At 41.7% G+C, this 72,089-nt stretch overlaps 2 protein-coding genes across 2 annotated transcripts in view; one reads left to right on the forward strand and one right to left on the reverse strand.

The window, feature by feature from the left end:
* The window catches only part of LOC146651712 (kinesin heavy chain-like), a 61,055-nt gene extending 43,188 nt beyond the window's left edge, over nt 1-17,867 (forward strand). The window contains exons 22-26 of the mRNA XM_085385363.1: nt 1,372-1,443; nt 1,766-1,870; nt 6,977-7,193; nt 7,288-7,455; nt 14,426-17,867. Coding sequence (XP_085241489.1) covers nt 1,372-1,443; nt 1,766-1,870; nt 6,977-7,193; nt 7,288-7,448 — 555 coding nt within the window. The 3' untranslated portion in view covers nt 7,449-7,455; nt 14,426-17,867. The remainder of the gene's footprint in view (nt 1-1,371; nt 1,444-1,765; nt 1,871-6,976; nt 7,194-7,287; nt 7,456-14,425) is intronic.
* A 6,074-nt stretch (nt 17,868-23,941) lies between these two features.
* Nucleotides 23,942-49,842, reverse strand: arhgap15 (Rho GTPase activating protein 15). The gene is made up of 13 exons (XM_085384387.1): nt 49,742-49,842; nt 47,458-47,626; nt 47,317-47,388; nt 37,061-37,201; nt 36,875-36,964; nt 36,676-36,774; nt 36,388-36,517; nt 28,254-28,388; nt 27,788-27,886; nt 26,300-26,377; nt 25,769-25,903; nt 25,413-25,518; nt 23,942-25,037 (listed from the first exon to the last, which is right to left on the reverse strand). Exons 1-13 carry the CDS (start codon nt 49,753-49,755, stop codon nt 24,854-24,856), a joined length of 1,452 nt encoding a protein of 483 aa, XP_085240513.1. The 5' UTR covers nt 49,756-49,842; the 3' UTR covers nt 23,942-24,853.
* Nucleotides 49,843-72,089: the final 22,247 nt, after the last annotated feature.

Below are 72,089 nucleotides of genomic sequence, written 5' to 3' on the forward strand. Positions count from 1 at the left end.
TTAAAGCACAGGCGGCCAGAAGGGGACGGGGGGGGATGCCTCCCCTGACCCCTGGTGACACACCTTTACCCAAAGGCCTTGCATGTGTGGGTGATTGTGGTGGAGCGGGAAGAGGGAGGCAGCCGGAGATGGGGAGGGAAGGAAGGGAGGGGCAAGTGGCCCCACCCTGTGCAGAGTCACCGTCACTGGGGCACACAGTGATGGTTTTTAGTGTGGTTTGGAGCGTCGTAGTGGGGGATGGTAGGCAGAGACCAGCATAATACAGATGTGGTCTGAGAGGCTGAGGTGGGGCGGGGTACTGCTCTGTATGCATCTCGCATGTTGGTATAAACATGGTCCAGCGTGTTATTTCCCCGTGTCGGTATGGTGACATGCTGATAAAACCTTGGTAAGATGTCTGTCAGGTTTAAGTGGTTAAAATCCCCAGCCACTACCTAAAAACCTTCCAGGTGCCTATTCTGAAGCGAGCTGATGTGATGGTGTAGCTCCTTCAGTGCGTTGTTAGCATTAGCATGCGGTGCTATGTAGGTTGCTATGACAAAAAACTCCAAAAACTGAGAAGGTGAATAGAATGGGAGACTTTTCACAGTCATGAGTTCTACATCCTGATTTGAATTGACTGAAGCCTAATCTTGAAAGTAAGATAGTGTCTGTCTCCTGAATCCAAACTGGAAGCTGGTTCCACAGAAGAGGGGCCTGAAAACTGAAGGCTCTGCCTCCCATTCTACTTTTAAATACTCTAGGAACAACAAGTAGGCCTGCAGAGCGAGAGCGAAGTGCTCTAATAGGGTGATATGGTACTACAAGGTCATTAAGATAAGATGGGGCCTGATTATTTAAGACCTTGTATGTGAGGAGCAGGATTTTGGATTCAAAATGGCAGCCACAGATGAAAAACCATCTCAGTCAGCACACCTCAGGGGTGTGTCCTGAGCTCGCTGCTGTTTAGACTGTTTACACATGACTGTACAGTCAGATCCAGCACCAACCACATTGTGGTTTCCAGATGACATGTCAGTGCTCGGTCCCATCAGTTACGGCGTTTAGTCCGTTTACAGAAAGGACATGAAGCAGCTTGAAGTCAGGTGTAGATCCAAAAGTCACAATCAATGTGGACAAAATGAAAGAGAGTGATTTCAGGAGGCCCGGCAAAGATCACCACACAGACCTCACCACAAATGGTGCTGCTGTGGACAGGGTGAGTAGTGTTTAGTTCCTGGGTATACTTTTGTTAAACGTCTGAAAGTCTACTCTTCAGTCACATGCTGGATTCTTGGTTTCCTCTGTGATGATGTACAGAAGCAAAATGATAAAGTCCAAAATGTCTTACTGCTGATGTGAGACCAGCTGAGTCTCTGTTTCCTCCAACAGGCCAAAGAGCTGCAGATGCTCAACGACCTTCGCAAACTCTTCATCGACGACATCGGAGCTCGAATCAAGAATGTAAGAATAAAAAGTAGCTTTACTTTGAGATTCAGAGCAGCAGAGCTTTGATTCGTCACACAATTGCTGATGTCACTTCCTGCTTTGAATGGTGTCGCTGCTCCAGGTTTACAATAAGCTCATTTATCATTTTCCAGCTTATTTACATTCAAATTTAATAAAGTTTAAAGAGTACCATTGCGACATTGCATTTCCACTGATGTTAACCTAACTGATCTGCCTCAGTCCATTTTGTGAGGAGTTTTAGGGATCAGTGTGTGTGTGTGTGTGTGTGTGTGTGTCCGTCCAGTGATAAAGTCTCATGTGTTATTGTCATGATCAGAGTTCAGAGAATGACAGCGATGAGGCTGGTGGCAGTTTGGCTCAGAGACAGAGGATCGTCTTCTTAGAAAATAACTTGGAGCAGCTCAGCAGGGTCCACAAGCAGGTGAGTGATCTCACCTAGTCTCTAAGCCCTACCCACAGGGTCACCCTCAACTGGTGTCTCCCCCATTGGAAGTTTGTGTTTCAGTTTTTAAAACCAGGATCTTTAGTGTGGGTCTGTCATTGACAGGTCACTCTGTGATTGGATGTTTGCTGATGTTGTGTTTGTTGGCAATTATTTCTTGAAATATGACAGAGTACAGATCCTGCAGTGAAGCTTGTGTCTCCAGCTGTGATCCTCTGTGTGACCATGTGAATGAGAAGCAGTCTCTCAGGTATAATAGTGCATAAAAGCCTAAGAATTTAGACGTGTAGACAGTGTAGAAGCTTCCAGGTGAAGGGACACTAAGTCCTATGATAAGGTGGAGACTTAGGCAGTGATGGGAATAACGGCATGTGATTACAAGTAACGCCGTTAATTTTTTCAGTAACGACTAATCTAACTAATTACTATTTCTATCGTAACGCAGTTACCGTTACTAACAAGAAAATGCGGTGGCGTTACTATTTTTCAACAAACAGACGGTTGAAGCTGTGTTCAGTTGACCACATCTTATATCAGTTGCATGGAAATAGCTGTAAGTAATGTGGGCGCTACAGCTTTCAGCAGCTCCGCACGTTCCCGCTGACAGCAATCACTTTCTGCCTGATGATCACTTTTTCTCACAACACCTGCAGCTTAGGGTGCAAAACAATCGCACGAGTGCTGCTGTTTGACTGAGGAAGAATAAAGTAGTCGTGGTAAGCCAATCACATGACCACTTAAAGACAAAGCAACAAGGTGACATATACCCAGAGGTGGGTCGAGTGTCCAAAAATTGTACTTAAGTAAGAGTAGCATTACTTTAAAATATTATTACTCAAGTAAAAGTGAAAAGTAGTCTTCAAAAATGTTACTCAAGTAAGAGTAAAAAAGTACTTGGTGAAAAAACTACTCAAGTAGCGAGTAACTGTTTGAAATGTCTGATTTATTTTATAAATAAATGCTATCAGACAAACAAAAATAAATATACAAATTTTAGTATTTTCAACAGGAATATATGTAAAAACATCAACAAAATTTTTTCCAGATTTCAGTTTTTCACAACATAAAGCTTTTTTTCACCAATACCTACAGTAAATAATATAAACATATAAACAGTGCAAACAATTTCCAGTGACAAGATATGCTGTAAACTTTATATTAATTTTTGGAGATGTTTTTTACTAACTCTTGTTGAAAAACAAAATCCTGTCATTCATATCCCGCACAAACAGTTTGCAATGAATTCCAGATTAAGTTTAAAATAAGAATGCGTGCAAGGCTAAGCAGTGCTAGCCAATAGATCCTCCTGTTTGGCTGTTACTCTGGGAAAAGACGAAAGACGGTGATGGAAGCGTGACTGGAGCTGCGATGTAGCCTATATAATATTTATATTGTACGAACGTGATAATTATGTATTTTGTAATAACGTGATATTATATTGTTCAAACGTGAAAGGTATATTGTTAGAACAATATACTTTTCTATTTTTCTTTTGGCTGGGTGGCAGCTCTACGCTTCCGTATCCAAGGCTTTTCAATGTGACCTCACAAAATTGTGACGACTACAACAACCATGAAAAGAGTTGGATGGACATTGCTGCTCAATCACAGTTGCCTGGTCAATGTTTTTCATTAGTAATTTAGCAAAGTTGACAGTGGTGTGTGTGTGTGTGTGTGTGTGTGTCTGTAAGACGGAGAGAGGGAGAGCGAGAGACAGATTTTGTATGATAAGCTTCATGTTATGGACGCACAGTTTGAGCACTCAGGTCGCATCAGAGCATCAGGCCGTGTGAGACCCTACATCGTGACCTATGAACTTCTAACCCCTGCAATTCAATTGTACAGTTTGAGCAGGAGCTGAATAATGCGACGGGAAAAAATCGCACAGTGTTTGCCCAGCTTAATGCAGACTGTTTAAACTAAACAAGCTGCTGCTTCACATAATAAACCCTGTCAGCTGCAGTATTGCCTTCTGTTTTAACAGTTAAAGCAGTAGAGACGAGCTGTTTGCATGTGCGTGGAACTCTAGCGTCATTAAACAGGCTAGCTGTTAGCTTATAGCTCACGCTAGCTGACCAGTGAGCAGTTAAAAAGACAGCTGAAGCTGCACAAAACACCCACAAACTTGTCTCTCTACAACGTAGCGCCGAAAATATGACTCGCAGCTTGAGCTCGACACAGCTGCTGTAACATAAGACTGACATCCAGCTAACCACAGCTAAAAAGATATTTAGAGAAAACTTACCGTTTCCTCAGGTTACACGAGCTGAGTTTTTTTCACGCTGAAAAGTTAGTTTGTTTTGGCTCTCACTGAAGACACCGACGCTGAAGACATAGCTGTTCTTTTGTGCTGCTTTTAAGAGAAACATTCTTTGTATATGAGGAAAATGCTGTTCATCCTCTTCAGCTGTAGCGTAGACGACTGGCTCTGCCATGTTTTCATGTTTCTTCTTTCTGTGTGTCCGCTACTTTGAAACGCTTGGGCCGCTCTGCCCGCCACAGTTTCAAACTGGTCATGACTGGTCATGTCAACTCCTCAGCAAGGAAAATCGCTATTGGCTGTCCTAAAAGTCGCTAGAGGTCGCTAAATGACGTCATCACCTAATTTGCATAATTGGTCATGCTAATATAATTGTAACCTACGCTGTTGGAGAGAGAAATAACATCATGGAAGAGACACAAAGTGAGCAAAAAACATCCTAAATGCATTTAGAATTTATTTAGAACTACAAATTAAATTTCTTTTAGCAATTTTTTTTAATGTCACAATTCCAACCCTGTTCCTTTATCCGGGCTTCGACCGGCAAAAGTGACCCGAAATAGGCGCTCTGGTGGAGTTACTTTATGTGTGTGTGTGTATGTGTGTTTATAAGTAGTTTTAAACCTTGTGATCCACAAAACAGCATAACAGTAAAAGAAGAACTGCGTTACAGTCAGTGAGGAAGCAGCGGCTTCGCTCATGCGCGATTCATTTGCAGTTTGGACGCATAGGTGTGAACATCTCCTGCAGCTGGGGGAGGACTATCCTCCGCCCGTGAGCGCTTTAGCACGGGTGAGGTGCCCACGGCAGCACCCGCTGCTTGTTGAGAGTAAGAGCAACACGCCCTTTCACGTCAAAAAGTTGTCATAAATAAGTCTCCAATAACACCAGAAAAAGTTGCCAGATTTGTCGCTAGTCGCTTTTTAGAAAAAAAGTCGCTAAGGGGCTCTGAAAACCCGCTAAATATAGCGACAAAGTCGCTAAGTTGGCAACACTGACTGAATGGCCACATCTGATTGATAAAAAAGTTACCGGAAACTCCACTGGCGGCATGTTATCTAATGTGTTAAACTAATTATTTTTTTAAAAAGTAACGAGTCAAATTTTGCAAATGTAGCGGAGTAAAAGTACCGTTTCTTCTTCACAAATGTACTCAAGTAAAAGTAAAACGTATCGTGCAAGAAAGGTACTTTAAAAGTAAATTTTTTTTCAAAAACTTAAGTAAATGTAACTGAGTAAATAGGGTTAGGGTTAACCCTAACCCAAACCCTACCCACCTCTGTATATACCAGTTTTTAAATTGTGTTGATAGGCCACATAAAACCAGACTCATGATAAACAATATATACGCGTGTTTTTTCCTCAATAGTTTCTTCACATTCACTGTCTAAGGACAGCGCAGCAAGCACTCTCTGCTTATGAGCAAACCCCCCCCCCCCAAAAAAAAACCCAAAACAGGGGAAGTTTTAGGAGTGGCGGCAAGAGAGAGAGAGAGAGAGAGCGAGTTTTGAGATGTGAGAGATTTGTGACGTTTAGCGTGTTTGGAGTGTGTAGTTAGTGTGTTGTCTTGTGTAGTTAGTGTGTTGTGGATAGTTTTGTGTTGTGTGTCAGAACAATGAGGCGACTGCTGTCTCCAGGTAGAAACAGGAGTGATACACCTGCTGCTGTCAGACCTGCAGGTATCAGGCTGTGATGTTCTCCTTTATAGTGGACAGAAATTATTTTTTTGGAGTGGCACAAATAATTTGTGGCATCTTATTCAAGAATGGCTGATTGTTCTGTAAACAGTTTGAAATGGTTATTTAAAAAAGGTAAAAGGTAAATGGATGCAAATAACTTTGTTGTTTGGAAAACTTGTGCATATGATTTTAAAATTGACGATTTATATTTGCATTTAAAGTTATGAAATATGATTCATTAAACATGTTTGTGGTTGTTACAGTAAAAAATATAACTTTTTCTACTCGGATTTTATGTTTTTTGTCTGATTTTAGATCAATTGTGTTAATACAGTATGTCAAAATGAAAACGTAACTGTAAATTCAGACACGTGAGGTTGTGCTGAAAAGGATGATACCAAACAAGGCAAAGTAAATAGTTTTTAAAGGTGAGATGTGGAGGAAACATCAAAAGTAGTTAAAAATGGCCAATTATACCCTGGACCCCGGAGGGTTAAACACTTTTTTTTAAAGTAACAGAATAGTTACTTTCCAAGTAATTAATTACTTTTAGAATCTTGTAACTCAGTTACTAACTCAGTTACTTTTTTGAAGAAGTAACTAGTAACTGTAATTAATTACTTTTTCAAATTAACTTGCCCAACACTCCACTAGGGACCGCTTGAGACAAAACAACATCTGGCGTCTCAGTCAGGGTTGCTTTCACGGTCACTAAGACAACAGGCTGTTAGGTGAAAGGTGAGTGAATAGGGAAAAGCACTTAGTACATGTTTAGCAGAGTTTGTAGGTGCTGCTCCCCTGGATTGGACAAGGCAGATTGCTGAGAAGCTGGGACCAGCCCGAGGCACCGACGATGGGAGAATTAAGTGTAAACTATGATTTCTCCCCATCAATTTTAATCAATCAGATAGATGCACAGTCTCATATAAAACTTTGTATACTGATAAGTTGAGGAACTCTGATCTGCAACTTTACAGCCTGTGGTCTTCTGAACAAAGGGGATCCATGTACATGATAACATGTAATCATTCATCGCCTGCTTTAATAAATAATAATTAAAGAAAGAAGTGTTTTACTGGGGATTCCTCAAGGTGGATAAACAAACACGCTTTCAAGTCACATAACTGACAGTAGCTGTTTCCTCCAGCTGGTTCGGGATAACGCTGAGCTCCGCTGTGAGCTGCCCAAATTGGAGAAGCGTCTCCGGGCTACAGCGGAGCGAGTGAAAGCTCTGGAAACTGCTCTGAAAAATGCAAAAGAGTCAGCCGTGAGGGATCGCAAACGCTACCAACAGGAAGTTGACCGCATCAAAGAGGCTGTGCGGTCCAAAAACCTGTTCAGGAAAGGACACTCGGCTCAGATTGGTGAGAAGATAACTTAAAACAAGCCAAGTCTGATATGTGATGTGATAGGCTGTTTGTCTTTACCTAAACTCACCTGTTACCTGCATTCATATAGCCAAGCCAATAAGAGCCGGTCATCAGCACCATCAGAATCCGTCCTTCTCCCATGCTATCCGACCTACCATCAGAGGAGGGGGTGCAGGGTCCAGCCCACAACACCAACCCCCCCGACACCAACCTCAGCAACATCTCCACCAGAACAGCAGCAGCAAGTAGGCTCCAGGTGAGTCACACCTCAGAAACCATGGCACACAACTACAAAGCTTCAGCCACAACTTTATTTCTGTCAGCACTGCTTGTCAAACTGATCTGTTTTATTACAGCTCATTAAATAAAATGCTTGGGAGCTTTTCTACTGTATATTTGAGTGGAGGAAAACAGGATAAAAGACATGCTGTGGGAGAGAGCCAGAGATTAATAATAACTAATGATTAAATGCAGAGAGGTGTATAAACACATAGTGAGTGAAAAAGCTGACTGAAGAAGAAACACCCAGTGCATCATGGGAATCCCCCAGCAGCCAACACCCACATAGCAAGCAGGTCTGGCCCGGATCTGGTATCAAGCCGGGCCTGCTGGTTGACTTCTGGCATGGTAAGTGGTATGTCATCCAGATGTGGGCCAGGCCTGGCGTAGATGCCACTGTTTATGTTCCTATTTTCCTATTTTAGTTAGAAGAACCAAATGCCATGTTGCAATTAGAGATGGCACGATACCGATACCGATATCATAAATTTGGATATCTGCCAATACCGATATGAATCCGATGTAGTGTGTTTTTTAATCAATAAAACTTTTTTTAATATCTTGCTGCTTTTTGTATAAGTTCATACTCAAGTTAAAAAAAACACTAAAGCTATTCTGTTATACCTTTATGCAAAAAATGCACTGCACCCAAAATATTTCATAGTTCAGCAAAACTGATCAATCTAATAAACTTAAACCTGCTCCATCCTCCCTGTTCTGGTGTTTTAAAGAGTAAGCAACCTAACTAATAGGGTTCTAAAACTCCCAGCAAAAAACCCCAAAAAATAGGGAACCACCCTCCACCTCATGATGCTTAATCGACGTAATCAACTTTAATTTGATGCAGTGTGGAAAAAAAATACACAGAAATAAATTAATTTTGAAGAGTAATTAAATAGATTCATCATCTTTCTTCAACAGAACTGCAGACTGCACAGATGGTTCCCTAAGGAAAAAGTACTATAGCTTACTAGGGTATATTAGACTTAATAGTTACTATATACAGTAATGGACGACAGACAAACGCTTTTAAATCTCCAATTCTCTTACTCGCATTGCTCGGATCCATATTGGAACCTGGGCAGTGTTGGGGAGTAACGGAATACATTTACCGCGTTACGTATTTAAAATACAAAATATGAGTAACTGTATCCGTTACAGTTACCGTTTAAAAAGGTGGTATTTAGAATACAGTTACTTTGTTGAAATAAATGGATTACACAAGGGTATTTTCCTGTTTCATATTATCGCGGGTCAGGACTGTTTGGGTTTTGTTTGTTTTGTTGTTCCAGGCGGCAGCGTTACGGTTGCCATGGTTACAGGGTAACGCTCTCTCTGTGTTTCCTGGGTGAGAGAGCACCTTTTTGTTGTTGTGCTAAGCTAATAGGCAGAATGCTACAGGCATCGCCCTAAATAATGTAGCCTCATGGGCAGTGTAGTCCGTGCTGCAGGGAGAATGGACTGCTATACACGTTATGTGTCTGTGAGCGCGAGGAGGGAGAAAAAGGAGAGTAGAAAAGTACGAGTTGTCATCGAGCAGAAACAGGAGCTGGAAGCACATATTATTATAGCATATATAGCATATAATAATAACCACTGCAGCCAAACAGAGAGCCTGACGAGCCCAGTTGTAAGTAAGCTATTAAGACTTAACTGTACACTGTTCGCGTTTTCCTCCGAAACAATAAGTTCCGTTGGAGCAGCCTTTCAACGCCTCTCTCTGTCTAAAACTTGACCCAGAGAACAAAGTAAAGCTATTTTTCGGCTACGAGCCCAACACGGAACCCGACATATTAGTCAGAGGTCCCTTTACTACGGTTTGGAGCCGCGGACCTTCAGTAACAGTAATAAATCACACAGCAATAGTACATTCATGTAGTTGTAAAAAGCATGATAATATATTAAGAAATCCAAAGTATTCAGAATATGTTACTCTCATTGAGTAACGTAATAGAATACATTACAAAATACATTTTGGGGCATGTATTCTGTAATCTGTAGTGGAATACATTTTAAAAGTAACCTTCCCAACACTGAACCTGGGTGACGCCACCCTGTTACGGCTAGACTCCACCAGTATTTCCTGCCTACCCCTTCCCAACCTGCACAAGAAACGTTACAGGAAACGGGGTAATAGGAGTGTTCTTCGCGTCCGCCTCAAGGCTTACCTTAAAGCAAGGGCTACGGATTATCCAAATGCTGGCCAGGATAGTCTACGCTTTCTCCCCTCCTCCGGAGATAAAGTTTCTTCTCTTAAGTCCTCGCTTCCTTTAGTGTCGAGCCCTGTTTCTTCTCCTGGTTGTTCATCAACCTTCCATCAGTTTGAGCCCGTGTCACTCCTTACTCTTAAGCGATTAGTTGAGCAACTGAATAATACTAATCCTATATATATCCTCCCATCTTGCATAGTATAGGTATATCGACCCGTCAGCTTTTAAACATGCCGTAGTCCAGCCTGGTCTTAAAAAAAGGAACCTTGATTATAATGATTATGTTAATTGCAGGCCGAGCTCCCATTCCTGTCTAAAATTCTCGAGAGGATAGTTTTTTCACAACTCCTGTCGTATTTGGATGCGAATGACATTATTGATAAATTCCAGTCTGCCTTTAAACCACGTCATAGCACCGAAACAGCTTTGCTTAGAGTCCTAAATGATCTTCTAATTGCTGATACTGGATGCGCTGCGGTCCTAGTTCTATTGGATTTATCCTCGGCATTTGAAATGGTCGATCACAGCATGTTGTTAGCGAGGCTTGAGCATAATAATAATGGATTGGATTTATACAGGGAGTGCAGAATTATTAGGCAAGTTGTATTTTTGAGGAATAATTTTATTATTGAACAACAACCATGTTTTCAATGAACCCAAAAAACTCATTAATATCAAAGCTGAATGTTTTTGGAAGTAGTTTTTAGTTTGTTTTTAGTTTTAGCTATTTTAGGGGGATATCTGTGTGTGCAGGTGACTATTACTGTGCAGAATTATTAGGCAACTTAACAAAAAACAAATATATACCCATTTCAATTACTTATTTTTACCAGTGAAACCAATATAACATCTCCACATTCACAAATATACATTTCTGACATTCAAAAACAAAACAAAAACAAACCAGCGACCAATATAGCCACCTTTCTTTGCAAGGACACTCAAAAGCCTGCCATCCATGGATTCTGTCAGTGTTTTGATCTGTTCACCATCAACATTGTGTGCAGCAGCAACCACAGCCTCCCAGACACTGTTCAGAGAGGTGTACTGTTTTCCCTCCTTGTAAATCTCACATTTGATGATGGACCACAGGTTCTCAATGGGGTTCAGATCAGGTGAACAAGGAGGCCATGTCATTAGTTTTTCTTCTTTTATACCCTTTCTTGCCAGCCACGCTGTGGAGTACTTGGACGCGTGTGATGGAGCATTGTCCTGCATGAAAATCATGTTTTTCTTGAAGGATGCAGACTTCTTCCTGTACCACTGCTTGAAGAAGGTGTCTTCCAGAAACTGGCAGTAGGACTGGGAGTTGAGCTTGACTCAATCCTCAACCCAAAAAGGCCCCACAAGCTCATCTTTGATGATACCAGCCCAAACCAGTACTCCACCTCCACCTTGCTGGCGTCTGAGTGGGACTGGAGCTCTCTGCCCTTTACCAATCCAGCCACGGGCCCATCCATCTGGCCCATCAAGACTCACTCTCATTTCATCAGTCCATAAAACCTTAGAAAAACCAGTCTTGAGATGTTTCTTGGCCCAGTCTTGACGTTTCAGCTTGTGTGTCTTGTTCAGTAGTGGTCGTCTTTCAGCCTTTCTTACCTTGGCCATGTCTCTGAGTATTGCACACCTTGTGCTTTTGGGCACTCCAGTGATGTTGCAGCTCTGAAATATGGCCAAACTGGTGGCAAGTGGCATCTTGGCAGCTGCACGCTTGACTTTTCTCAGTTCATGGGCAGTTATTTTGCGCCTTGGTTTTTCCACATGCTTCTTGCGACCCTGTTGACTATTTTGAATGAAACGCTTGATTGTTCGATGATCACGCTTCAGAAGCTTTGCAATTATGAGACTGCTGCATCCCTCTGCAAGATATCTCACTATTTTTGACTATTCTGTGCCTGTCAAGTCCTTCTTTTGACCCATTTTGCCAAAGGAAAGGACGTTGCCTAATAATTATGCACACCTGATATAGGGTGTTGATGTCATTAGACCTTCTCATTACAGAGATGCACATCACCTAATATGCTTAATTGGTAGTAGGCTTTCAAGCCTATACAGCTTGGAGTAAGGCAACATGCATGAAGAGGATGATGTGGACAAAATACTCATTTGCCTAATAATTCTGCACTCCCTGTATAGCCCAAAGCACTTTACAATGCCACTATTCATTCACTCTCGCATTCACACACTGGTGGATGCAAGCTACGGTTGTAGCCACAGCTGCCCTGGGGCAGACTGACAGAAGCGAGGCTGCCATATCGCACCATCGGCCCCTCTGGCCAACACCAGTAGGCGAAGTGTCTTGCCCAAGAACACAACGGCCAGGACAGAGAGCCCGGGGATCGAACCGGCAACCTTCCGGTTACAGATGCGCTTCCCAACCCCCTGAGCCACGGTCGCTCTCCAATAGGTCCTTCTCGGTCAACCTGGGCACCTGCTCTTCCTCCGCTGCACCTGTCTGCTGTGGAGTGCCTCAAGGATCTGTGCTGGGCCCTATTCTTTTCTCGCTGTATATGCTCCCTCTAGGTGCAATCTTTGAGAAATACAATATCGCTTTTCACTGTTATGCTGACGATATACAGATCTACATTGAACTAGCTGATGATCCTGCTCTGTCTCTGCACTGCTTTCAAGAGTGAATGTGTCAGGTCAAAGAGTGGCTCTTAGGAAACTCTCTTATCTTGTCAAGGCTCTGAAGCCAGATGCAGGGAGACATGGAGAGAAAAACATAGGATGACGTAGGGAGATAACACAGACGAACCAGCAACAGGCAGGATAACACACAGGGCTTAAATACACACAGCAGTAATCAAGGGATGGGAGTCAGGAGAGGAACACACATGGGAAAAATCAGAGCTGATGAGACAGGGAGACGTAAATTGAACACCCTCACATGAGACAAAGACCTTCAAAGTAAAACAGGAAACTCACACACGCAAAGACAGACTCAGAGACGCGGGCTTAACACAGACCTGACTACAATAGAGGGGATACACAGAACCAAAACGTAAGAATAAACAAAGATACATCAAGAAATCAAAGATTAACAATACAGAACAGAAAACACTGGGTCACAGACCCAGGACCGTGACATATCTTAAATGATAATAAAACTGAAATCGTTGTATTTGATAGTAATATTCCTCGCGGACAATTTCACGATGCCTTTGGTTCCCTTGCCAGCTCCCTCTCTGACACTGTTAGCAATTGATAAACAAGTGTCCGCTGTAGTTAGATCTAGTTTCTACCAACTGCGTGTCATTTCTAAGGCTAGGCATTATGTTCTGCATAAGGACCTGGAAAAGCCTTTGTGACCTTCTGGAACTGGGAGGTTTGAATCTATTACCCCTGTTCTAGCTGACCTGCACTGCCTACCCATTAAATACTGCATCCAATTTAAAATACTGCTGCTTACTTTTAAAATTATCAACAACACAGACCGTGCGTTTGCCTTGGCTGCACCACATTTATGGAATAACCTTCCTATTGTTATCTGCGCGTCTGACTCTATCCAATCATTTAAATCACAGTTAAAAACCTATTTATTTAACCTTGCCTTTCCTGCTTGTTAATGCCTGCATCTGATCCCTAGACTTACTCTATTTTACCTTTTATACATATCTTTTGTGGTTTTGTGCTTTTAACATGTTTTACTTGATATGCATTTTATGCCATTCCTGTGTATTAGTAACACTGACCTGTTAGCATACTTGGTATTTTGTTATGGTCCTATAATGTTTATAATATTTCTGTCTTATTTTCTGTCTTTTATGTGAAGCACTTTGGTATACCATTGGTTTTTAAATGTGCTCTATAAATAAAGTTGTATTGTATTCTTTTGTTAGAGGATCTTCAGGTAGAGTTTTAAATCTCACATTGATATTCCAGAAGAGCGTAGCGGGTGTATGAGAGTCTTTGTATCTTTCACACACATGTTGTGTAATAGGGGGCAGAATCAATAGAAAAGCAAACAAAAAACAAAATAATGCACCTGTTTTAGGAGCCGAAGTAGCACGCTGCCATCACATCAATCCAAGATTAATTGGATTCCTCACAGTGTTATTGGAGGCCAAGGTAACGCCATTTAAAGTATCTGGTTAGATATCATGTTTTTAAGGTTTTTAGAAAACCCTGATGGACTAATCCCAGGCTATCAAGACTAGCAATTGGGACATGGAATGTCACTTCACTGGTGGGGATAGGTAACGACAGGCCAAGAGGACCATGGGTCAGGCAGTAGCCGAAGCAAAAACCTGGGTTTAGGTGGAATTCGGAGAGGCCGTGCTGAAAGCCTTTTTAATTCTACTGACATGTCATCTGTATGAAAAAGCAGAGTCTGTGTACAAGGGGGGGCGAATTGTCAATCACCGGGAGTGAGGCCACTTAAACAACTCCATGGTTGCAGAAGTCCTGGGGTGGAAGAAGTTTGGCCTAAGTTCCTGAAGGCTCTGGATGCTGTAGAGCTGTTTTGGTGGTTCCCATCTTTGCCCTCCCAGGAAAGTCTATGCCAGGGTGCTGGGAAAGAGAGCACATATCTACATGGATATTAAAGTCACTCGCTATAATTATTTTATCTACACTGATAAAAAGTCTGAGAAAACTGAATAGGAACAAACTCTTTCTCCCGGGTCAGAGTATGTTTAATATTTAATGTTGAAACCCTGAATTAACTGTTTAATCAGTCAGTTTGTTAACTTCTTTCTGAGTCGTCATTTTTTTAATCACTCCCATTCTTCACAGGTAGCAGATGACTCTGGATCAGTTTCCTTTTCTGTGGATCTTTGAACTCTCCTGTTTTCACCACTCTGCCTATACTGGAACCACACCCCACAATGTTCTGCCTTAACAGCCATTCCACCTTAAACAATCCACCTTAACAGCCTTGCCAGCTTAACAAACATTCCACCCTAACGCAGGTGCTCTCTCTGACTGTTTTCTGAATTTTTGTTGTTGTTCTTTATTCTCAAACAATCAAATATCTTCAAAGAATTACCGCTAAGAAAAGTTAGTATCTTCTTTTTTTTTTTTTTTAACTAAATGACATTTTTAGATTTTGGGGTCTCTGTTGCCTTTATTACACAGCACAGTGGAGAAAGAGAGGAAGGATGCTCTCGGATCAGTTCTGCCTGGTCGCTGCATCTGGTTGCCTTTAGCTGTGAGCTAAACCTGAGTCTGAATCTGAGTCTGTAAACCTGTCAGTGTTTACTCATCATGTTTAAGACATTCAACTCTCAGATTTAAAGCAAACAGATTTTTCACAGAGGTGCAGAATTCCTCGTTTGAAATTAAATTAAAAAATAGTTTATTATCTTTAAAAAGTGTTATTCTCCAAACCTAGGTAATCTGGAAATGCTGCTCCCTGATTCCAACTCCACCCAAGGACAAAAACTTTTAGCAGTCTAAACTCTACGCAGCCGTTTGTTGACTTCGGCAGTGAGCCACGCCAAAATAAAGGTCCCTAATGTTCCCTGCCCAATATGAAAGTCAAACAACAGATAGATTTCTAACCCAAGGTCCTACTCAAACAAGAGAAAACAGATTTCAACAGAAAAGGCTTCTCATTCATATCAGGCTGCTGCCGTGTTTAACATATAGTGAAAGAATACTCCAGGTTGTCTAATTTACAAAACTATTAATAACTATTTACAAAGAGCTTGATTAGGTCTCACAACGCCACACACACAAGTTCACTCACTTTACTCACTAATGAACTTTTTGACTCAGGAGTTTCACACAGAGAACACTCAAAAGTTACCATCAGAAACACACAGCTTGTTGTCCAGTCTGGGAACAGGAATCCAAGCAAACAACTCGGCTGTCAAGATATACCCACACAGGACCCTGGGAGGGAGGAGAGAGAAAAACCCACACCCACATTCTCTGGTGGGAGGGGTCACACAAATAAAAACACACATAACAATGATACTAAAATCAGTCAGGGCTGTAGACTAACTTTTTGCCACAGTTGCCTGGTGCACCTAACTTTTTTTCCTTAGGTGCACCACCACCTGTCAACACAAAGTTCTTTGTTTGGAGCACATTTCTACAAGAAAGACAAGTTACTGAAAAAATTGTTTAAAGTGCTTCACTGAGCTGAAATTTAAACTTAAAACATCTCAAGATATATTCAATAAAAAGAAAATGTAAATTACAAAGACCTGAAAGTGCCTGACAGGCTTCAAAATGAACATCTCAGTATCTGAACAGCTTTATATCTTATGGACCCTCCCCCATTACAGTCACATGGCCCTCAGATGTCCTGTAATCTGGCCTTTTCCCCCTTTTTCCCCATGTGTCTGTGATGACACCTGTAACCCGGGCACACGTGACATCATTACTGTACATGGGGTTTACCTTCAAGACATTTTTCTTGTGAAGAATTATTTTGGACTTGAACTTAGTGAACGGAACATCTTCTTTGGGAATATCGTAGGCAATGTTAAACTTAATCATCACATCGGCCTCCTGTGACGACCTGTTTGCTGCCGCTGAAAGGCAGTGGGGAGAAGCCAGTGCATTTATCGCAGCATATAATGTGTTTTCTGAATGCACTGCTTTTTCAGCGTTTCTTTTTGAAACGTATTAGCTGCAGTCACAAATGCAGTATTGCTGGCCACAGTTTCTCCACACTCACTGCAGTAAATGCAGTGCGTCATGTTGTCAGCTTTACTGTATCTTAGCCAGGGAAACTGGTCAAGCCGCTCTCTTCCCAACGTATACACTTTACGCCTTTACTGTCAGTGGGCTCTGAGTCCATCGTATGTGGCTCATTATCTGATGCCGTCTCTGAACCAGTGTTAGACATAACCTGAGAGGTTGATGGCTCCGTGTCAGAGCACTCGCTATGAATTTCAGAGGGATCAGGCCTTAACGAAACAGTTATCAATCGTTCTTTTCATCTTTTCTCATTACCCACAACTACAGCCACTTCTATCAGGTCTAGGCTGCTCACCTCTGTCTATCTGCCTGCACCTTCAAATGTGCACACACAGGCTTACATCTGGACCATGACCAATCAGAGAGCTCCTGCCCCTCACTATCTCTGATTGGTTTAGACCACGATACAGGCATAATGTGTGATGTTTTCTTTACTTGAATGACTGGTTGCACCGGTGCGACCTAGGATTCTTTTAGTCACACCACTGAGAAGTTAGGTCGCATGTCACACTCTAGAGCCTTGTTTATGTTGATGCATTAAAAACCTCAAATCTTTTTTTTTTAATGAAACAAATGTTTCTCACATTTTTTTTTCATTTTGAAATAAAAATTTCAAAGTGTTACAACTTTTGATTATATGAGTTTTTAAACCATAAATATGATTGCAGCTTTAAAAGACGCTGCTAGAGGAATAAAATTCAGGAAATTCCAGGAACATGATCGAAAGTTTTTCTTTTTTTCTTTTTTTAAAAAATGAATTTAAAACTTGTTTTCCTGACGACAGTGTTGGATTGCAGATATTGATTGTGTGTTTTTAATGTGTTTATTACTGAAATGTAATTTAAGGAGTTTATTTTACTGTTTATTTATTAGCTTAAAGTGAAAAATGTGTATGTTACTTTTGTCACCCAGCTGGAAATGATCATGTGTCAGTGTGTTTGTGCGTGTGTTAGTGTTGTGGTTGTTGTTGTGAATCTGTAGTAAGTTTACAGAGCGGCGAGGCTGATGAATGACAGCTTCAAAGTGACACGATCAGCTGATGGCAGATGTTGTGAACAGGAAGTTAGTGGCATGATGTCAGCCAATCAGAACATCATGTTTTCTGCAGTGTTTGTGGTCACTTTACATCTCCAACATTATTCAGTATTGAAAGCAAACTAAAGCACATCTGTTTGTAAGTGTTTATTGATGTATTGGTAATGTTTACGTGCTGCTAATGAAAGTGTTTATCATAACTATGTTCATAATGTGCTGTAAGAACAAAGTGATACTGAAGTGATTCACAGGTTGTTGTAAAGACATCGAACATCACGTGTTTCTGAACTTGTCAAATAAAGTGAAAAATTGAGTGTTTATCTGACATCAGGAATAGCGTTTACTTCTTAATCATTTATTTAAACACTGGAAAAATTTGAGATCGGATGATTAAACTGATAAATTTTTCATATACAGGTCAGTGATGTATCTGGCTTAAGTAGTTAAGCTCGTGATTAATTACAACAGCTGTAATCGGGTTTATGTGAACTATTGGCATCGTTATTTATTTATGTTATATTTTGCACTCTGTTTTTGTTGAGATGGTGTACGCATCTTCAACACATTTGCTATTTTAACTGTCTTAAGGAGTGGAATGTCCCTTCTATTTTTTTTCTGTTTCTTGTAAAAAATCTAATAAAATTCAAGTCTTAAAAAAACACTGGAAAAATTCTAGAATAACATTTATAAAACAGACTTTTAGTCAGCCTCTCATGAACTGCCACTTTACCGTGACACTTTGGGGGTATCCAAATTCATGGGCTACATCCTCCTGAGGCCGCATTTGTTGGCCGACATGCCGACTCCTCCAAATGCAGCCGACAAATGCGTCCTCCTTTTCTCCAAATTTGAAGGATGGGTCGGGTGTGTCCTTCGTGGCCCACCATATCCCAGAATTCATAGCGCGGCCCAGCCAATTCCAGTTTCCAACAATGGCGGTCACTACTAAGTTTTTAATATTAGGCAGACTACCACCAAATATGAATTCTGCGAACATTAGTCTCCTGCTAAAACCAGGCAAAGACCCTTTATTTCCCTCAAACTATCGTCCAATTTCTCTTTTAAATGTAGACCTTAAAATAATCTGCAAAACTCTCTCAAAGAGATTAGAGAAAATAACCCCCTCTTAATTCATCCTGACCAAACTGGTTTCATAAAAGGTCGGCACTCCTCAACAAACACTCGTAGATTACTTAATTTAATAGACTGCTCATACAATAAAAACATCAAAACCATAATATTATCTCTAGATGCAGAAAAAGCATTTGACAGAGTTAACTGGAAATTTTTATTCGCAACTTTACACAAATTTGGTTTTGGAAACTCTTTCATAAACTGGATAAGAATATTATACAATTCCCCAACAGCTCGTATCAGAACAAATGACCAGACATCCTCCAGCTTCTGTCTCCTGAGGGGCATCAAGACAGGGATGCCCACTCTCCCCTTCACTTTTTGCAATTTTTATCGAACCTCTAGCAGCAGCATTTAGACAGGCTACAATTAAGGGCATAAAATGTAAGAACATAGAACATAAAATCAGTCTCTATGCGGATGATGTGTTGCTTTTTCTGCAAAACACACAAACCAAGCTCTCTGAGGTAATTACTCTAATAAACTGGTTTTCAAGAGTTTCAGATTATTCAATTAACTGGCCAAAATCTACAGTTCTTCCCATTAACTGCTCCTTCCATAATTCTTCCTCTGCCCCACTACAATCTGGAAATATTAAATATTTAGGTATTAATGTTTCTCCTAAGCTTTCAGACTTAACTAAATTAAACCACATCCCACTTCTAAAGAAAGTAGAAGGCGATCTGACTAGATGGAAATCTTTACCCATATCACTCATGGGAAGGGTCGCCACTATAAAAATGATGATCTTGCCAAAAATAAATTACTTATTTTTGATGATCCCTAACAAACCATCACAAGATTGGAAATATATGAATCCAGAGATCTGAACCAAATTCCTTTGGAAAGATAAACCCCCACGTATCAGCTTAAAAACGCTACAAAGAACCAAGGATAGAGGAGGATTAGATCTGCCTAATTTTCACCAATACTTCTTAGCCAACAGGCTTCAGTTCATCTCAGAATGGTTAAAACATACCTTCTTAGATGAGCCCTGGCTAGATGTTGAACAGGCACTATGCAATGATCTAGAGATTTCAGACCTACCATTTATTAGCTCAAACATCAAAAGACATGAATGCTTTAAAAGTATCAACATCAGCTTTTCTCTGACAGCATGGTGGGAGTTTCTAAAAATAACGGAGTCTTCATTAATCCCATGCAAACGTACACCTATCTGGAATAACCCTGACATATTACAAAACAATAATATGATTAATTTCCCAGAATGGAGTTGTAAAGGAATTAAATACTTAGAATATATATTAGAGGGAACAGAATTTATTCCATTTGACAGACTAGTTGCACAATATGGGATCAACAAGAAAAGATTTTTAGAATATCAACAAATTAAATCCATAGTAAAAAAGAAATTTAACCTCAGTCAAGTTGAATTACAAACACCACCAAGTGCGGTACATTTTCTTACTCTTAAATCCCCCAAATTATTATCTAAAATATACAGAACACTTTCTAAATTAGATGAATCAATATCCCTTCCTATTGCAAAGTGGGAAGCAGATTTATCAGTCAGCTTAGACCAAAACTTCTGGTCTCAGGTATGCTTAAAAACCTTTAAATTGATTAAAAATCCCAGTCTGCAATTAATACAATACAAAACACTACATAGAGTGCACTATACAGATCATTGGATGTTCAAGATGGGCTTTACATCTTCCAACAACTGCTCACATTGTCAAGGCAATACACCAGACAATTACATTCACGCTCTTTGGTTCTGTCCACCAGTGCAGAAGTTTTGGCACGAGATATGTGAAGACTTATCAAAGTGTCTGAAATGTAAAATTCCAACCTCCCCTTTAGTATGCTTGTTGGGAAAATTGGATGAGGTCACTACAGAAACTAATACAGTCCACATGGTTTTTACTGCCCTATGCATCGCCAAGAAAACGGTCCTCATGAACTGGAAAAATAAAAATAATCTTAATTCTAGCCAATATAGAAACCTTCTAATAGATCACATTAGTCTCGATATAGCCTCTGCCACCACATTAGATCAATCCCTCTGGGCTCCTTTGATCGGCTCCATCACCTAGCGGGGGTAGGGGGTCGTGGTTTGGTCCCGCCTTAGCTACTGTGGTTGATGTGGAGTTGGGACGGGCTTAGGGCGCCTGGAGGACCCCTAGAGACGTTATCCCTGGAGGGCTTAACCCGGGGGTTGTGTTCATAACCTGGTTAGTGGCTCTGGTCGCTCTTAGAGGTTGTTCTCCTCGTGGCTACGTGCAGCGGGGCTGGAGGATGGTCTGTACTGGTGGACGTAGGTTACTGGCCTGGCTGCCCCTGAGTGGATCCAGGGCAGGCGTGGAGGTTTGGGGTTCGGGGGTGCTTCGCCTCCGTGCTGGGGCTCTGGCTGGGCCTTGGGGGCTTTGGTCCTCGTCGGTGTGTCACCGAGGTTGTGAGTGGGTGGGTGCACGGGGGCTCAGCCCTGGCACAGGGGGCCTCTTGTGCATCGGCCTAACTGGGGGGCTCTTCAACTGGTGGGGAGGTTGTTCCATCCTTGCAGGAGTCCACTCTGCAGGTGGGGGAGAGACATAGGAGAGGTGGAGAATAAACTCTGCAGGTGGGGGAGAGACATAGGAGAGGTGGAGAATAAACTTAACCTGGGTGTCTGTTGTCTTGTGTAGTCTGGGAGATGATTGAATGTTGGGGTGGGTACAGTTTCCTCTGCGGTGGGGTAGGGTGGGCTGCCCCGGGTCCTGTGGGGCTTGGCAGTGCTACCGTAGGCCCCGGTCTGGATGGACCTGGGCTCCCTTGCCTTGGTGGGTACCAGAGGACGGGGGTGCCTACTGGGGTCAGCGGGGGAGCTGGCCCTAGGGAGGGGCATCCTCCCCTCCCTCCTTTTCCTCCCCATCCCCGGCTACCTCCCTCTTCCTGCTCCACCACACTCACCCACACAGGTAGGGCCTTGGGGTGCGGGTGTGTCACCAGGGTGCAGGGGAGACATTCCCCCCCCCCGTCCCCTTCTGGCCACCTGTGCCTCAATTTTATCTCACAACTTAGACATCCACATTACTTACACTCTCATAACACACACATATATATAGGGCCTTGAGGGTGGGCACGTTAACGGCGTCCAGTGGACGGTCTGTGTACTCAAACCTGCCTCTGGCGCCGGTGCCCACCTCTCAATTTTAAATCCATGTAGACATTGAGGGTTCTCGGAAGGGGCCGTGCTAACACCTGCTGCTCTCTGGCAGCAGCAGCACCATGCTCTCCCTTGTTTTAAATGCACTTTAGAACAACACGCAGCAACACTACACATGAGCGGGAGGAGGGAGGTATGGGGTCTTCACACACCCCCGTTCTCTGCTAGCCATCGGGGCGGGGGGGCCGGGAGGAGATGTTGGCTGTCCAATTGGCCTCCCTGCTGCTGTGGAGCCTGGGACGGTCTGCTTGCCTCCACTCCGGGGGGAAGGGTAACATCTCTTGGGTCTGGGTTCTGTTTCCCCCTCTGGGGGCGAGGGTACCTGGACCCGAGGTATAGAGTATGTTTGGGGAGTGTGATTGTGTGTACATGTCCATTTATGTCAATCCTTACGTTGGGTGAGTGCTGAGTGTTTGTATATGTGTGCTTGAGGGTGGGAATGCATGTTGTGCAATGCAATGCTGTGTGTGCCTGTTTGTCTGTGTCTATATGTCAGGTCGGGTCTTAGACTCCACCTCTCTGGGAACTCCCAGGCCCTCCAAGGCCTATCTCCCCTCACCACACTCCCTGCCGGTGACTGATGCCCTCAGGGGTCGGTGCATTGGTGGTTCTTGGTGTTCGGGGCTGGGCACTCAGGTATGTACCGGCTCACTCCCGGTGGCTACCTGGCGGGGCCTGGCGCCTGTTGCTCGGTCAGGCCTCCTCCGGGGTGCGGGGGGCCCTCGGGCCTCCGGCCTCTGGGCCTGCGGCTCGGTTCACTCTGGCACAGCTGGCTGCCGGCAGAGCCGGCGGGCATGCCGGTGCAGCCCCTCTAGCTTCTGCTCGGTGGCTACTGGGTGACGCCTCGTCTGGGGATCCTCAGCCCTTCCCATGAGGGTGGCACGGATGCCCCTCCGGTGGTCCTCCTTGGGCTCTCGCACTCTGGGGCCTCTGGATGTCTGGGGCCTGGATCTCCTCCATGCCTGCTTCATGCCCTGGGCGACGGGGCTATGGCTCTCTACATCCTCTTGCAGACCATTACATGTGGAAACCATTTGAATACAAGCGCGCTGATCCACACAGGTATGCACACGGGTGTTCACTGCTCGTAGACTTAAATGACACCTTTCTTGGCTGCTACTTCAAAGCACATTGTGCGCTGTCTGTCCTGCGTGCTGCACAACAACATTAAATATTTAGTATTTACTGTTGTTTACACTTAGCTAGATTAATGCGATGGTGTTGTGTTTAGTATGTTGCTTTGGGTTTTTTTGCTTGTTTTCTATTCTTTTTCTCTCAACAGGTGATCCAGGAGATTTTTTTTCCTCCCCCCCTTTCTCACTGTCCCTCTCCCCTTCTGTTTTTCTTTTCCTTCCTCTTTCTCTCTCCCTTTCCTATCCCTCACTCATGTCTGTCCCGTCTGTAACAACTGAAAATAAAATAAAATAAATAATAAAAACAAAGGTCGATCAAATGGACCAATACGGCAATGCCACGATGATCCATTTGGCAAAATAAATCCATTGGGTATCCTTGTTGGTCTTCAGACAACAATTCTGATAGCTAAAGAACCAAATGGGACAGGCAAAAAAAAAAAAAAAAAAGTTTTTAATATTACTCTTATTAATCTTTCTGGGTCACAAAATAAACTTTTAACATGTTATAAGGTGAGAAAGTAGCTGTGTAAACTTCAAATATCTGCTCAGTTTATCAAGACATCGCATATTTGCAAAAGTGCGCCGACGTTTTCAGAGACCCACTAGCTCGATAGCTGACCGGGGCGACAACAGCAAACTACCTGCACATCGTTTCCACATCCCCGCGGTCTTTGGCTACTCAGGTTAAAAATGATATAGAAGTCACTCAGATAACTTAAAAATGTTATTGTTTGGCTTTTTCAGTATTTTATTTGTTCCTGAGTAAATCGTTTTGGCTGAGATTAAAGTTATAGTTTTCACACAGCTGAATAAACGTCAAACAGAAAACTGATTAAACAGAAGTGTGAGATGGTCGAAAGTTTACTCCAGTGTCCTAATATATTTTAGATAGCAAGGAACAGACGGCTGAGCTTAGTAAATTTTAATCAGCGAAATCTCTAAAATATATTTATCAATAGGAACTAGTCAAGTAAACTTGAGATGTACCTTCAGTATCTTCGTCTCTCACAAGATGTGCAACCTTTAAAATCTCAAATAATTTTTAGAACGTTTCATTTCTGTTCAGTTAAAATATCTTAACATACAAACACGAACTAGTGGAAACTTATGCTGTTTACAGGAATTTAAAATCACCTCTTTTACTATTCTTATTAAATAAATTTTTGTCGCTGTAGTCTGATGTGTTCAGACCACAAGAGAGAACCTTTAAAAACTTTAATCGGTTCAGTACCTCCTGGCAGAATTCATTGATTAACTGTCAAACTCACAAACACACATCAAACTCTTTGTGCTGACAGATTAACCCTTTCTGGACTGAATTATTCACACATGAACATATTTTCCGTTATATTCACTCATTTTAACTTTTGACACACAAATTATTGTCTGAATCCAGTTTGTTTTCTGTTTTCTGCTGTAGATTTTTTAAATGCGTCAGTTCTCACTAAAGTTGGATGTTTATGTTGACTTCAGGCTCTATTGTTTCTTTTTAGTCAATATTTATACTGCAAGACTGTCTAGAAACAAACACACTAATCATACAAATCATCTTATTTACTCACCATCATTCAATAACTTTAAAATAATCTTCAGCAATATTTTACCAATAATATGACAGGGTTTGTTTGAGATGTTCATGTGAAGCCTTGAGTAGTGTGAATGCTATATTTGAAATAAAAAAAACATTACTAAGATTCATGTTTCATACATGTTTGCTCTGCAGGCTAATTTTGTGATAATGCAGCTGAATTTTATAATGACACTAGGATATGTTTTAAATATTCAGTGGTAGGTTATATACAGAAAATCATTAGAATTATTTATTGGAGTACTGTATATTTTTGTATTTGAAAACAACACCGATTGTGGCAGAGGTAAAAGGGTCAAAACATTTAATTATAGATTTGTGCTAATGCAATATAAACTCTGACAAAATATCTTCTGAAAATTCCAGTTTTTACATCCCGGCCCAAACCAGACATGGCTTCTAATATCTGTAAACGTGAGTCCATCAGCTGATTTGGTCCCGCTCAGCACCTTTTACTTCCCGTCCAAGTTGAAGATTTCTTGGCTTTCAGTGAGAATGAACTCCACAATCTGATTCTGATACACCATGTTGACCGCCATGTTTCCGGCGTCCAGTTCAGGCCACATCAGCGTTGGACCGAACACGATTCCGATGCCCTGAGTGGACATCAGGTTCTTCCTGGAAAAGGCCAGAACTCTGCAAAAGGAAAATGCAAACGTTAACATGTCCTTTAAATTAGCTAACAAAGCATCAAACAGTGTACTATGTGCTACCCATCCTGAGTTTATAAATACGACCCTTTCTGATGGTGCCTTTCTGATTGTGTGAACATCAAATCAAATCACTTTTATTGACACAGCACATGTGAGTGAAATTCTTGTGTGCAAGCTTCACAAGCAACAGCGGTGTGCAAAATACAAGAAACATAAGATACAAGCCAAATATATGGACAGGAATGTAAGAATTATCACTTGTTTGTAAAGTAATATGTGCAGTGGTTTATTCCACAGTATTCCACCTGAACACTGTAAATGCTCCTAACAGGTGAGGTTCAGGTGTGTGTTGGATTACTTGTGCAGGTGGCTGAAGAGAAGCTTCATGGTGTCATGGTTGGGTTTGGGCAGCTGCTGTATCAGTTTCTTCACAGCCTGAACTTTTTGTTTGGGTTCTTTGATCTCTGTTAAAACAAATGACAGCAGCATTAGTTTAACCTTTAGATTTCTAATTGAAGTTGAAACGTTTTTAAACTTGGGGGGGGGGGGGGGAGAGAGAAAAGTCTTGTTCAAGCAGTCTGGAGATTCTGTCTAAATACAAGTCTCATTCTTAAAGTGACTTGACCAAGAGCAGCAGAGATTACAGAAATAAAAGAACCATTTTATGAAGTCATCACAAACTGAAGATTTATAACAAAGGCAGGTTTTACTCACTGATGGCCTCCACAAAAGGCTGGAAAAACCTAAATGGAAACAGTGGCTCCGGCAGTTCACGGAAAAACATTTTGAGGGCTCCGGTGACGACGTGGACATCCTCCCACTGACTGTGTTCCAGGTCCAGGTCCTCCTCTGTGGGACAACCATGGAAATATTACTGAGCAGGATTTTATGAGAAGAGGTCAGAGCACATTGTTTTACCATTTTATATGTATTGGTTTTTAACTTCAGAGTCTACTTAGGAGGATTTAATACATTTTGATATAAATTATTGGTGTAAGGCCATGCCACAAGCACTATTTTGATGGGTTTGGTTGACTGACTTAGTTGCTTAGCTGTGTATCGAGGTTTAATTTCTTAATAAAATTCTGTTTCATTTTGTAACCTGCATTGTTTGACTCTTTGTTTTAATCCCCTAGCTTTGTCAGGGCAATGTAAGACTTACGCTGATTAATTATAACCCATTTTCATAAATGAAAGGGAAATTAACTACTTTACAGCTACTGTAAAAGCTATTGTTTAGTTGACCTTCATCGACGAGGAAGCGAAGTTTCTGGATTGTGGCCAGGTTTCCACTGACTCTGTAGATCCCGTCAGCTTCCAGACCTGCAAAGAGATACACTTTATTAAAAACCTTAATTTAAGTCTGAGCTCATTCAATAGATCCATATGTACTACTCGTTGCTAGTTAATTGTACTCAAACAGCTTTAGCTTTCAGGAAACAGAAACTAAACATACAGTGTTTTCCCCCTTCCTGAATTTTTCATATGTTTGTCACACTTAAATGGTTCGGATTATCAAAAAATTTTAAATAGACAAAGATAACACAAGTAAACACAAAATGCAGTTTCTCAATGAAGGTGTTTATTATCAAGGGGAAAAGTCCAAACCTACGAAAACTGATTGCCCCTGTAAATGATCCATGGCAGACCTGACGACATTTTTATGCTTATAAGCATCTCTTTATTTCGCATTCTCACGGTTGTTGTCACAAACACACGACTGCAGCTCTAAAGCTGCCAGCCACACACATCACCAACAACAACAGCATTACAGCAGTCCGCATAACCAGCAAGGCGTGATCTCCTGCAGCAGCACCACAGACCACACCCCACCACAGTGCCCTAAACCTAATAACTGGTTGGTCCATCGTTAGCAGCCTAATTGCAATTGTGATAACTAGCAATGAATCTTCTACAGCTCTGTGGAGGAATTTTAGCACATCCGAGGTTATTTGAGCATGAACTGGCTTTATAAACTCTGGGTTCAGGTCAGGACTTTGACTGGGCCACTCCAAATTCTTCATTTTGTTTTTCTTAAGCCACTCGGAGGAGGACTTGCTGCTGTGTTCTGCTGCAGAACCCACGTGCACTTCAGTTTGAGGTCACAAACAGATGGCAGCACATTCTTTATACAACAATTCCATGCAGAAGTACTTTTTAACTTTCATAGAGATACAGAAACTTGACTCTGGCTCATGCATTGGTCAGCATGAATCTGAGTCTTCTTAATTTCCAGATGGAACTCAAGAAGAGGGCAAACACTTTTTCATACCACTGTACCTGTGTTTAGAATCAGAATAATGCCAAAAGAAATCATGTGGTCACAGTTACACACACACAATAACGGTAACAGACTGAACTAAATAATACAATATATTACAAAGTTTACAAAATACAAGAAATAACTCTAATATATAAGTAGCTCAGTTGTAAATATCCAGAATATTGCAGAGGTGAAATATATATGATTGACGTTTTACTCTGACCTGTAAAACTTTGTTAGTTATTATTTTACTGTAAAGCATGTGCAACGGGGTGTAACTATTGTACTGTGTACTGTAGATGGCCACGGGCAGCAATGATTTCCTGTGTCGTTCATTGGTGCATTATGGATAATCTCAGTCTCTCACTGAACGTGCTCCTGTGACTGGCAAGGATGTCAAGGAATGGGTGGGAGAGTGGGTGTCCATATCTTGCACAGTCATGTCTGAGTTTCAGTATCAGTAAACGTACCTCGTTTCTCAACGGCGTCCACACAGATCCGAACAAACTTTGGTACCGTGGTCCCTTCACGCTCACAGAGACTCGACAGATGGCAGCCAAACACTCGATCTGAGACAGATGTTATAACAATTTGATCAATTAGAATTTTTGTTAACTTAATTATTAGATTAAGCACATTTTGAAAGCCAGTTCACTCACAAAAATCATTTTAAGCTTGTGTTAGGGCCAGGGTTAGGTTGTAAAACCGAACCTGTAAAACTTCTGCAAAGGTAACACTGTATATAAAAACACGATGTTATTTTATTTCTTAAACCTCTCTAGTCTGCCAGCAATGCTGTTGAAACAAAATTTATCCAAACTGTTAGTTAAGTTTTAATTTTTAAAAAAGACATTTCTAAAGGAAAGGAAGCAAGCATAAAAACACGACTGGAAAACAAGGCTTCAGAAAAAAGGCTGAAGCAAAACAAGCAGAAACCTTTTATCAGGCCTTTCTCCTGTAGAGTCTTCATGGATGGACGTCTGATGATGAATTTCTTCAGCCGGTTTTTCACTCCATTCTTGTCTGCGCTATCTGAGGCGCTGTGCTTCAGCTTTGAGCTGCCAAACATGTCTACAAAAGAAACAGGTTGAGGTACAGCTTTGAGATACTATGTAAAACAAGTGTTGTTGTGATTTGGTGCTGTGTAAATAAAACAGGATTCAATTAAGTTGAATTGAATGTAAAAGGGTTAGGGATTAAAAAAACAGAAATTAATTATTTTCAAATCTTATAAACCCATATTTTACTCACAATAGAACAGAAAACACACACATGCGCTCATTTTGAATTAGATGGCAGCAAAACATCAGCTCTTCCCATATGGAAAAGAAATAGTAAAAACATATATGATTTACTCATGAAAGTGGCTACTTTCATGAGTAAATCATATATAAATCATATAAGGCTTACATGATTTACTCATGAAAGTGGCCACTTTCTCATTACTTTCATATATTTTTTTTAGTAAGTATACAAAACATACAAGTTTCATTATATAATTTTTCAAGGAATCTTATATGTGTTTTCACTCTTGTATGCTTTTCATACAAGTTTCATACAAGACAGATAAAAACTTTATAAGATTTATATATATCTTTTCCATATGGGTTGGGACAGATCAAAAAAAAGCTGGATAAGTAAGTGGTACTAAAAAGAAACAGCTGCAGGAACAATTTGCAGCTAATCAGGGTAATTGTATCCAATCACAACAGTGTTTTAATGGATGCAAAACGATTGTAGCCAATCTTTGTACAGTTTAGGCACAACAGGAGCTCTCAGAAGTGAAAAAAGGCAGAGGTTCACCAATCTGCAAAAAACTATGGTGGAATAATGTTCAGAATAATGTTTCTCAATATTAACTTTAAATGATGTCTCTCATCACCCATATTCTGATGATATGGTTACTAATCAACCAAAGACCCAGACAGACTTTTAATTCATTTGAAAGCCTGATGCTTCGCCTCGTCCACCCCAGCTGTAAAACTCAGAAACCAGTCTTACTTGTTATCATCTATCGTCCACCTGGGCCTTACACAGAGTTTCTGTCTGATTTCTCAGACTTTTTTTTATCTGATTTAGTGCTCAGCTCAGATAAAATAATTATTGTGGGTGATTTTAACATCCATGTAGATGCTAAAAATGACAGCCTCAACATGGCATTTAATCTGTTATTAGACTCAAGTGGCTTCTCTCAAAATGTAAAAGAACCCACCCACCACTTTAATCACACTCTAGATCTTGTTTTAACATATGGCATAGAAACTGAACATTTAACAGTGTTTCCTGAAAACCCTCTCCTGTCTGATCATTTCCTGATAACATTTACATTTACAATAATTGATTACACAGCGGTGGAGAGTAGACTTTATCACAGTAGATGTCTTTCTGAAAGCGCTGTAACTAAGTTTAAGAATATAATCCACCCACTGTTATCATCTTCAATGCCCTGTACCAACACAGAGCAGAGCAGCTATCTGAACGCTGCTCCAACAGAGGTCGATTATCTTGTTAATAATTTTACCTCCTCACCACATACAACTCTGGATACTGTAGCTCCTGTGAAAACTAAGGCCTCAAATCAGAAGTACCTGACTCCGTGGTATAATTCTCAAACACGTAGCCTAAAGCAGATGACTCGTAAGCTGGAGAGAAAATGGTGTGTTGCAAATTTAGAGGATCATCAGTTAGCCTGGAGAAATAAGAAATAAGAACTGAAGGTTTCTCTTCAGCACTGTAGCCACTTCTTCACAAATAACATTTTAACCATTAGAGACAAAATGACCCATAATCATCACACAGATGTAACATTATCTACAGCTACTTTTAGTACCATTGATATTCATTTAGAGTCTTTTTCTGTCACGGTCTGCCATTCCTCGCTGGTCGACCTGCCATGTCTGTGTTGTATTTGGATTTGTGTTTTCTACTCCGGGGGCCTGTTCTTCGTACGTCGCTCACTACATCCAAGATCACATGACACATCCAAGACCAAACCATCGCGCTAACCGTGAGCTCGCTAATCCGGTTCCCCGAACACACCTGCTGTTGACGATTAGTATAGCTGGACGCAGTAATGTGACATCACTGGGTGTCGTAAAAGGGGCTACGCATCGATAGTAGAAACATTGATCGGCAACCCTCTGATTGGTCGGCGAAAATGTCGAAGGGGCGTGCACGGTATTTTCCGGCAGCAGAGCAAGAACTCATGAGTGCGGGATTTCAGGAGTTTCAGAGTTTAATTAAAACGCAAGGGAACACTGCAAAGGCTGCAAAAGCAAGGAGAGAGGGCTGGCAGAAAGTTGCTGACAAATCAAACTCGTAGGTAATTTAATAATAATAATAATAATAATGGATTCGGTTTATATAGCGCTTTCCAAGGCACTCAAAGCGCTGTACGATACCACTATTCATTCACTCCCACATTCACACACTGGTGGAGGCAGCTACGGTTGTAGCCAGGCTGCCATATCGCGCCATCGGCCCCTCTGGCCAACACCAGTAGGCGGTAGGGTAGATCTATCATATGACACTATATTGTCCAATATCATATGGCATTATATTATATTATAATATGTTATATTATATCCCCTTTCACATTAGAGTCACAACAGGACCCACAAGAACATGGGAACAAGTAAAAGTGGAATACAGGAGTGTTCTACAGAATGGTAATATTTATCTCTTAGATTGCTTTTCGTCTCTTGGCAAGGTAATACTGGCCTGTAATACTCTGTTAGTTTGTTCATAACAGCAACCAAGAAAAGGGCAGAGGAAAAAAAGACAGGTGGTGGTCCTGCACCCCCTCGTCAACAAGTTGGTTAACTAAATAATACCCTCACGGGAATATCGATATCTCTCAATGAGCACACTGTCGCGCTGAGCTAAAGGATCCTGTCTATCCCGCAATATACGCTGAATTCTGAGGACTCTCCTTATCAATCTTGCACCTTCCGCAATGGGTTGGTCGCGTATACGGACAGGACATGGCTGCGACAGACTTCCCAAATCCACCTTCGCTTTTATAGCCGTGGTCTCTCATCTTGATTACACGAAGTAATTTACAATTACTACTCTGAAATATGAATTACATCTGTAATAATCACATACATGTAATAGAATGTTAATAGTACATTTCCCTTTTTTAGGAAATGACCTGTATGTATCTGTGTGACATCAATAAAAGGATCAGGTGCTGCATTATCTTCAGTTACATTGATAATATTTATTTATGGTGAAACAGTGGTGGAATATCGCTGTTGCTTTCGTATAAATGAAGCGGACATACCTGCGTGGCCGCGATCTAATCCTGTTTACATAAAGTAAACCTGCTCCCGAGCAGGTTTACGCTTACGGCTCTGTTGCTATGACAGCAAGTCCCGGATGAGCTTCGGGGAACCGAACGATCCAGGATCATTATACATCGAGTAGAGTCCACCTACAGTCGTCAGGACCTTTTGAGTTTGGGATTACGCTGTGCAAGGAGCATTACATCGGACTACCACCACTTTCACAGCATTCCGGAGGACATAATAAGAGCTCCAGGGTCTCCGTGGTTGGTTCTTCCCAGCGGCAAGACAAAGAGGAAACGTAAACAAAGGAGGCAAAAGCGTGGCTGCAGGGCGGGTCCACTAGCTCGGCTAAAGAAACAGCCATTTAAGCCACCGCTTCCGAGTATTTTCCTCTCCAACGTCAGGTCCATAACCAACAAAATCGACGAACTGAGATTACAAATTGCAGTCAATAAGTGTGTACGGGACAGCAGCATAATATTACTCACAGAGACTTGGCTGCAGCCATCAATTCCGGACTCGGCTATTGAGCTAGCAGGCCGCACGGTTCACCGTCACGACAGGAACGGCCACTCCGGTAAGATCAAAGGAGGGGGTTTATGCATCTACACCAATGACAGCTGGTGCAAAAACACAAAGACTGTAGACAGCCACTGTTCCCCGGATTTGGAATACTTGACTGTGAAGTGCAGACCCGTCTACATACCTCGCGAGTTTACTGTTGTCATGGTAATGGCCGTGTATGTACCACCCGATGCTAATGCTAACTCTGCCATGGAGGAGCTGCACAAGACAATAAGCAACCAGCAGAACTCCCATCCAAACGCAGTGCACATTATAGCTGGGGACTTCAACCATGCTGATTTAAGGTCAGTATTCCCCAGATTTGAACAGCATATTAAATGTGCAACGAGGGGGAAAAACACATTGGATAAAGCCTACAGCAACATCCAAAAAGGCTACAGAGCAACCCCTCTACCACATCTAGGTTTGTCAGACCACATGTCCATGCTGTTGATCCCTGCATACACTCCCATTAGGAGAAGAGCCCCCCCAGTCACAAAAACTGTGAAAACCTGGCCAGAAGGTGCATCACATCAGCTGCAGGACTGTTTTGAAAACACGGACTGGAGCGTGTTCGAACATCAGGACCTTGAAGAGCACACAACATCAGTGCTCTCATATATTAACTTCTGTGTCAACAGTGTCACTGTGGACAAACGTCTCCGGGTGTATTCCAACCAGAAACCCTGGATGACTAAAGAGGTCCAGGTCCTGCTGAAGCAACGTGACGCCGCTTTTAGATCCGGTGATGGTATGCAGTACAGTGCAGCCAGATCTCAGTTGAAAAGAGGCATCAGAGAGGCCAAGGCAGCGTACAAGAGAAGGATCGAAGACCACTTCACCACCAACAACTCACGACAGGTATGGCAGGGAGTTCAGCACTTAACCAACTACAAACCTGGCAATACCACGTTGACTGAGGGTAACGCGGAGCATGCAGAGGAGCTGAACCACTTCTTCGCACGCTTTGAGGTGAAGGGACCAGAGGCAGCAGCAGCAAAAACATCGGACAGCAGCAGCCCAAGCCTCATAGTGCAGGAATATGAGGTGAGGCGCACACTGAGGGCAGTGAACCCCAGGAAGGCCACCGGACCAGATGGGGTAACCGCAAAGGTCCTAAAAGAGTGTGCAGACCAGCTGGCTGGGGTCTTCACTAAGATCTTCAACACTTCACTGTCCCAGTCCTGCATCCCGCCGTGCCTAAAGTCAGCCACAATTGTCCCACTGCCAAAGCGTACTAACATTAGCAGCCTCAACGACTACCGACCAGTTGCTCTAACACCTGTTATAATGAAGTGCTTTGAGAAACTGGTCCGACGTCACATCATGTCCTGCCTGCCACCCACACTCGACCCGCTCCAGTTTGCATACAGAGCTAACAGATCAACTGAAGATGCCATTGCTACAACGCTCCACACCACCATCTCTCACCTGGAAGTGCAGGGCCGTTACGCCAGGCTGCTCTTTGTTGACTTTAGCTCTGCTTTCAATACGATACTCCCGGACAGACTAATAGATAAACTGCTGGAAATTGGACTTCCTTCCACCACCTGCCGCTGGATCAGAGACTTCCTCTCAGACCGTGTACAGAGAGTTAGAGTGGGGCCTCATCTTTCCTCAGCCCTCAGCCTCAACACCGGCTCTCCACAAGGCTGTGTACTGAGTCCCCTACTGTACACTCTGTACACACATGACTGTGTTAGTTCCCACCCAGACAACACAGTCATCAAGTTTGCAGATGATACCACTGTGGTGGGGCTCATCTCAGGGGGAGATGAGACTGCATACAGAGCTGAAGTTCAGAGGCTGTCAGATTGGTGTGCAGACAACAACCTGGACCTCAATACCACCAAAACAAAAGAACTGGTAGTTGACTTCAGAAGGAGGAAGTCCGAGCTGCAGCCTGTCAGCATCAACGGGGAGTGCGTGGAAAGGGTCTCCAGTTTCAAGTTTCTGGGTGTGCACATAGACACAGACCTCCAATGGAGCTCTAACACCTCTGCGGTCTTAAAGAAGGCCCAACAGCGTCTCCACTTTCTGAGAATCCTCAGAAAAATGGACCTGAAGAAGGAGCTGCTGACCGTCTTCTACCGCTGCTCCATTGAAAGTGTGCTGACATATTGCATCGGTGTGTGGTTCTCCAGCTGCACCACAGCACACAGAAAGGCACTCCAGAGGGTCATCAACATGGCCCAAAAAATCATTGGACATCCTCTTCCCTCCCTGAAGGACCTGTACAGCACTCGCTGTCTCAAGAGGGCACGCAGCATCCTACGGGACTGCACACACCCAGGACACCGGGTGTTTAAGCTGCTGCCGTCTGGCAGGAGGTTCAGGCTGCTGAGGTCCCGAACAAATAGACTCAAGGACAGCTTTTACAACAGGGCAATAGCCCTGATCAATGTAAATAGCTGACCTGACTGGATACCTCCCTGGACTTTTTAGGGGGAGGTAACAATGTTTAAAACGATAACAATAATATTTATATTTATAACAAGGTGCAATAATAATTAATGTGCAATAATAACAGTGTGCAATACACATACACTTATTCTTCTTTTTTATACTAAGTTAATATACTGTGTTGTGTTGTTTGTTACGTTGTGATGTGTCATATCGTGTCGTGTTGTGTTATATGTAGTGCCGACGTAGGACAGTTTTTCCAATTTCATTGTACTACTGTACTATGTATGACTGTGCAATGACAATAAAGAGTTATCTTATCTTATCTTATCTTATCACGCGAAATCGTCAACAATCTAATCCAGCTAACTTACTTAGCGAGGTACGAAGAACAGGGCCCTGGTCTGTGCATGTTTGTGTGCATATGGTGGTGTTTGTGTTTTGGTGCAACACCAGGCCTGAAGAGTTTCCCGCCTTGGAGTTGGCCACCCCTCCTGACTAATCATGCTATCCTGATGCTGATCAGCCTTGTCAGTGGCTCTCTACTTAACACAGTAGCTGACACTGTATTGTTGAGGAACACAGTCAGTAATCCAGCTCGTCAAGGTGAAAGTCTCCCAGGAGATTTACGGGAACATGTGGAGATAGCTGAGCACCATTGTACAGAGATAGAGCTGTAAGTTGTATTTTCACTATGAAGAGAAGTCACTGCACGGTAGCATTCAACTCCAGTGAGTAGGATGCTGTGATTTCCATGACTGTTAGGATTGATGACAACATGCAGGTATATGGTAAACAGGTCTCCAGTCCTGATAGATCCATGAGGGGCTGATCCCTGGGAACGAAGGCCAGGAAGAGACGAGCCAGCAGAGGAGGAAGAGCAGACCACGCAGCTTGGCCAGGCCCGACTTTTGCTCTCAGACTGCAGGAAATGACATCTGGCTGGTCAGTGTTTTTATTGTGGCAGATAAGGACACTATGCAGACACCTGTCCCACGTGGCCGAAAGATTTTGTCCGTCAGTAGCAGTAGGAATGCTGGTGGGCACGATTGAGGACGTCTCCCTACCTAGACTCCAGTGTTAGTGTCAGGTTTATATTGGCCTGCAAGTGACGATGGGTATCATCACTTGCAGGCCATTCAGATCTCCTCTTCCTGCAACCATGTTGAAAAGATTAGTTCCTTTCTGTTTGATGATGCTTGTATCCTTCGTTCTCGGTTATCCATGGCTAAATACACATAAACCCCATATTGACTGGTCCAAGGACTGTATTTGTCATCCAGCAAAGAAGGCGTCTTTGCTGGATTGTTGAGTTATTCTCGTCAGTACAGCTCTGATAATCTGTTTCTTGTGTGATTTTTCAGTTTATTCTAACCACGGTTCTCCTGTGCATAGACTCCTGGACTTGTCCTTATCCCTAGATCTGTTTCCCTGGCAGCGTGGCGTGGAGTAGGTGAGAGTGCTAATGACAAATGCGAGAGGAGCGAACGAGCAGAGTGTGCTTCGCTTTTTCCCTTGGACCAATGAAAGTCCCTGCCCCCATACACTGTTTATAATTTCACATAGTGTGTTTGTAAATACACTTGTGACTGTAATTCTAGTTCAGCTGGTCTGCGCCTGAGTCAGTTTCCGCCCGCGTGACATTATTACCTTAACTTTTTTTAGGAGTTGCACAGCTGCTTTCCACCTCCAGCAGTTATGGAGCAGTCATGATAATTTAGATGTGAATCATGTTTTACACACTAATGGTTTCTGTGGCTTTAGCTGCTCACTGCTGCTTTGTATAAATACAAATCATTATTCCTCAGACTCACTGATAGATCGTCGGTGTATTGGGTTACGTTGTTTGACACCAGGAGAAGCAGAGCCATATCCAGGTAGGGAGCTGTGTCTGGGCAGGTAGTCTGTACTGTTTGATCTCCGCAGAGGAAAACCTTCTTTAGTCTGAGCAGAAAAGAGGTACAAGCAATCTCAGGAAGATTAGTTTGATAAGTGATCAATTTGTCTTTTTGAAAAGAAATTCACAAAATGCACAGAAATAATTTATAATTAATGAACAAGGAATATAGTGATGATGATTTTAAAGGGTGGTGACTTCTTACTGAAGAGTCGACGGTCTTTTTGATGGCGTCGTACCATTTGCTGGCAGTGGAGTAACTGTCAGTCTGGACAAGGTACTCACTTCCTGTGCTTGTTTTAATCTAGAACAGGTAAAAACAACCAAAAAAACCAGTTCATTTCTGTACCATCTATTTTAAATAACCAGAGAGAATAAGCCATCAGCAGCAATTAAGTGTTCACCTGGAAGACATTTTTCCTGCTTGATTTCTCAGTATTCCACTCAATGAATGCTCCACACAGCTGAAGCACATCTGCCTTACCTCCTGGTTTCTAAGCGCAAAGACAGTAATGTGATGGGTCACACAAGTTAGACATGATAAATATAAGTAGAGATACACTGACAGTAGTGATGAAAGATTTTTATACCAGTCCAGTTTCCTGTTTGTCTTTATAAAACATTAACTGGTCTGAGGTGAGCACAGTCCACACTGAAGACCAGTTCTTCCTCTGCTTCTTACCACTGTCTGAAATTTTAGCCATATTCATGATTTCACCTTTCAAATCCACCTGGAAGCACACAAAAGGGAAATTAAGGAAGTGTTCAGACGTTTTATACATATGCTGTCGAGAGCGGGGGGGGGGGAGAATCATCAGAAACCCAGAAAGACAAACTGAACATGGGACTTTACATCAAATCTATTTTAAAATAAACAGTAACTCTAAAGGTTAGCCATGTTTACTTGTGAAAAACTAATCTGAATGAACTGACATGCATATTTAATCCATATGTCAACCAAACCAAGATGTCAGTGAACTCTCTGTAGACACCGATAATCAGACTCACTTGTGGGGATCAGAACAAGCCACTTCAAAGCTTTGAACGTTCCTGGCCTCACCAGTAGTTCCATCCAGATGGCTATCCAAATCTGCATGTCAGATTTGGATAGCCATCTGGATGCAAGAGGAATTTCTCTGACTCTGTGGGGCTCCATTAAAACCCAGACAGCCTCGGGCTAAACCTGCGCCTTGGTTTAATGACAGCGCTCACGCTGTCAAGAGGGAACGTCACCCAGCAGAACCCAGATGGAGAAAGGAAAAACTGCATGTATCATTTCAAATTTTCAAAGACTGCTGACATCGCTACCAGAAAACTGTCAAAGAGACAAAAAAGGGCATATTTTGAAAATATCATTTCTTCCAACAGTCCTAACCCATGTGTGTTATTTAACACCACTGACTCTGTTCCTAATACTCCACTGAATGTCTGTTTGGAAATTTCTCCTGATATTTGCAATAATTTTCTGAGGGGTTGTTGTTTTTTGTTTTTGTTTTTTTGTTTTTTTTTGTCACCACCAGGGCTCTGATCACAGCTCCTGACTCTGACCCCTCTTTCTCTGTCCCTTGCACTGCTGTTTTTACTCAGTTTGAGCTTGTGACGCTCTCCACTTTAGAGGATGTGGTGCACCATATTAAGCTCACAGGTTCCCCACGGGATCCTTTTCCTCCACAATTTTTTATTTTTAAAGACATTTCTCCTAGTATAGGACAGTATGTCCTTGACATTATTAACAGCAGTCTGTCTTCTTGTATGGTTCCTGCAAATTTCAAACATGCAGTAGTGCAGCCACTGCTTAAGAAACCTGGCCTTGATCACACAGTCGTGGCCAATTATAGGCCTATTTCCAAGCTGCCTTTACTTTCCAAGGTTTTAGAGAAAACAGTTTTTAGTCAACTTCAATATTTTCTAGATGATAATGGCATCCTTGAGGTTTTTTCAATCAGGTTTTAAAACCCTTCATAGCACAGAATCTGCATTAAGGGTTTTTTAATGGTATGTGATTCGTTCTGGTCTTGCTTGACCTAGCTGCTGTTTTTGACACCGTAGACCACAATAGTCTAATTCTTGATTAAATGATGTAGTGGGTATTGGTGGCTCTGCACTTAGTTCTCTTGGCCAAATAAGACCTAAACCAATTGTCTCCACCAGCCTTCTCAGTTCTGAATCATCTTCTGCTCCTCTGTCATGCAGCGTCCCACAGGGCTCCATCCTTAGAAGGTCAAGGTCAAATTTATTTATATAGCACATTTCAAACAGCCGATGCTGCACAAAGTGCTTAACAATATAAAAATGGTATTAAAAAGCAACAATGTAGTACAATAATAACAATAAAAAAACAAAAGAATTAAAACAATAACTAAGACTAATTCAAATAACAGCAAAATGCTTGGGTCATAGTGTGTTAAAAGCCAGGGCATAGAAATGTGTCTTTAGTAATGATTTAAATTGCTCAAGTGTTTGTGCAGATCTAATATTTAAGGGGAGACTATTCCAAAGTCTGGGACCTGCCACAGAGAAGGATCTATCACCATGAGCTTTGAGATAAGTCTGTGGGATGGACAGCATTAATTTTGAGCTAGACCTCGTGGTTTTTCCTGGAGCATAAGGAGGTAAGGAAGGGCTCGGGCATTAAGTGTCTTAAAAACAAAAAGTAAAAGTTTAAATTGGATCCTGTACGAGACAGGAAGCCAGTGTAAAGAAGCTAAAACTGGGGTTATATGCTCTCTCCGTTTGGTACCAGTTAGCAGGCGAGCAGCTGCATTTTGGACCATCTGAAGACGATGGATGGAGGCCTGATCTAGACCATAACACAATGAATTGCAGTAGTCTCATCTGCAAGTAAGGAAAAGGTGAATAACACGCTCAAAGACGTTAGCCGGGAGGTATGGCTTTACCTTGGCCAGCTGTCTTAACTGAAAAAAGCAGGACTGAACTACTGCACTTACCTGCTTATTGAATTTAAAAGAACCATCAATGTAGACACCGAGGTTTTTTACATGTGTTTTACAATACGAGGAAAGGGTGCCCAGAGTGCTGTCGATATGATTAAAGTTGCCAAAAATGACAACCTCAGTTTTACTTTCATTTAGCTTTAAAAAATTTAATAACAACCACTGTTTGAAATCGTCAGCGTAATAAGAGCTGGGGATGGTCTGACCCTGCTTTTAAAGGTAGATAAATCTGCAAATCATCAGCAAAACAGTGAAATGAAATGCTGTACCGTGAGAAGATGGAGCCCAATGGCAACAAATAGAGTGCGAACAGGGCAGGACCCAAAATAGAGCCTTGAAGTACACCGTATTTAAGAGGGGCTATTTTGGAGTTGTGGGGGCCCATATTGACATGAAAAGACCTTTCTGACAAATAGGACCGAAACCACTGGAGGGCAGATCCTTTTAGGCCAGCATGAAATTCTAGCCGTGATAACAGGATGTCATGGTCGACCGTGTCAAAAGCTGCTGACAAGTCCAACAATAAAAGGGCAGCAGGGCTGCCAGAGTCCAGAGTTAAAAGAACATCGTTAAAAATCCTTAAAAGTGCCGTCTCAGTGCTATGTAGTGATTTAAAACCAGATTGAAATTTTTCAGAGATCATATTAAAATCAAGGTGGGCCTGCAACTGTAGGTAGACCACTTTTTCCAAGACTTTAGATAGAAAAGGAAGCTTTGAGATAGGCCTGTAGTTGGACAGAACAGTTGGGTCCAGGTTTTGTTTTTTTTAAGAAGAGGCTGAACTACAGCTTGTTTAAAGCATGATGGGACGCAGCCTGTAGCAAGGGACGTATTAATTAATCTCAGGATAAAAGGCCCAACATTAAAAGTGTATTAAAAGTGCTTTTAAGGAAGCTTGGAGGGAGACGGAGGGGCAGTGTGATGATCTTAGGTTACTAATAGGGGTGGGTTTTGATAATTGATTTATCGATTAAAATCAATTCAGGCTTGGATAACGTGATATCGATTTATTAAAATCCTGAATCTATTTTTTTATATTAATTTATTTTGCCCGAAACGCCAGAATCTCTGGTGAAATCTCACAAAATTTCAAGAACCACCAAACAGCTAAAACAGTAAATGAGAGCAGGAACACGGATTCTGCACAAAGATGTAAACACAAAGCTCGGACCCGCCGACAGATCAGAATCAGTGAGATGTGACTTTCTCACCCAACGGCACGGACAGGGTTGGGGCTGAAAGCCGACAGCTCGCTGATTCTGATGTCCGCGCTTTGTGTTCACGCCCTTTTTGCGGTGATTCTAAAGCTGTTGGTTTTATCTCTCTTCAAACATTATTGACCAAACCAGCAGCAAAAGATCCAAACTAGCTTCACATAAACATTGTCATGAATTCACTCTGACTTTTGCTGTTCTCTGTCTGTCTGTCTGTCTGTCTGTCTGTCTGTCTGTCTGTCTGTCTGTCTCTCTCTCTCTCTGTCTGTCTGTACTTCAAGAACAGTTTTCCATCTAAAAATCTGTTTTCTGCATTATTTGCTTGCTTGTTACAAACAAGTCTACCGTTGTTTACAGGCTGTCGGCCGCTGTTTTTTTTCCCCTTTTACTTACTTCTGAAAAGAAAACCTAATTTCTGCTGTTCAACAGGCTTCTGAACAAATATAAACTTTTTAAAATTTTGCAAAATGCAAAACGCTCAGCTGTGTCTGTAATAAAACCGCTGTAACTTCAGAGGTAATGTTCATATGTTGATTAATGGTTTTCTTTCGTTTTTGATGTACTGTGGAATATTTTAATAAAATCCAGGCCAGGAAAATCACCTTCATGTTTTTCTGTGTTTTATCTTCAGCTACTTTGACACAAAGGCCTCTGCTGTGACGCTCACACCTTTGATAAAGTCTGGAAAGTGTCAGCTTCCTTTTTATAGATACAAAAATATGTAAATGTACTGATCTGAATTATAATATTTCTGACTGTCTCAGGCAAAATTTCCCAGATTTTAATCGAATCGAATTGAATCGAATCGTGGATCGAATCAATTCGGGACCTTGTGAATTGGAATCGAATCGATTCTAGAAATCAGTGACGATACCCAGCCCTAGTTACTAACTACCGCAGTCAAGTCATTAAGGGAGACGGGATCAAACTGCTCTAGGACAGCTGAGCACATAGGAGAAAGACAATGATCTCAAGCAGCAGACGACGAGACAAGAGCCCTAATCGATAGAATCTTGTCAATGGAGCAATCGAGTCCAAAATATCAGTGCAGGTAGAATGAAGAATGTCCGAAAGGTCCTCAACACTCTTACAGTTGGAGTTCATTATTCCAGAATCCATAAAGGCAGCAGAAAAAGCGGGCGCTGTCAGAGCATTAAGAGCAGCGCAGCGTTACAGTGAACAACACAGGAAGATAATCGGAGATGCGCAACTTGGATATTTCCGTGATGCACACATCCAGCCCGTGGGAGAGCACCAAGTCCAGTGTATGACCTTTTTCATGCATGGGACCGGTAACCCACTGGGTCAAGTTAAAAGAGTCAATAATATTTAAAGTCCTTGACCAAAAGTTTAGAGTCACAGCAGACATGGATGTTAAAATCACCAAGGATGAAAAAACTGTCGAATTTAAGAACGATTCCAGCCATAAAACCTGAAAACTCTTTGATAAAATCCTTTTTAAGATGGAGGACGGTATATGAGGGCACACAGCAAAGGCGCAGCAGAGTGTAGGTGTAACTCAAACAGTTGGAGTTCAAAACTAGAAAATGAGTCGTGCTGTAATATTTGATGAAATCGTGAAATCGAGCGTTGAACATGGTGGCTAAGCTTCCCCCCCTACCAGAGGGCTGAGGGAGAGTGAAGAATGAGAAATTAGGAGGAACCAGTTCCAAAAAAGCTCCAGACTCACCGGGTTGAAGCCATGTTTCTGTCAGAAACAGAAAGTCCAACTGTTGTGACGCCATCATCTACCTGCTCAATCGTGTCTACACCCATCTGGACCAGCCGGCGAGCACTGTGAGGGTCATGTTTTTTGACTTTTCCAGTGCTTTCAACACCATCAGGCCGACCCTCCTGGGTGATAAGTTAGCAGCGATGCAGGTGGATGCTTCTCTGGTGTCCTGGATTGTTGATTACCTGACAGGAAGACCACAATATGTACGTCTCCCACAGTGTGTGTCTGACAAGGTGATTAGCAACACAGGGGCACCACAGGGGACTGTCCTCTCCCCCTTCCTCTTCACCCTCTACACCACAGACTTCAGCCACTGCACAGAGACCTGCCATCTTCAGAAGTTTTCTGATGACTCTGCGGTGGTTGGATGCATCAGCAGGGATGATGAGACAGAGTACCGGGCTGTGGTCGACTCCTTTGTCACGTGGTGTGAGCAGAATCATCTGCAGCTCAACGTGGCAAAGACCAAGGAACTGATCGTGGACTTCAGGAAGACCAGGAAACACTTGACCCCTGTTTCAATCCAGGGGGTCAGTGTTGACATTGTGGAGGACTATAAATACCTTGGAGTACACATTGACAATAAACTGGACTGGGCTAAAAACACCACAGCACTTTACAGGAAGGGCCAGAGTCGTCTCTATTTTTTGAGGCGACTGAGGTCCTTCAACATCTGCCAGAAAATGCTGAGGATTTTCTATGAGTCTGTGGTGGCCAGTGCGATCCTCTATGCTGTTGCATGCTGGGGGAGCAGGTTGAGGGTCGCAGATGCCAACAGACTTAATAAACTAATCCGTAAGGCCAGCAATGTTGTGGGGATGGAGCTGGACTCCCTCAAGGTGGTGTCGGAGAGGCGGATGCTGTCCAAGATAAAGACAATGTTGGATAACACCTCCCACCCACTCCATGACATGTTGGTCAGTCACAGGAGCTCGTTCAGTGAGAGACTGAGATTACCGAAAAGCACCACTGAACGACACAGGAAATCATTCCTGCCTGTGGCCATCTCCCTGTACAACGCATCCACTTAACACACTGTTTGCTGCTACAACTACACATGTTTCTTTTCCAAATATTTATTTATAAGTGACTTATGTATGTATGTATGTATATATATGTATATATTGTACTATTCTTAGTTAGCGTATTGTCTGTCTTGTCTTAATGTTGGTTTAAAATGGAGCACTGTAACAAAAAATAATTTCCCCCAGGGATCAATAAAGTATTCTGATTCTGATTCTGATTCTGATTTAGGAAGTCGTTTAATACAAACGTCTTGTTTGCTAATGATCTTACATTTAGTAAATCCATTTGGAGTGTGTAGATCCTAACATCAGATGTTCCAGCTTGGTTAAGTGTACGAAGATTTCTGTGGTCCACACCGCATCCACGGGTCCGAGGCCGCTTAGGGAAATAGAATGCTGAGAGCGGGGGATCAAGTGTCATGGGAGCTCCAGGGACAACAGGCAGGATCCATCTAAAGATGCACTCTGCTGGTCCAGTAGTTCCACGAGAAGCATGGAGAAGAGCTCGGACTTTGATGAGTGTACCAGCCCGCTTTCCTCGTTTCCTCGGGTGCTTCTTCCAGGAAGTGGTGTAGGAGTGTTGGCACAGATAAACCGGAATACAGGGCTCAAAAAGTGGTGGAGGAGGCCCATAATCATCTCCTGTGTCCGTTTGTTTAAGAGCCAGGTCATACGATGCTTTGATTTCTAAGAGTAGCTGGCGATTGTACACACGCAGAGCGAGGGCATTTTAGGATCAAATAGAAAAGGATAAGGCTAGCGAAAGCCAAAGCAAAGCTAGCAGAGTTGACGGACGTGTCGCCGTGCATACTGCTGGTGCCATCTTCCTAAGAAGGCATGGGATCTCTTTTCATTGCACATGCTGATGAATGCCAGATCTATTTGCCACTAAAGCAGAAGGATAGCATCTCCATAAAACTTGTTTTGACATGTCTAGATGACATTAAAGCTTGGTTGGCTTTAAACTACTTAAATTTCAAGTACAAGAAAACAGAATTGTTGGTGTGTGGACCCAGTGGTGCCTGTTAGTCCTCCTGTTGATTTTGGATCCCTGGAAGTTTATTTTAAACCTGTAATTACTGACCTTGGTTTTAAGTTGGACAGTGGTTTTAAATTGGACAACCAAATCAGAGCAGTGGTGAAGTCCAGTTTTATTACTTAAGGCGACTGGCAAGAGTGAAATCTTTTCTTTCGAGGCAGCACCTTAAAACAGTGATCCATGCTTTTATTTCATCCCGTCTGAACTACTGTAACTCACTTTATGTGGAGGTCAGTCAGTCGTTGCTCTCACGTCTGCAGCTGGTTCATGCCGCTGCATGACTGCATAACAGGAACTCGTAAAAGAGAGCATATAACCCCTGTCCTGGCCTCACTGCATTGGCTGCCTGTGTCTTTTAGAGTTCATTTTAAGATTCTCATGTTTGGTTTTTAAATTCTTTCACTACCTCTCTGAGCTTTTTCATCCACGCACACCTTGTCAGTCTCTCAGGTCAGCTGACCAGCTGCTCCTGGAAGTATTGAGATCCAGGAGGAAGCTCACAGGGGGCGGGGCCTTTTCTATCATGGCTCCTAAATAATGGAATAACTTGCCCTTCCATGTTAGAGAGGGGCTGTATCCCAATTCAGGGTCTGCAGCCTTAAAGTACGCAGTCTCAACGATCCTCAAGGGCCGCGTACTTAAAGACCGCTAAGGCCGGAAGTGCGAGGCTTGTGAAATGGGATGGTCTAGCCTCCGTTGCGCTACCCAGGTTGCCTAGCAACCATGATACTAACAGCTGGAAACGTTTCATACAGCTTTGTTTGACAGAAATGAAATGAAGAAAATCATTTGTTCATTTGTTTGTTTGTTTCTACATGAGCTTTGGTCATTCTCTGTAAGATTAAGGTCAGCTATTGAACGGCGTATATTTTAAAGTAAAGGCTTTAAAACCAAGTTAGTACAAACGTCACTAATGTCACATGACTTTGCCGACATGTGGCCAACAGTAATGTTTTAATGTTCTTCATTATTAAACATTTGCACATAAATAAGTGACATAATATTCAGTACTTACTTAAAGTTTACTCTTCAGGCGCCCCTCATCCGCCGTTTTTTTCAGCAAAATTATCCACACCCACCGCCGCGCTATGCATTCTGGGATATATTGGGCCATGAAGTCTACACCGCCACGTCCTTAAAATTCAGGGAAATGAAGGACGCATTTGAGGCTGCATTTCGAGCAGCCTTCAAATTGGGACAGCCTTTGTCGCGTCGCTGTGACGTAATCGGCCTTAAAATGCGGCCTTTAAGGCTGCAGACCCTGAATTGGGATACAGCCAGGGCCCTTCACTGTCCACTTTTAAAACACGTCTGTGACAGCAATGACGGCCCCGACCACATACTTTCACTCTTTACACACTTTTTATTCCTGGTTGCTGCATCTACAACTCCCGGCCACAGCTTTTCAGCTGCATCCCACACATAACGTCTCCCACCCCATGCAGCAGACTGTGACAGCACTGAGCAGCTCCTTCAGTGGGAGACTGCGGCACCCACGGTGTGGGACGGAGAGATTTCGCAGGTCTTTCCTCCCCACTGCTGTCAGACTCCACAACAAAGACTTTAACTGAACAAACACACACATCCACACATGTGCAATAACACTAAGTGCAATAATCCTTTCTGGCATCGTTGTATTTTTACTCAGTTGTATATAGCATTCGTATTCTATTTTTATCTTATTGTATATTTTTATTCTATTTTATTCTACTGTATATAGTATATTATTTTATTCTATTCTGTACAGCTGTGTACTGTATTTATTCTTATTGTATTCTAATTTTTGCGTCATAACTTTTGCACTGTCCACTTCCTGCTGTGACAAAACAAATTTCCCACGTGTGGGACTAATAAAGGTTATCTTATCTTATCTTATCTTAACACCCACCCAACCAAACAAACAAACACTTCCTCAGGTCCTCCCATATGGAAAAGAAATAGTAAAAACTTACAAAAGACTTGCATCAGATGTGGCCTACTTCATATAGTGAATCATATAAGGCTTACATGATTTACTCATTAAAGTGGCCACTTTCTCATTACTTTCATATAATTTTTTAGTAAGTATTCAAAACATACAAGTTTCATTTATATAATTTTTCAAGGGATCTTATCTGTTTTCACTCTTGTATGCTTTTTCATACAAGTTTCACACAAGACAGATATATATTAATCTTATAAAGTTTGTATCTTTTCCATTTGGGCTGGCACATTTAATATGCCTGAGATCGAGCTCAGGTGTGTCAACTTCCCCCACACGAACCACGCCCCACCACAATGTCTTAAAACCCATTTTTATTCTTTGGCTTTTGGCTTCAATGAGACTTAGTTTTTCTTAAAATTAAATTAATTATTAATTAATTAACTATTTCACTTTCTTTTATTTGGATCTTATTTATATGTTATGAATTTTTATTATTTAGTTCCAATGTGCAGCACTTGCTTTCTAAATAAAGATGATGATAAAGAAGAAAGGATGCACAAATTACACTGTAAGTATTGTAAATACTTACACTCTGGACACGTCACCAGTCTGTCACAGGGCTAACGCAGAGAGACTGGTGGTGGAATCAAACTCAGGACCTTCTTGCTGTGAGGAAACAGTGCTAATCACTGTTTCGTACGCCACTGTGCTGTTGTTGAAACATTCATTCATTTAATTGGGAAGTAGATTTTTTGTGTTTTCATAAATGATGACCAATCTGCACTGGGATCAGTTGTTGTGGATCGCAAATAAAAAGCAAAATGACAAAGTAAGATCATCTTACAGAGGAGTGAATGTGGGGGGAGTCAGATGTGGAGAGAGGAGATTAAACCGGATCTGTGAAGGAACTTTTCGAAAACAGGAGGAATGTAATGATTATATAGGTTGTAATTACCAGAGGTTCAAATGTAGCAGCTCCTGCTACCACAACATTGTGCTGAGACTGATTCCTGCGATGTCGAGAGATCTGCAAAAGACATGTTCATTAAAACAGAAGCGTCTCCTGCAGGCTGGTGCTTCTTTGTGATTTACGTACAGGTTTCTGAGGAAGGTCGGTCTCCTGCAGCACCATCGACTTGGACTGACTCAGACGGTCTCCGGAGCTCGGAGAGTTTTTAATGCGCATCTGCACGGCTCCCTGTGTCGCTGTGCTGCGCTGTGGAGCCTGAATCCCTGGTTTCACGGTACTCTGCAGGTTCGTGATTCTGCACATGAAAAACAAAACAATCATTTTTATCATTTCATAGCTTTACAGTTAGTTATGATGTCTGTGAATTTATATTTCTATGCATTTAAACAATCCACTTTAGAGAAAATGTATTATGATATTACATTTTATTTCCCATTAAAATAATGAAGACTATTATGTTTCCCCAGGCAGTATGGGTAACCATTTTCTCAGGTAAAAACGTACATAGACTGTTCATTCTTTTCATTTGTGTACTTTGGGAAATACTTTGTAGAATTTGTATCCCCCCACTGAAAGTTTATTTTACAATTTATTGAAAAAGTAGCTTTTAAACACCCATTATGCGTAATGTTAAATTAACCATGATTAAATAAAAATACATTTAATAAAATATGTAATATTAGAATCAGTTAAACTTAACTGAAATGGCTCTGTCTGCGTCTATTCACCTGTTTACACCTCCTGTTTGTTTAAACTGAGTGACTGAACATTCAGAAGTTCCATCCACAAAAGGATCTGAGGACAGTTTGACTTTTTCCTGTTTGCTTCACTTTAGTTACACAATGTCTGCCTTTCTGCTAGCCAGCTGCAAGGAAACCAGAGCTGAAAAGACTGAGGGTATGTTTGAATAGTACCTCTTCTCTCCTTTTCTAACCAGTTTTCCTCGATCTAAGTGGGAAACAATATAAGGAAAGCTGGATAGGAAAATTAACCAGGACTTAGAATAAGAGAAGAGTGTGTCCGGTTGTATTTAAACTGGCAGTGTCGGCAGCTTTTGGCATGGAATGTAAAACACACTGTTACTTGACATTTACAGTTCTGTTGCTGGTTTACATGAATGGCTGGATGGTGTATTTTATAGAACAGCATTTTTCCTCTTCTAAAGACGTTAATAAGGGAAGCATTGAAGCTCTTTTTCTTAGTATCTGGAGAATTCAAGTAGTTCTTATTGCTGTCATGCAGATACTTCCAGGCCACATGATTCTGGTGACAGAATTTTACCACGTGTCAGGTGTGTAAACAGCCATTGTCTTTTATTTATATCCTGCCAAATCACAACAACAATTCCCTCAAAAGTCAAAGGGGGAGGGAGGGCGAGAGAGAGAGATTATTTCAAACATGGAAATATAACTGAAATAAGAGAAAAGAAGAAAAAGCACAACTTAAAAAACATCAAGTTTTCATGTATATCTCTATGTCCACACAATGTGTGTGCTGGAAAAGAGTAGGATGAAGTTTACACTTTTCCTGGAGAATACAATGGAAAAACAATCAACAACATTAAAAAACAGCATTTCTTGAAATCCCTAGTCACATCTTTTTTCAACAGTTTTAATGAAAAGTTTGGTGTACATCAGAGGTTGAGCAGTATCAAGAAAATGTCAAAGTACCATCTCGTAACACTTTGGTCTTCCTCCTAAAATGTGGTTAATCAAATAATTTTAAAAAAGAGGGTAGGGCTGGAGAATGTGGGGCTATAGAAAGAAGCTGATGGTTTGTATGTACTTCCTGAACTCTTAGTGTGCAATATTACATTTAAATATATTGTTGAAATGTCTGGTAAGTGTGTTAGAAAATGCAAATAAAAACATTAAACACTCTGATCATTTTGTTTTTTATGACGTTGACATATGTTTGAATCATCCCTCGTGTCTGCAGTTCTGTGGGTTTGAGCTGTTTCAGTAACTGACTGTGACATAAAACCACATCATAAAAACAGCACACTTAAAAATATGATCAGGTCTCAGAACTGACATGATGAGAAGTGAAGCCTCATTAACCGGAAACAAAATGAAACCCTCCAAACAACGGAAGCTGGACCGTCAGTCATGCATGAAGTCTTACGATCATAACCTCATAGTCTGAATCAGAGACTGTTACAATGTTTCCATAACTTCAGATGAGATTGGTCTAAAAAAATTAAGCAAATGAAATCTTTATGCTCATTTAGGGTTATTCCTATTATTATTGGCCTTTTTTTAAAATTTCAGCCAGAAGTGAGCGGAGGCCTACAGAAAGTAAACAAATGTGAACCCCAGTAACGCAGCGGTGAGACCTGCAGACACACACCAAAACAAACCAATCACAGAGACAACAGAATAATGAGATTTCATATTTAAAATGAACTCACCTTGTACCCGCCATCTCTGTATGTCTCAGATCACAAAAGAAGAGACGCAGAGAGGCCTAACTGTCAGAGGAAGTAAAAAGCATCACGTGGTTTCTTCAAACCAGACGTCTCAAACTACAACTGCTGCAACCTCCCCATTTCCTGAAAACAAACCTCACTCTCGTGAGACCAGACACGGGCAGTTTGTCACTTCTGTCAGTGCTGGTGTTCAAACATTACAGATGGTCTGACTTTATTTACCCTGGATTTATAAACCTATTACTCAGAACAGCTGATTAGGAACCTAATCAGATTATTTCGATTATTTCAAGGCTTTCTTGGCCTGTTGTTGTGTTAGTACATAGTAAATTTATTATTTTAGAAAAATTATTCCACCTAAATATCTAATTTATAAGATATAAGTGACTTATAGGTAATTAATATGCTTATATACTATAATGTAACATGTTTAATAACAGTAGCTTTATACATTGCAAACAATATATTCACCATTTTAAAATAAATATTACACCAACTGCACACAAGTTATCAAGGAGCTGTTGATGGCTCATGGCATGGTTTTGGCATCATTTGGAATTTCTAAATAAATCATTAACAAAGTGTTTAGATAGTATACATAATCTCAATAATGACAGTGAAATGGGCTAACTGTGTGTCTGTGAAGGTTCTCAGATGCTTTTCTTGGCAAGCTCCTTTGGGCTAACTGTGTGTTAGCACAGGTTTTTATTAATATTTCTTTCATGCTGTAGTTAAGCTTGAGACATTCAGACAGGTACCAGCTGCTAGTTCAGTATTTAGAGTTAGCTGATCCAAAGTGAGTTTATACAACAGGAAAAGGAAACAGACAAATCACAAAGATACAAAACTGTCATGGTCCTGGGTCGTGCGACCCAGTGTTTTGTGTTTAGCCTATTTTGATGTTTATTGTTTGTTTAGGTTCATTAAGTTAGTCCATCCCATTTGTAATTATGTTACCCTTGTATTAAGCCTCCCTTGCCCTTCGTGTGTTATGTCTGTGTGTCTTGTATTGTCATGTTCATGCTGTCGCTTCAGTTGCACTCTCCTGTCCTGTCGTTAGGTTCATGTGTGTCAGCTGTGCTCCCATGTGTGGCCACTTCCCCTGATCATCCCTCATGTGTATTTAGTCTCGGTGTTTCATACAGTCTGTGTCGCGTCGTCTGTGTTCCCACCCTCTGTGTTTCCATGCCCGGTCTGTTGTATTCTAAGTCATAGCCTTACCATAGTTTATTCCCAGTTTAGGTTTCTGTTTAGTTATTGCTCTTGTGCTGCCCTTATTCTTGTTTGCTTCTTTTGTATTCATCAGCCACAATAAAAGGCTCGCTTTTGGTTTAAGTTCACTCCCGTATCACTTGTGTCTGCACCTGAGTCCTCCACGCACTCTCCACACGGTCTGCCACAGCGGACTGTGACACAAAACATTTAATATAATATAATGAATGTCTTTTTATAATTTTAAACTGACATGTGTAGTAGTTGGATTAAACATATTATTTCAATAAGGAAAGATTAGAAACAACTGAACATGATTTAATGCAGAATTCAATTTGAGGTATTTGCCCCCCCCGTTGTCACAACGACGCGACAAAGGCTGTCCAGATTTGTAGACTCCTCCGAATGTAGTCAACAAATGTGTCCTCCTTTTCCCCAAATTTGAAGGATGGGGTGAGTGTTTGGGCCCCTCCTCCAATTGGAGGTGGGCGGTGCACGGGCCATCCCTCGGTAAGGGGCCTGGACCTTGGATTGTCCACGGCGTCCGCCATGGCGCACCAGGGTCCAGTCAGAAGTCCATCCAACCATGGTGAGTTGGATGGAGGCGAGTGTTTTTAAACTGGTTTTTCTACCAAAGTTTAAATTAAATTTTTAAATTAAAATTTTAACTTAAATATGTAATTTTTAACTTAGATTTTTAAAGAAATAAAATAAAGAAAATGAATTGGTTTTGAAAAAAAACCTTTTAGTTATTAAAGAAAAAAGAAATCAAATTAAATTATAATAGGCCAAATGAATATGAATTTGTGTGCCTATGTGGTGACGTTACGACCTGTGAAGGTCTTCTTCAAATCAAAATCAAATCAAATCCAAATTTTATTTGTCACGTACACAGTCATACACAGTACGATATGTAGTGAAATGTTTGGACAACTGCTCGTGACCTAAAGAAAACAAAAAAGGAAAAGGCTCTTTAGCGCCAAAGAAAAACGATTACAGGTCACCAGAGAACTTCAATCTATACATCTAAAAACCACAAACCAGGCGAGAAATTTGGGTGTAGTGATGGATGCAGACCTAAACTTAGAAAAACACATTAAGACAATAACAAAGTCAGCTTACTATCACCTCAAGAATATATCAAGGATTAAAGATCTGATGTCTCAACAGGACCTGGAAAAACTAGTCCATGCATTCATCTTTAGTAGGCTTGATTACTGTAACAGCATCTTTACAGGTCTACCTAAAAAATCAGTCAGACAACTACAGCTCATTCAGAACTCTGCTGCTCGAGTCCTCACTAAGACCAAAAAAGTGGACCACATCAGTCCAGCTCTGAGGTCCTTACACTGGCTGCCTGTCCGTCAGAGGATAGACTTTAAAGTTCTGATGCTGGCCTATAAAGCTCTGAATGGTTTAGGACCAAAATACATCAGTGACCTCCTGACCCAGTATGAACCATCCAGATCCCTCAGGTCATCTGGATCCGGTCTTTTATCAGTTCCCAGAGTCAGAACCAGACACGGAGAAGCTGCATTCAGCTTTTATGCTCCTTATATCTGGAACAAACTCCCAGAAAGCCTCAGATCAGCTGAAACACTCAGTTTATTTAAATCCAGGTTGAAGACTCACCTGTTCTCAGCTGCATTTGAATAAAGCACCAAATCCACACTTTAAGCTTAAATTTCAAAACTTACATTTAACTACTGATTTTATCTACTGTTCTGATTTTATCTGTTTTGATTTTATATACTGTTGTTTGTTTGTTTGTTTGTTTGTTAATTAGTTAGTTAGTTTATTTGCTTGTTTTATTCAATTTTAAATCATGCTTTTTATTTGTTCTTGTTTCTGTCTCTGTAAAGCACTTTGAATCACCTTGTTGTTGAATTGTGCTATACAAATAAACTTGCCTTGCCTTGCCTATGAATAAGATAGGAAATAAATATGAAAAATTAAAAAGGGTAAATTTAACTAGGAAGGAATAAAATATAAATTAAGGTTAAAAATGAAATAACTGTACAACACAAATTAGAATGAAGGGTAAATTTAACTGGGAGAATAAGATAAAATATATAAATTAAAGTTGAAAATAAAATAACTGTACAACAAAATACACAATATAGAACTATATAATGTATGAAGAAATATAAATAAATATATACACAATAACAGCAGCGTGATTTAAGTAATGAAGTGAAAACAATGTCCAGAATGTCCAGTGTGTGTAAGAACTGTATGTGTGGGTCAGTACTGTGTGGTGGTGTGATTGAGAGACCGTATCGCCTGCGGGAAGAAGCTCCTCCTCAGTCTCTCTGTGTTGGTCTTCAGGGAGCGGAATCGCTTTCCTGACCTCAACAGAGAGAACAGTCTGTTGTTGGGATGGCTGAGGTCCTTCACCATCTTCCTGGCCTTGGTCCAGCACCGCCTGCTGTAGATTGAGTGCAGGTCAGGGAGCTCGGAGCGGATGGTGCGCTCAGCTGACCGCACAACCCTCTGTAGAGCTCGTCTGTCCTGCATGGTGCTGTTCCCGAACCAGGTTAAGATGTTTCCCGCCAGGATGCTCTCTATGGTGCACGAGTAAAAGTTCCTGAGCACCTTGGAGAGCAGTTGGAAGTCTCTCAAGCGTCTGAGGTGGTAGAGACGCTGTCGGGCCTTTTTCACCACGGTGTTGATGTGACAGGACCATGACAGGTCCTGCGTGATGTGAACTCCGAGGTATTTGAAGCTGTCCACTCTCTCCACTGGGCACTCGTTGATGACGGGGGTCTGGTAGTTCCTCTCCTGCTTAGTGCTGAAGTCCACTATCAGCTCCTTTGTCTTACTGACGTTTAGAAGGAGGTTGTTCCTCTGGCACCAGTTCTCCAGATTAGGATGAGTGTTTGGGCCTCTCCTCCAATTGGAGGCGGGCGGTGCACGGGCCATCCCTCGGTAAGGGGCCTGGACCTTGGATTGTCCACGGCGTCCGCCATGGCGCACCAGGGTCCAGTCAGAAGTCCATCCAACCATGGTGAGTTGGATGGAGGCGAGTGTTTTTTTTAATTGGTTTTTCTACCAAAGTTTAAATTAAATTTTTAAAGTAAATTTTTAAAGCTTTAACTTAAATATGTAATTTTTAACTTAAATTTTTAAAGAGATAAAAATAAAAAATAAAAAATGAATTGGTTTTGAAAAAAACCTTTTAGTTATCAAAGAAAAAAGAAATCAAATTATAATAGGCCAAATGAATATGAATTTGTGTGCCTATGTGGCAACGTTTCGACCTGTGAAGGTCTTCTTCAGGCCTAGGCACACACAGAAATAAATGAAAAACAGGCTTGCTCTCAGAGGTCTGCTCTGTCCGATGGTTTGGAGTGAAATGAGCAGCGAGTGCCTTCCCCTTCTATTTATACCCTCCCACTTTTTTTTCAGTTCGAATTTAGTTTTAGAAAGCCAAATTAGTGTTTAGGGTTAGGGTTAGGGGGTTAGGTGTTAGAAAAGAATCAGGCCACCAGCAAGCTGGCAGCCTGAGGTGCACGGGCCATCGATGGGGCCGGGTGGTGGTGTCCCTGCCCTGGTTCAAAAAATTGCCCTTATCTAGGGTTATAGTGCACATTTAGTATCAACTGGGCCGTTCGCGACGTTTCGGCATGTTTTTGCCTTCTTCAGGCCGACCCAGTGTGTCTCTCTCTGTTTTCTGTTTGCCTCTCTTGGCCTTTTATACTTTTGTTAGCTCCTCCCACTTGGGCTTTTTAATTTGACTTCTTGTCTTTTTCTTTTTCTGTTTATCTTTCTTTCTTGTACGTGACTGCTTGTCTTTTTCTTTTTCTGACTTCTTGTCTTTTTCTTTTTCTGACTTCTTGTCTTTTTTCTTTTTCTGACTTCTTGTCTTTCTACTTTACCTGACTTCTTGTCTTTCATATCTTTAATATTTTTACTATTTTTCTCCTTGTTTTCCACTTGTTTTTTCTTGCTTTTCTATATTTCTCTTTATCTTTTTATGGCACCCCCTGTCTTTTTTGACATCCCGTCCTTTGTTCACTGTATTTTTGTTTATGGCACCCCCTTCCTTTAAATCCTTTCTCTTTGTTTTATCTTACGTGACTTCTTGTCTTTTTCTGTTTCTGTTTATCTTTCTTTCTTGTACGTGACTTCTTGTCTTTTTCTTTTTCTGACTACTTGTCTTTTTCTTGTACGTGACTTCTTGTCTTTTGCTTTTTCTGCTTATCTTTCTTTCTTGTACGTGACTTGCTTGTCTTTTTCTTTTTCTGACTTCTTGTCTTTTTCTTTTTCTACTTGTTTTTCTTTCTTACGTGACGTCTTGTCTTCGTTTTTTGTGTTTAGGGACCCCCCTGTGGTTAGGGTTAGGGTAAGATAGAGGGCAGGGGCACCCCCAACCCCACGAGGCACTGGCTGGTTAGGTGTTAGAAAAGAATCAGGCCACCAGCAAGCTGGCAGCCTGAGGTGCACGGGCCATCGATGGGGCCGGGTGGTGGTGTCCCTGCCCTGGTTCAAAAAATTGCCCTTATCTAGGGTTATAGTGCACATTTAGTATCAACTGGGCCGTTCGCGACGTTTCGGCATGTTTTTGCCTTCTTCAGGCCGACCCAGTGTGTCTCTCTCTGTTTTCTGTTTGCCTCTCTTGGCCTTTTATACTTTTGTTAGCTCCTCCCACTTGGGCTTTTTAATTTGACTTCTTGTCTTTTTCTTTTTCTGTTTATCTTTCTTTCTTGTACGTGACTGCTTGTCTTTTTCTTTTTCTGACTTCTTGTCTTTTTCTTTTTCTGACTTCTTGTCTTTTTTCTTTTTCTGACTTCTTGTCTTTCTACTTTACCTGACTTCTTGTCTTTCATATCTTTAATATTTTTACTATTTTTCTCCTTGTTTTCCACTTGTTTTTTCTTGCTTTTCTATATTTCTCTTTATCTTTTTATGGCACCCCCTGTCTTTTTTGACATCCCGTCCTTTGTTCACTGTATTTTTGTTTATGGCACCCCCTTCCTTTAGGGTTAGGTAAGGGGAATGAAACTCCTCCCTGCACGAGGAGGGCAGGAGTGGTGCACGGGCCATACCGTGACCCTTCCCGCGGCCCACCACGTTATCGCCACCCCGTCTTCCGTGTCCGTCACTCTCCAGGTCCAAATTCAGGTAAGTACCTTCCTTAATTAGGCTTCCCAGGTAAGTACCATATTTTTAATTGTTTTTTAACCAAATTGTTCTAATTTACATTTTTCTTCCAGGTTTTCAATTGTTTTTAACTGTTTTTACTGTGTTTGTAATAAATTTTCTATTTTCCAATTAGTTTTGTCTCCGTGTTGTTTTTATGAATTCCCAATCTTAGGTTTTTAAATTAGTTTTTTAGGCCCTCAATAAACATGAAAATGAATAAAATTTAAATAAACTTCCCCCAAAAATAACAAACTAAAATAACAAACTAAAACAACAAACAAAACATTTTTAGTGATGCATGGCCTGCGCTAGCTTTCGGCGGTGTTGTGCCTTCTTCAGGCTGTGCTCATGCATCGGTGGCCAGATCAAAATAAAGGAGACTCCTCTCTGCCCCCTCCTTTTATAGCTTTTGGCTCCTCCCCACTGCATAGCAGCCAAAGTGCCGGATATACGTGACTTTCTTTTTCCTTTTTTCCACTGCTTTCTTTTGCTTAACACTATCTTTTTCCTTTCCATTTCTCCTCTCCTACCCCTCCTTTGCCTTGTGTTTCCTTTTTTCTCCTAATTCCTGCGTCCTTTCCTTTGGCTTATACACCCTCCTTTCCTAATTCATTTTTGTTTGTCCGTTTTGTTTATATATATTTTTCCCTTTGTGTGGCCCTTAGAGTTTTTTATTGAGGTTAAGGATAGGGGTTTGCCATGGATGGGGCTAGGGTTAGGGCCAGGATTGTGGCTGTGGTTAGGGTTAGGATCAGAATTTGGGATGGGGATAGTGTTGTTAGGTCCAAATTGGCATAGGGGATAAATTTGGGGTCCAGATTTGGGGTCAGAGGTAATAGGGGGTGGGGGGCAACCAGGCAGGGCCCGTAGGTGGTTTCGGCAGTAGGCCTCGGTCAATCTGGTAAACCAGCGGGTACATGGCAGGCACTGGCCGGTTAGGTAAGGGGAATGAAACTCCTCCCTGCACGAGGAGGGCAGGAGTGGTGCACGGGCCATACCGTGACCCTTCCCGCGGCCCACCACGTTATCGCCACCCCGTCTTCCGTGTCCGTCACTCTCCAGGTCCAAATTCAGGTAAGTACCTTCCTTAATTAGGCTTCCCAGGTAAGTACCATATTTTTAATTGTTTTTTAACCAAATTGTTCTAATTTACATTTTTCTTCCAGGTTTTCAATTGTTTTTAACTGTTTTTACTGTGTTTGTAATAAATTTTCTATTTTCCAATTAGTTTTGTCTCCGTGTTGTTTTTATGAATTCCCAATCTTAGGTTTTTAAATTAGTTTTTTAGGCCCTCAATAAACATGAAAATGAATAAAATTTAAATAAACTTCCCCCAAAAATAACAAACTAAAATAACAAACTAAAACAACAAACAAAACATTTTTAGTGATGCATGGCCTGCGCTAGCTTTCGGCGGTGTTGTGCCTTCTTCAGGCTGTGCTCATGCATCGGTGGCCAGATCAAAATAAAGGAGACTCCTCTCTGCCCCCTCCTTTTATAGCTTTTGGCTCCTCCCCACTGCATAGCAGCCAAAGTGCCGGATATACGTGACTTTCTTTTTCCTTTTTTCCACTGCTTTCTTTTGCTTAACACTATCTTTTTCCTTTCCATTTCTCCTCTCCTACCCCTCCTTTGCCTTGTGTTTCCTTTTTTCTCCTAATTCCTGCGTCCTTTCCTTTGGCTTATACACCCTCCTTTCCTAATTCATTTTTGTTTGTCCGTTTTGTTTATATATATTTTTCCCTTTGTGTGGCCCTTAGAGTTTTTTATTGAGGTTAAGGATAGGGGTTTGCCATGGATGGGGCTAGGGTTAGGGCCAGGATTGTGGCTGTGGTTAGGGTTAGGATCAGAATTTGGGATGGGGATAGTGTTGTTAGGTCCAAATTGGCATAGGGGATAAATTTGGGGTCCAGATTTGGGGTCAGAGGTAATAGGGGGTGGGGGGCAACCAGGCAGGGCCCGTAGGTGGTTTCGGCAGTAGGCCTCGGTCAATCTGGTAAACCAGCGGGTACATGGCAGGCACTGGCCGGTTAGGTAAGGGGAATGAAACTCCTCCCTGCACGAGGAGGGCAGGAGTGGTGCACGGGCCATACCGTGACCCTTCCCGCGGCCCACCACGTTATCGCCACCCCGTCTTCCGTGTCCGTCACTCTCCAGGTCCAAATTCAGGTAAGTACCTTCCTTAATTAGGCTTCCCAGGTAAGTACCATATTTTTAATTGTTTTTTAACCAAATTGTTCTAATTTACATTTTTCTTCCAGGTTTTCAATTGTTTTTAACTGTTTTTACTGTGTTTGTAATAAATTTTCTATTTTCCAATTAGTTTTGTCTCCGTGTTGTTTTTATGAATTCCCAATCTTAGGTTTTTAAATTAGTTTTTTAGGCCCTCAATAAACATGAAAATGAATAAAATTTAAATAAACTTCCCCCAAAAATAACAAACTAAAATAACAAACTAAAACAACAAACAAAACATTTTTAGTGATGCATGGCCTGCGCTAGCTTTCGGCGGTGTTGTGCCTTCTTCAGGCTGTGCTCATGCATCGGTGGCCAGATCAAAATAAAGGAGACTCCTCTCTGCCCCCTCCTTTTATAGCTTTTGGCTCCTCCCCACTGCATAGCAGCCAAAGTGCCGGATATACGTGACTTTCTTTTTCCTTTTTTCCACTGCTTTCTTTTGCTTAACACTATCTTTTTCCTTTCCATTTCTCCTCTCCTACCCCTCCTTTGCCTTGTGTTTCCTTTTTTCTCCTAATTCCTGCGTCCTTTCCTTTGGCTTATACACCCTCCTTTCCTAATTCATTTTTGTTTGTCCGTTTTGTTTATATATATTTTTCCCTTTGTGTGGCCCTTAGAGTTTTTTATTGAGGTTAAGGATAGGGGTTTGCCATGGATGGGGCTAGGGTTAGGGCCAGGATTGTGGCTGTGGTTAGGGTTAGGATCAGAATTTGGGATGGGGATAGTGTTGTTAGGTCCAAATTGGCATAGGGGATAAATTTGGGGTCCAGATTTGGGGTCAGAGGTAATAGGGGGTGGGGGGCAACCAGGCAGGGCCCGTAGGTGGTTTCGGCAGTAGGCCTCGGTCAATCTGGTAAACCAGCGGGTACATGGCAGGCACTGGCCGGTTAGGTAAGGGGAATGAAACTCCTCCCTGCACGAGGAGGGCAGGAGTGGTGCACGGGCCATACCGTGACCCTTCCCGCGGCCCACCACGTTATCGCCACCCCGTCTTCCGTGTCCGTCACTCTCCAGGTCCAAATTCAGGTAAGTACCTTCCTTAATTAGGCTTCCCAGGTAAGTACCATATTTTTAATTGTTTTTTAACCAAATTGTTCTAATTTACATTTTTCTTCCAGGTTTTCAATTGTTTTTAACTGTTTTTACTGTGTTTGTAATAAATTTTCTATTTTCCAATTAGTTTTGTCTCCGTGTTGTTTTTATGAATTCCCAATCTTAGGTTTTTAAATTAGTTTTTTAGGCCCTCAATAAACATGAAAATGAATAAAATTTAAATAAACTTCCCCCAAAAATAACAAACTAAAATAACAAACTAAAACAACAAACAAAACATTTTTAGTGATGCATGGCCTGCGCTAGCTTTCGGCGGTGTTGTGCCTTCTTCAGGCTGTGCTCATGCATCGGTGGCCAGATCAAAATAAAGGAGACTCCTCTCTGCCCCCTCCTTTTATAGCTTTTGGCTCCTCCCCACTGCATAGCAGCCAAAGTGCCGGATATACGTGACTTTCTTTTTCCTTTTTTCCACTGCTTTCTTTTGCTTAACACTATCTTTTTCCTTTCCATTTCTCCTCTCCTACCCCTCCTTTGCCTTGTGTTTCCTTTTTTCTCCTAATTCCTGCGTCCTTTCCTTTGGCTTATACACCCTCCTTTCCTAATTCATTTTTGTTTGTCCGTTTTGTTTATATATATTTTTCCCTTTGTGTGGCCCTTAGAGTTTTTTATTGAGGTTAAGGATAGGGGTTTGCCATGGATGGGGCTAGGGTTAGGGCCAGGATTGTGGCTGTGGTTAGGGTTAGGATCAGAATTTGGGATGGGGATAGTGTTGTTAGGTCCAAATTGGCATAGGGGATAAATTTGGGGTCCAGATTTGGGGTCAGAGGTAATAGGGGGTGGGGGGCAACCAGGCAGGGCCCGTAGGTGGTTTCGGCAGTAGGCCTCGGTCAATCTGGTAAACCAGCGGGTACATGGCAGGCACTGGCCGGTTAGGTAAGGGGAATGAAACTCCTCCCTGCACGAGGAGGGCAGGAGTGGTGCACGGGCCATACCGTGACCCTTCCCGCGGCCCACCACGTTATCGCCACCCCGTCTTCCGTGTCCGTCACTCTCCAGGTCCAAATTCAGGTAAGTACCTTCCTTAATTAGGCTTCCCAGGTAAGTACCATATTTTTAATTGTTTTTTAACCAAATTGTTCTAATTTACATTTTTCTTCCAGGTTTTCAATTGTTTTTAACTGTTTTTACTGTGTTTGTAATAAATTTTCTATTTTCCAATTAGTTTTGTCTCCGTGTTGTTTTTATGAATTCCCAATCTTAGGTTTTTAAATTAGTTTTTTAGGCCCTCAATAAACATGAAAATGAATAAAATTTAAATAAACTTCCCCCAAAAATAACAAACTAAAATAACAAACTAAAACAACAAACAAAACATTTTTAGTGATGCATGGCCTGCGCTAGCTTTCGGCGGTGTTGTGCCTTCTTCAGGCTGTGCTCATGCATCGGTGGCCAGATCAAAATAAAGGAGACTCCTCTCTGCCCCCTCCTTTTATAGCTTTTGGCTCCTCCCCACTGCATAGCAGCCAAAGTGCCGGATATACGTGACTTTCTTTTTCCTTTTTTCCACTGCTTTCTTTTGCTTAACACTATCTTTTTCCTTTCCATTTCTCCTCTCCTACCCCTCCTTTGCCTTGTGTTTCCTTTTTTCTCCTAATTCCTGCGTCCTTTCCTTTGGCTTATACACCCTCCTTTCCTAATTCATTTTTGTTTGTCCGTTTTGTTTATATATATTTTTCCCTTTGTGTGGCCCTTAGAGTTTTTTATTGAGGTTAAGGATAGGGGTTTGCCATGGATGGGGCTAGGGTTAGGGCCAGGATTGTGGCTGTGGTTAGGGTTAGGATCAGAATTTGGGATGGGGATAGTGTTGTTAGGTCCAAATTGGCATAGGGGATAAATTTGGGGTCCAGATTTGGGGTCAGAGGTAATAGGGGGTGGGGGGCAACCAGGCAGGGCCCGTAGGTGGTTTCGGCAGTAGGCCTCGGTCAATCTGGTAAACCAGCGGGTACATGGCAGGCACTGGCCGGTTAGGTAAGGGGAATGAAACTCCTCCCTGCACGAGGAGGGCAGGAGTGGTGCACGGGCCATACCGTGACCCTTCCCGCGGCCCACCACGTTATCGCCACCCCGTCTTCCGTGTCCGTCACTCTCCAGGTCCAAATTCAGGTAAGTACCTTCCTTAATTAGGCTTCCCAGGTAAGTACCATATTTTTAATTGTTTTTTAACCAAATTGTTCTAATTTACATTTTTCTTCCAGGTTTTCAATTGTTTTTAACTGTTTTTACTGTGTTTGTAATAAATTTTCTATTTTCCAATTAGTTTTGTCTCCGTGTTGTTTTTATGAATTCCCAATCTTAGGTTTTTAAATTAGTTAGGGTTAGGGGTTAGGGTTAGGGGGTTAGGGGGTTAGGGTTAGGGTTAGGGTTAGGGGTTAGGGTTAGGGTTAGGGTTAGGGGTTAGGGGTTAGGGTTAGGGGTTAGGGGTTAGGGTTAGGGGTTAGGGTTAGGGGTTAGGGGGGGTTAGGGGGTTAGGTGTTAAGTAAGGAACAGGCCACCAGCAAGCTGGTAGCCTGGCGTGCACGGGCCATCGATGGGGCCGGGTGGTGGTGTCCCTGCCCTGGTTCAAAAAATTACCCATATCTTGGGTTCAGTGCACTTTATTGGGCCTTCGCGACGTTTCGGCGTATTTTCGCCTTCCTCAGGCTGGCCCAATATGTTTCTATCTGTTTGTTCTCTGTGTGCCTCTCTTGGCTTTTATACTTGTGTTGTCTCCTCCCACTTTTAGGTTTTCTGTTTGTGTTTCTTTCAAACTTTCTTTCTTAGTTTCTCACTTGTTTTTCTGTTTCTCTCTTTCTCTTACTTGTTTTTCTGTTTCTGTTATTTGTTTTTCTGCTTCTCTTACTTGTTTTTCTGTTTCTCTTATTTGTTTTTCTTCCCCTCTTATTTGTTTTTCTGTTTCTCTTATTTGTTTTTCTATCTTTATATTTCTCTTCATTTTCTCTTTGTTTTTATGGCACCCCCTACTTGGTTTGACATCCCGTCCTATTTCACGTACTTGTTTTTTCTTTGTCTGTCTCTTGTCTTTAAGTTCTCTTCTTGTTTTTATGGCACCCCCTGCTTGGTTTGACATCCCGTCCTTTGTTGTTCATGTTCTCTTTGTTTTTCTCTTTCTGTGTTTGTTATACGTTACTTCTCTTTTTACTTTTTCTGTTTTTACGTGACTTCATGTCTTTCTTTCTGCTTTTCTTTGACTCTCTTGTCTTTCTTGTCTTAATTGTTTTTTGTTTTTATAGGGACCCCCCTGGTTAGGGTTAGGATTTGTTATAGGGCAGGGGCACCCCCAACCCCACGAGGCACTGGCTGGTTAGGTGTTAAGTAAGGAACAGGCCACCAGCAAGCTGGTAGCCTGGCGTGCACGGGCCATCGATGGGGCCGGGTGGTGGTGTCCCTGCCCTGGTTCAAAAAATTACCCATATCTTGGGTTCAGTGCACTTTATTGGGCCTTCGCGACGTTTCGGCGTATTTTCGCCTTCCTCAGGCTGGCCCAATATGTTTCTATCTGTTTGTTCTCTGTGTGCCTCTCTTGGCTTTTATACTTGTGTTGTCTCCTCCCACTTTTAGGTTTTCTGTTTGTGTTTCTTTCAAACTTTCTTTCTTAGTTTCTCACTTGTTTTTCTGTTTCTCTCTTTCTCTTACTTGTTTTTCTGTTTCTGTTATTTGTTTTTCTGCTTCTCTTACTTGTTTTTCTGTTTCTCTTATTTGTTTTTCTTCCCCTCTTATTTGTTTTTCTGTTTCTCTTATTTGTTTTTCTATCTTTATATTTCTCTTCATTTTCTCTTTGTTTTTATGGCACCCCCTACTTGGTTTGACATCCCGTCCTATTTCACGTACTTGTTTTTTCTTTGTCTGTCTCTTGTCTTTAAGTTCTCTTCTTGTTTTTATGGCACCCCCTGCTTGGTTTGACATCCCGTCCTTTGTTGTTCATGTTCTCTTTGTTTTTCTCTTTCTGTGTTTGTTATACGTTACTTCTCTTTTTACTTTTTCTGTTTTTACGTGACTTCATGTCTTTCTTTCTGCTTTTCTTTGACTCTCTTGTCTTTCTTGTCTTAATTGTTTTTTGTTTTTATAGGGACCCCCCTGGTTAGGGTTAGGATTTGTTATAGGGCAGGGGCACCCCCAACCCCACGAGGCACTGGCTGGTTAGGTGTTAAGTAAGGAACAGGCCACCAGCAAGCTGGTAGCCTGGCGTGCACGGGCCATCGATGGGGCCGGGTGGTGGTGTCCCTGCCCTGGTTCAAAAAATTACCCATATCTTGGGTTCAGTGCACTTTATTGGGCCTTCGCGACGTTTCGGCGTATTTTCGCCTTCCTCAGGCTGGCCCAATATGTTTCTATCTGTTTGTTCTCTGTGTGCCTCTCTTGGCTTTTATACTTGTGTTGTCTCCTCCCACTTTTAGGTTTTCTGTTTGTGTTTCTTTCAAACTTTCTTTCTTAGTTTCTCACTTGTTTTTCTGTTTCTCTCTTTCTCTTACTTGTTTTTCTGTTTCTGTTATTTGTTTTTCTGCTTCTCTTACTTGTTTTTCTGTTTCTCTTATTTGTTTTTCTTCCCCTCTTATTTGTTTTTCTGTTTCTCTTATTTGTTTTTCTATCTTTATATTTCTCTTCATTTTCTCTTTGTTTTTATGGCACCCCCTACTTGGTTTGACATCCCGTCCTATTTCACGTACTTGTTTTTTCTTTGTCTGTCTCTTGTCTTTAAGTTCTCTTCTTGTTTTTATGGCACCCCCTGCTTGGTTTGACATCCCGTCCTTTGTTGTTCATGTTCTCTTTGTTTTTCTCTTTCTGTGTTTGTTATACGTTACTTCTCTTTTTACTTTTTCTGTTTTTACGTGACTTCATGTCTTTCTTTCTGCTTTTCTTTGACTCTCTTGTCTTTCTTGTCTTAATTGTTTTTTGTTTTTATAGGGACCCCCCTGGTTAGGGTTAGGATTTGTTATAGGGCAGGGGCACCCCCAACCCCACGAGGCACTGGCTGGTTAGGTGTTAAGTAAGGAACAGGCCACCAGCAAGCTGGTAGCCTGGCGTGCACGGGCCATCGATGGGGCCGGGTGGTGGTGTCCCTGCCCTGGTTCAAAAAATTACCCATATCTTGGGTTCAGTGCACTTTATTGGGCCTTCGCGACGTTTCGGCGTATTTTCGCCTTCCTCAGGCTGGCCCAATATGTTTCTATCTGTTTGTTCTCTGTGTGCCTCTCTTGGCTTTTATACTTGTGTTGTCTCCTCCCACTTTTAGGTTTTCTGTTTGTGTTTCTTTCAAACTTTCTTTCTTAGTTTCTCACTTGTTTTTCTGTTTCTCTCTTTCTCTTACTTGTTTTTCTGTTTCTGTTATTTGTTTTTCTGCTTCTCTTACTTGTTTTTCTGTTTCTCTTATTTGTTTTTCTTCCCCTCTTATTTGTTTTTCTGTTTCTCTTATTTGTTTTTCTATCTTTATATTTCTCTTCATTTTCTCTTTGTTTTTATGGCACCCCCTACTTGGTTTGACATCCCGTCCTATTTCACGTACTTGTTTTTTCTTTGTCTGTCTCTTGTCTTTAAGTTCTCTTCTTGTTTTTATGGCACCCCCTGCTTGGTTTGACATCCCGTCCTTTGTTGTTCATGTTCTCTTTGTTTTTCTCTTTCTGTGTTTGTTATACGTTACTTCTCTTTTTACTTTTTCTGTTTTTACGTGACTTCATGTCTTTCTTTCTGCTTTTCTTTGACTCTCTTGTCTTTCTTGTCTTAATTGTTTTTTGTTTTTATAGGGACCCCCCTGGTTAGGGTTAGGATTTGTTATAGGGCAGGGGCACCCCCAACCCCACGAGGCACTGGCTGGTTAGGTGTTAAGTAAGGAACAGGCCACCAGCAAGCTGGTAGCCTGGCGTGCACGGGCCATCGATGGGGCCGGGTGGTGGTGTCCCTGCCCTGGTTCAAAAAATTACCCATATCTTGGGTTCAGTGCACTTTATTGGGCCTTCGCGACGTTTCGGCGTATTTTCGCCTTCCTCAGGCTGGCCCAATATGTTTCTATCTGTTTGTTCTCTGTGTGCCTCTCTTGGCTTTTATACTTGTGTTGTCTCCTCCCACTTTTAGGTTTTCTGTTTGTGTTTCTTTCAAACTTTCTTTCTTAGTTTCTCACTTGTTTTTCTGTTTCTCTCTTTCTCTTACTTGTTTTTCTGTTTCTGTTATTTGTTTTTCTGCTTCTCTTACTTGTTTTTCTGTTTCTCTTATTTGTTTTTCTTCCCCTCTTATTTGTTTTTCTGTTTCTCTTATTTGTTTTTCTATCTTTATATTTCTCTTCATTTTCTCTTTGTTTTTATGGCACCCCCTACTTGGTTTGACATCCCGTCCTATTTCACGTACTTGTTTTTTCTTTGTCTGTCTCTTGTCTTTAAGTTCTCTTCTTGTTTTTATGGCACCCCCTGCTTGGTTTGACATCCCGTCCTTTGTTGTTCATGTTCTCTTTGTTTTTCTCTTTCTGTGTTTGTTATACGTTACTTCTCTTTTTACTTTTTCTGTTTTTACGTGACTTCATGTCTTTCTTTCTGCTTTTCTTTGACTCTCTTGTCTTTCTTGTCTTAATTGTTTTTTGTTTTTATAGGGACCCCCCTGGTTAGGGTTAGGATTTGTTATAGGGCAGGGGCACCCCCAACCCCACGAGGCACTGGCTGGTTAGGTGTTAAGTAAGGAACAGGCCACCAGCAAGCTGGTAGCCTGGCGTGCACGGGCCATCGATGGGGCCGGGTGGTGGTGTCCCTGCCCTGGTTCAAAAAATTACCCATATCTTGGGTTCAGTGCACTTTATTGGGCCTTCGCGACGTTTCGGCGTATTTTCGCCTTCCTCAGGCTGGCCCAATATGTTTCTATCTGTTTGTTCTCTGTGTGCCTCTCTTGGCTTTTATACTTGTGTTGTCTCCTCCCACTTTTAGGTTTTCTGTTTGTGTTTCTTTCAAACTTTCTTTCTTAGTTTCTCACTTGTTTTTCTGTTTCTCTCTTTCTCTTACTTGTTTTTCTGTTTCTGTTATTTGTTTTTCTGCTTCTCTTACTTGTTTTTCTGTTTCTCTTATTTGTTTTTCTTCCCCTCTTATTTGTTTTTCTGTTTCTCTTATTTGTTTTTCTATCTTTATATTTCTCTTCATTTTCTCTTTGTTTTTATGGCACCCCCTACTTGGTTTGACATCCCGTCCTATTTCACGTACTTGTTTTTTCTTTGTCTGTCTCTTGTCTTTAAGTTCTCTTCTTGTTTTTATGGCACCCCCTGCTTGGTTTGACATCCCGTCCTTTGTTGTTCATGTTCTCTTTGTTTTTCTCTTTCTGTGTTTGTTATACGTTACTTCTCTTTTTACTTTTTCTGTTTTTACGTGACTTCATGTCTTTCTTTCTGCTTTTCTTTGACTCTCTTGTCTTTCTTGTCTTAATTGTTTTTTGTTTTTATAGGGACCCCCCTGGTTAGGGTTAGGATTTGTTATAGGGCAGGGGCACCCCCAACCCCACGAGGCACTGGCTGGTTAGGTGTTAAGTAAGGAACAGGCCACCAGCAAGCTGGTAGCCTGGCGTGCACGGGCCATCGATGGGGCCGGGTGGTGGTGTCCCTGCCCTGGTTCAAAAAATTACCCATATCTTGGGTTCAGTGCACTTTATTGGGCCTTCGCGACGTTTCGGCGTATTTTCGCCTTCCTCAGGCTGGCCCAATATGTTTCTATCTGTTTGTTCTCTGTGTGCCTCTCTTGGCTTTTATACTTGTGTTGTCTCCTCCCACTTTTAGGTTTTCTGTTTGTGTTTCTTTCAAACTTTCTTTCTTAGTTTCTCACTTGTTTTTCTGTTTCTCTCTTTCTCTTACTTGTTTTTCTGTTTCTGTTATTTGTTTTTCTGCTTCTCTTACTTGTTTTTCTGTTTCTCTTATTTGTTTTTCTTCCCCTCTTATTTGTTTTTCTGTTTCTCTTATTTGTTTTTCTATCTTTATATTTCTCTTCATTTTCTCTTTGTTTTTATGGCACCCCCTACTTGGTTTGACATCCCGTCCTATTTCACGTACTTGTTTTTTCTTTGTCTGTCTCTTGTCTTTAAGTTCTCTTCTTGTTTTTATGGCACCCCCTGCTTGGTTTGACATCCCGTCCTTTGTTGTTCATGTTCTCTTTGTTTTTCTCTTTCTGTGTTTGTTATACGTTACTTCTCTTTTTACTTTTTCTGTTTTTACGTGACTTCATGTCTTTCTTTCTGCTTTTCTTTGACTCTCTTGTCTTTCTTGTCTTAATTGTTTTTTGTTTTTATAGGGACCCCCCTGGTTAGGGTTAGGATTTGTTATAGGGCAGGGGCACCCCCAACCCCACGAGGCACTGGCTGGTTAGGTGTTAAGTAAGGAACAGGCCACCAGCAAGCTGGTAGCCTGGCGTGCACGGGCCATCGATGGGGCCGGGTGGTGGTGTCCCTGCCCTGGTTCAAAAAATTACCCATATCTTGGGTTCAGTGCACTTTATTGGGCCTTCGCGACGTTTCGGCGTATTTTCGCCTTCCTCAGGCTGGCCCAATATGTTTCTATCTGTTTGTTCTCTGTGTGCCTCTCTTGGCTTTTATACTTGTGTTGTCTCCTCCCACTTTTAGGTTTTCTGTTTGTGTTTCTTTCAAACTTTCTTTCTTAGTTTCTCACTTGTTTTTCTGTTTCTCTCTTTCTCTTACTTGTTTTTCTGTTTCTGTTATTTGTTTTTCTGCTTCTCTTACTTGTTTTTCTGTTTCTCTTATTTGTTTTTCTTCCCCTCTTATTTGTTTTTCTGTTTCTCTTATTTGTTTTTCTATCTTTATATTTCTCTTCATTTTCTCTTTGTTTTTATGGCACCCCCTACTTGGTTTGACATCCCGTCCTATTTCACGTACTTGTTTTTTCTTTGTCTGTCTCTTGTCTTTAAGTTCTCTTCTTGTTTTTATGGCACCCCCTGCTTGGTTTGACATCCCGTCCTTTGTTGTTCATGTTCTCTTTGTTTTTCTCTTTCTGTGTTTGTTATACGTTACTTCTCTTTTTACTTTTTCTGTTTTTACGTGACTTCATGTCTTTCTTTCTGCTTTTCTTTGACTCTCTTGTCTTTCTTGTCTTAATTGTTTTTTGTTTTTATAGGGACCCCCCTGGTTAGGGTTAGGATTTGTTATAGGGCAGGGGCACCCCCAACCCCACGAGGCACTGGCTGGTTAGGTGTTAAGTAAGGAACAGGCCACCAGCAAGCTGGTAGCCTGGCGTGCACGGGCCATCGATGGGGCCGGGTGGTGGTGTCCCTGCCCTGGTTCAAAAAATTACCCATATCTTGGGTTCAGTGCACTTTATTGGGCCTTCGCGACGTTTCGGCGTATTTTCGCCTTCCTCAGGCTGGCCCAATATGTTTCTATCTGTTTGTTCTCTGTGTGCCTCTCTTGGCTTTTATACTTGTGTTGTCTCCTCCCACTTTTAGGTTTTCTGTTTGTGTTTCTTTCAAACTTTCTTTCTTAGTTTCTCACTTGTTTTTCTGTTTCTCTCTTTCTCTTACTTGTTTTTCTGTTTCTGTTATTTGTTTTTCTGCTTCTCTTACTTGTTTTTCTGTTTCTCTTATTTGTTTTTCTTCCCCTCTTATTTGTTTTTCTGTTTCTCTTATTTGTTTTTCTATCTTTATATTTCTCTTCATTTTCTCTTTGTTTTTATGGCACCCCCTACTTGGTTTGACATCCCGTCCTATTTCACGTACTTGTTTTTTCTTTGTCTGTCTCTTGTCTTTAAGTTCTCTTCTTGTTTTTATGGCACCCCCTGCTTGGTTTGACATCCCGTCCTTTGTTGTTCATGTTCTCTTTGTTTTTCTCTTTCTGTGTTTGTTATACGTTACTTCTCTTTTTACTTTTTCTGTTTTTACGTGACTTCATGTCTTTCTTTCTGCTTTTCTTTGACTCTCTTGTCTTTCTTGTCTTAATTGTTTTTTGTTTTTATAGGGACCCCCCTGGTTAGGGTTAGGATTTGTTATAGGGCAGGGGCACCCCCAACCCCACGAGGCACTGGCTGGTTAGGTGTTAAGTAAGGAACAGGCCACCAGCAAGCTGGTAGCCTGGCGTGCACGGGCCATCGATGGGGCCGGGTGGTGGTGTCCCTGCCCTGGTTCAAAAAATTACCCATATCTTGGGTTCAGTGCACTTTATTGGGCCTTCGCGACGTTTCGGCGTATTTTCGCCTTCCTCAGGCTGGCCCAATATGTTTCTATCTGTTTGTTCTCTGTGTGCCTCTCTTGGCTTTTATACTTGTGTTGTCTCCTCCCACTTTTAGGTTTTCTGTTTGTGTTTCTTTCAAACTTTCTTTCTTAGTTTCTCACTTGTTTTTCTGTTTCTCTCTTTCTCTTACTTGTTTTTCTGTTTCTGTTATTTGTTTTTCTGCTTCTCTTACTTGTTTTTCTGTTTCTCTTATTTGTTTTTCTTCCCCTCTTATTTGTTTTTCTGTTTCTCTTATTTGTTTTTCTATCTTTATATTTCTCTTCATTTTCTCTTTGTTTTTATGGCACCCCCTACTTGGTTTGACATCCCGTCCTATTTCACGTACTTGTTTTTTCTTTGTCTGTCTCTTGTCTTTAAGTTCTCTTCTTGTTTTTATGGCACCCCCTGCTTGGTTTGACATCCCGTCCTTTGTTGTTCATGTTCTCTTTGTTTTTCTCTTTCTGTGTTTGTTATACGTTACTTCTCTTTTTACTTTTTCTGTTTTTACGTGACTTCATGTCTTTCTTTCTGCTTTTCTTTGACTCTCTTGTCTTTCTTGTCTTAATTGTTTTTTGTTTTTATAGGGACCCCCCTGGTTAGGGTTAGGATTTGTTATAGGGCAGGGGCACCCCCAACCCCACGAGGCACTGGCTGGTTAGGTGTTAAGTAAGGAACAGGCCACCAGCAAGCTGGTAGCCTGGCGTGCACGGGCCATCGATGGGGCCGGGTGGTGGTGTCCCTGCCCTGGTTCAAAAAATTACCCATATCTTGGGTTCAGTGCACTTTATTGGGCCTTCGCGACGTTTCGGCGTATTTTCGCCTTCCTCAGGCTGGCCCAATATGTTTCTATCTGTTTGTTCTCTGTGTGCCTCTCTTGGCTTTTATACTTGTGTTGTCTCCTCCCACTTTTAGGTTTTCTGTTTGTGTTTCTTTCAAACTTTCTTTCTTAGTTTCTCACTTGTTTTTCTGTTTCTCTCTTTCTCTTACTTGTTTTTCTGTTTCTGTTATTTGTTTTTCTGCTTCTCTTACTTGTTTTTCTGTTTCTCTTATTTGTTTTTCTTCCCCTCTTATTTGTTTTTCTGTTTCTCTTATTTGTTTTTCTATCTTTATATTTCTCTTCATTTTCTCTTTGTTTTTATGGCACCCCCTACTTGGTTTGACATCCCGTCCTATTTCACGTACTTGTTTTTTCTTTGTCTGTCTCTTGTCTTTAAGTTCTCTTCTTGTTTTTATGGCACCCCCTGCTTGGTTTGACATCCCGTCCTTTGTTGTTCATGTTCTCTTTGTTTTTCTCTTTCTGTGTTTGTTATACGTTACTTCTCTTTTTACTTTTTCTGTTTTTACGTGACTTCATGTCTTTCTTTCTGCTTTTCTTTGACTCTCTTGTCTTTCTTGTCTTAATTGTTTTTTGTTTTTATAGGGACCCCCCTGGTTAGGGTTAGGATTTGTTATAGGGCAGGGGCACCCCCAACCCCACGAGGCACTGGCTGGTTAGGTGTTAAGTAAGGAACAGGCCACCAGCAAGCTGGTAGCCTGGCGTGCACGGGCCATCGATGGGGCCGGGTGGTGGTGTCCCTGCCCTGGTTCAAAAAATTACCCATATCTTGGGTTCAGTGCACTTTATTGGGCCTTCGCGACGTTTCGGCGTATTTTCGCCTTCCTCAGGCTGGCCCAATATGTTTCTATCTGTTTGTTCTCTGTGTGCCTCTCTTGGCTTTTATACTTGTGTTGTCTCCTCCCACTTTTAGGTTTTCTGTTTGTGTTTCTTTCAAACTTTCTTTCTTAGTTTCTCACTTGTTTTTCTGTTTCTCTCTTTCTCTTACTTGTTTTTCTGTTTCTGTTATTTGTTTTTCTGCTTCTCTTACTTGTTTTTCTGTTTCTCTTATTTGTTTTTCTTCCCCTCTTATTTGTTTTTCTGTTTCTCTTATTTGTTTTTCTATCTTTATATTTCTCTTCATTTTCTCTTTGTTTTTATGGCACCCCCTACTTGGTTTGACATCCCGTCCTATTTCACGTACTTGTTTTTTCTTTGTCTGTCTCTTGTCTTTAAGTTCTCTTCTTGTTTTTATGGCACCCCCTGCTTGGTTTGACATCCCGTCCTTTGTTGTTCATGTTCTCTTTGTTTTTCTCTTTCTGTGTTTGTTATACGTTACTTCTCTTTTTACTTTTTCTGTTTTTACGTGACTTCATGTCTTTCTTTCTGCTTTTCTTTGACTCTCTTGTCTTTCTTGTCTTAATTGTTTTTTGTTTTTATAGGGACCCCCCTGGTTAGGGTTAGGATTTGTTATAGGGCAGGGGCACCCCCAACCCCACGAGGCACTGGCTGGTTAGGTGTTAAGTAAGGAACAGGCCACCAGCAAGCTGGTAGCCTGGCGTGCACGGGCCATCGATGGGGCCGGGTGGTGGTGTCCCTGCCCTGGTTCAAAAAATTACCCATATCTTGGGTTCAGTG

The sequence above is a fragment of the Rhamphochromis longiceps genome, linkage group LG16 (genome assembly GCF_057381845.1).
Source record: "Rhamphochromis longiceps isolate RC_006_pf linkage group LG16, R_longiceps_female_GT1.1, whole genome shotgun sequence".
Lineage (NCBI taxonomy): Eukaryota > Metazoa > Chordata > Actinopteri > Cichliformes > Cichlidae > Rhamphochromis > Rhamphochromis longiceps.

Coding starts and splice junctions, on each gene's coding strand:
- arhgap15 (XM_085384387.1), bottom strand. Junction 26,378..27,787: donor GGACGCCGTTGAGAAACGAG/GTACGTTTACTG, acceptor ATCTCTTTGCAG/GTCTGGAAGCTGACGGGATC. Junction 25,038..25,412: donor CTCTTCAGCCACCTGCACAA/GTAATCCAACAC, acceptor TTCCTTTTGCAG/AGTTCTGGCCTTTTCCAGGA.